The following is a 72,089-nucleotide window of genomic DNA, read 5'->3' as shown; positions in this document are numbered from 1 at the left end:
AAGAATTTAAAAAAAAATCCACTATTTCTGGGATAAGCAGTATACAATGTTTTTTTTGTTAATTTTTCAGGATCTTGCCAGGTATTTGTGACCTGGATTGGCCACTGTTGGAAACAGGATGCTGTGCTTGAAGGACCTTTGGTCTGCCCCAGTATGGCAATACTTATGTAAATTGATTTTTTACTCGTTCCAAAAGTACGATGACTAGGGGACACTCGAGGAAGTTACATGGAAATGCTGTTAAAACAAATAGAAGGAACAATTTTTTCACTCAACGAATAGTTAAGCTCTGGAACTCTTTGCCGGAGGATGTGGTAACAGCAGTTAGCATATCTGGGTTTAAAAAATGGACAAATTCCTGGAGGAAAAGCCCATAGTCTGCTATTGAGGCAGATATGGGAAGCAACTGCTTGCCCCGAGATTGGTATCATGGAATGGTGCTACTAATTGGGTTTCTGCCAGGTACTTGTGGCCTGGCTTGGCCACTGTTTGGAAATGGGATACTGGGCTAGATGGACCACTGGTCTGAGCCAGTAGGGCTACTCTTATGTTCTTACCTGGTGGCACTGTGTGTGCAAGGAAAAAAGAAGAGTTGCCAACATCCTTCCCCTCTCTCCGTCTCAGGCCACCTTCCCCCATCTACTTTAAAGGCAGTTTTCCCCTCCCAAGCACAGCCAGCGTTTCACCTAACTGCTACTGACATCTGCCCTGGCATCTGCTGCACCCCAGCCCCTCCTTTGTCATAACGTCCTGTTTCCACAGGGCACAGGCAGCAGAAGGAAGACACAGAGGCTGGAGACCAGGAAATGTGGACAAAAAAAATACAGAAATTGTCCCAAGAGTTTCAGTGAAATGATCCTGATTAAAAAGAGCTTTTAAGCTCATTTCAGGATGTCTGCATGTGTTACACTGTGCAAGCTCTGGAATGAAGCTGTTTGACCTAATGCAAGTACTGAGAACACCTGCAGTAAATCTGAGATATTGAGATTATACCCAAAATACTAGCGTGATGTATGCAAAAGACAAACAATAGAAACCCTGCACTACAATACTGTATGCACAGCCTCACTTTGGGTTCTGTGTATTTCCTGCCTCTGTCCTGTAGGGTTCCACTTCCTCTGTGTTTCAAACCTCACTTTGATGTTCAGTGTGTATTTCCTGCCTCTGTCCTGTTTATAAGGAAGTGGTGCACTTTCAATCAGTGCCTTTGCAATGCCAAAAGTCTCCAGGTTAGTCCGTGTGCAGTGTAGCACTTCTGCCTTGTTCTTGCCTGTGTTCCTGTGGGCACTTCTGCCTTGATTTCTTGTTGCTTTGTTCATAGCCTGTGTGCCTGTGGGCACTTCTGTCTTGATTCCTTCTTTAGGGTGCCTGTGGGCACTCCTGCTTCTGTTCTTCTTGGTCTGTTTGTGTGCTAGGTTCAGCCTTCAGCCATAGTTCTGTTGTTTGTCTGTGTGGGTCAGCTTTGTGTCCTGCCTAGTCTGCCTTGCTTATTCTAGTCCCTTCTATCTTAGCTTCAGTCTTAGTTCTGTTGTTTGTCTGTGAGGGTCAGCTTTGTATCCTGCTTGTGTCTGCCCTGTTTGTCTTCAGCTCCAGTCCCCTTCCTGCTTGTCTCTGCCCTGTTTACTTTCAGCTTCTGTTCCTGCAAAGCTTGTTTGAGTATCCTGAATCCTGTTCCTGCCAAGCTTGTTTGAAAATCCTGAATCCTGCTTGAGTATCCTGAATCCTGTTCCAGTCAAGCCAAGTCCGTTCCTGCATCTGCTTCCAGCCAAGCCAAGTCCATTCCAGCATTTGGTTCCAGCCAAGCCAAGTCCATTCCTGAATCCAATTACAGCCAAGCCAAGTGCATCCTAAATCCTGTCCAATCCACGACTTCCACCACCGTTTCCATGAAATAATACTTTCTTAGATTCTTCTTAAGCCTATTCCCTTTTAACTTCATCATATACCCCCTCATTCCAGAGTTTTCCTTCAGTTGAAAAAGGCTCACTTCCTGTACGTTAATGCCCCTGAGATATTTAAACATCTCTATCATATCTCCTCTCTCCCTCCTCTCTTTCAGCATATACATGTTGAGGTTTAGTACTGTTGGCAGCTGCCCTTCCCCAAGAGAGGCATTAACAATTTTAGTGCCTCCTTCAATAAGGCCTATGCTCACTCATTGTACTATCTTTGCTGGGCAGGGATCAAGAGGGCAGGTTGTAGGCTGTAGACCTTTCAGGGTTTTTTTTAAGAGCTTCCTCTATGACCCAGTTGAATGAGTCCCAGATGGCTATGCATGGTGGGGAAGAGGGAGTGTTCTCTTCATTAGCTGGTGGGAACTTTGATAGGACCATCTGTAGGTCCTGATGGAGACCTTTAATTTTGGTGACAAAGTATGTGGTAAAAATATCATTGCTGGTTAGTTGTGACTAGGAAGGCTGGTTCTGTTGTGGGGTTTGCAGTGGGCTGGTTACTATTTTAAATAGTTGCTTGATTGAATTTGCAGCTAGTTAACAGTGTTGAAAGAAATATTGTTTTTTGGTTGTTGTTAAAGCCTGGTGGTACATTGCCCGTGTTTCTTACAGTTGAGCCTGTTTTCATTTAGAAGAGATTTTCTCTATTTTCTTTCAAGTTGATGTCCTTGATGCTTAAGAACCCCTATACTGGGGAGAACCAAGGGGAATGTAATGGTACATTGGTTTTCTATCCCATTAATACCTCACAGTTCTAAGCAGGTTACAACTTTTTAAGAAGCCAGTTTCATTTAACTGGGAAAAAGGGGCTGTCAAGCCTCTCAAGACTTGTTAACTGTAAAATCTCAATATCTTGAAGTATAGCCTTGGCACACCAGCACACACCTAAAGCCTCTTTATTTTCTCAAGTTTCCTTTATTGCATACATATAGATAATTTACTCACAGTCAGATGTTCAGAAGTGTTGCCCCAGGGCACAGAGGCTCTGTAATTCTGAGAGCTGTATCAGTGGTTGAAGGTAGAAATCTGAAGAAAGGCAGCTTTATTGCAGAGGTGGGGAAAATAGTTGAACAGGTAGAAGTAGCTCAGAGCTGGGTGACTGGAAAGTGCAATATCTCATTAAAAAGATATATTCAAGGTAAAGAAACCAAGTTTGTTCCAAGGAGTTTAGCAGGACAAGTGCTGTCTGTAGCAAGATGGGGAATGCCTTGTGGAGAGAGAGAGAGAGAGAGAGAGAGAGAGAGAGAGAGAGAGAAAGAGGCTTAGAAGGGCTCACATTGGCCCAGGGAGGAGGGGATAAATAGACCAATGGGGACAGAGCCTGCCATCAGGTAGCAAGGGTGGTCCTAGAGGACAGCCCTTGATTGGAGGGAAAGGTCATATCTGGCTGACCTTTCACGACAGAGATAGTAAGAATGACCAGGAAATTATAGCAGGTAGACAAAGGAGCCAAGCTTGGCTGAGAAAGAGAAGAGGTCTAGGCAGTAGCACAAACCAATAGTAACGGTTCTTATGCAAACAGGCAGGTTTGGCTGCATTGCCTGTGAACTACATTATACACAATGAATTGCTCACATATCTTTGGAGTAGAACTGCAGCAATGAAAATCCTTAGAAGTGAGAATAACAGTAAAAGCATTAAACACATTTTAGGGTCACATTATAAACTAGTGAAAGGCTGTCAGAGGACACAACACTCCTCGCCTGGTATCAGTAGATACCACTATCATTATTATCACAACTTATCAAATTAATAGCATGCAAAGTCCATTATTTGCTTTCAGGCTGTCCACCGGCTGTGGAGTCATTTTTTTCATCACACAGGAGCTGAAACAAGAGATAGACAACAACAACACTAGACAACACAAAAGAGAAAGAGGTTCTTTGAGTCTCTTGTCTTCACGGGTGGATGGTTACTCTCTATGCTTGTGCTTCTTCGGGTGGTCCAAGAAGCAAAATCTTGGTGGTGGGTCATACAGGCCATTCACTGTAGACAAGATGCTTCGTTGGGTGCACTGTTGCTCTTGGGTGGAGACCCAAAAGGTGAAGATGTCCTTTTTTTGGGTCCCAGCTTAGGCCAAGGCTGCATTGAAGTGAGGGTGTGTCCACTCCCAAGTCTAGGTCCTTCAGGTCTCTAGCATAGTCTACTGAAAGGATTGACTCATCTTTACTGAACTCTTTGTTCATTATATTCAAGAACTCTTTACCTTCTATTAAGGCATGTTTGTCTTCATCTTTGGTCGTCTGGAACACTGAGCTTCCTAGGTGTTCTCAGAAGTCAAGGTCCCTCAGGTCTCTAGCATGGTCTACTAAAGGGACTGACTCGTCTTTACTGACCTCTTTGCTCATCATGTTCAGGAACTCTATCATCTATGGCAAGGGTAGGTTTATCTCCATCTTTGGTGGTCTGGAGCACTGAGCTTCCCAGGTGTTCTCCTAAGTCTGCTGGAGAGACTGTTTTGTAGAGTGTTGGGACAATGCTCTGTTCCTTCTGGGTGGGAGCTTCTTTGGTGGTTAGATGGTCAGTACATGGCTTGAACAAGGAAGAGCACCCATTTTCTAGGACACTGGTGGAAAGTACATCGACATTTGACTTTCTTTTGTCACTTGAGGCAGACTTCGCCTACTGTTGTCCAACCCAAGTTGAGTGGGTGTGCATAGGGAGCACTGCGTGGGCCCTTGCATGATTCATGGATGTCCAGAGGGTCTGGTGCATCTCTGTCCAGCAAGAGCGAGATCTCAGCATCTGGATTCAAGTGTGCAAGCTGGTCGGTTATGGGCAGTGGTGTGCTGGAGCCGGCTCGCAAGAGCCGGTTGTTAAATTTACTGGCATCTTGCGAGCCGGTTGTTGGCCAGTGCGAGCCGGCTCACCTCTGCTCCCCCGCTCGTCCATCATCCGTCTGCAGCTCTGCGAGTCCCCGATAGCCCTGGTTTCCTTCTTGCACCGCATCCCTGCCTTTAAAAAATTTATTTTCCCTCAAGGCGCACCAGCGTTGAAGCGAAGGCAGCAGCAGGCTCAGCTCAGTTCCAGCCTTCGTTCCGTTCCTTCACATCATGGCTCCACCCTCGCGCAAACAGGAAATACATCAGGCGAGGGTGGAGCCATGATGCGAAGGAACGGAACGAAGGCTGGAACCGAGCTGAGCCTGCTGCTGCCTTCGCTTCAACGCTGGCACAGATGGATGATGGACGACCGGGGGAGTGGGGAGGGCTGGAAGAAGGCAGATGGAGGGGAGGAGGGCAGGGGGGAGATGAGGGTTGTGGGACATGGGTGGATGGAAGGGATGGCAGGGGGAGAGGAGGGTTGTTGGACATGGGTGGGTGGATGGAAGGCAGGGGAGAGGAGGGTTGCTGGACATGGATGGGTGGATGGAGGGCAGGGGAAGGGAGGGTTGCTGGACATGGGTGGATGCAGGGCAGGGGGGAGAGGAGGGTCTCTGGACATGGGTGGATGGCAGGGGGAGAGGAGGGTTGCTGGACATTGGTGGATGGAGGGCAGGGGGAGAGGAGGGTCGCTAGGCAGGGGAGAGGAGGGTTGCTGGACATGGGTGGATGGCAGGGGGAGAGGAGGGTTGCTTGACATGGGTGGATGGAGGGGAGAGGAGGGTTGCTGGACATGGGTGGATGGAGGGCAGGGTGGGAGAGGAGGGTCGCTTGACATGGGTGGATGGAGGGGAGAGGAGGGTTGCTGGACATGGGTGGATGGAGGGCAGGGGAGAAGAGGGTTGCTGCTGGACATGGGTGGATGGAGGGCAGGGGGGAGAGGAGGGTTGCTGGACATGGATGGAGGAGAGGGAAGGGAGAGAGAAGAAATGCTGGACATGGATGGAGGGGAGGGAAGAGTGAGGAAGGAGATGAGAAGAGGGAAAAGGAAGAGAGGAGAAAAACTGCACATGGATGAAGAAAGGCAGAAGCTGAGGACCAGAAATGAAGAAGAAAAGAGGAAAGTAAAGAAATAAATGGAAAGGAAGCCCTGGAAACGGAGTTAAGAGGACAGATAGCAGCAGAATCGGATACTGGGCCAGCATGATCAGAAAAGCAAAGTCACCAGACAACAAAGGTTGAAAAAATCGTTTTATTTTCATTATAGTGTTTGGAATACAGTGGTGGAAATAAGTATTTGATCCCTTGCTGATTTTGTAAGTTTGCCCACTGACAAAGACATGAGCAGCCCATAATTGAAGGGTAGGTTATTGGTAACAGTGAGAGATAGCACATCACAAATTAAATCCGGAAAATCACATTGTGGAAAGTATATGAATTTATTTGCATTCTGCAGAGGGAAATAAGTATTTAATCCCTCTGGCAAACAAGACCTAATACTTGGTGGCAAAACCCTTGTTGGCAAGCACAGCGGTCAGACGTCTTCTGTAGTTGATGATGAGGTTTGCACACATGTCAGGAGGAATTTTGGTCCACTCCTCTTTGCAGATCATCTCTAAATCATTAAGAGTTCTGGGCTGTCGCTTGGCAACTCGCAGCTTCAGCTCCCTCCATAAGTTTTCAATGGGATTAAGGTCTGGTGACTGGCTAGGCCACTCCATGACCCTAATGTGCTTCTTCCTGAGCCACTCCTTTGTTGCCTTGGCTGTATGTTTTGGGTCATTGTCGTGCTGGAAGACCCAGCCACGACCCATTTTTAAGGCCCTGGCGGAGGGAAGGAGGTTGTCACTCAGAATTGTACGGTACATGGCCCCATCCATTCTCCCATTGATGCGGTGAAGTAGTCCTGTGCCCTTAGCAGAGAAACACCCCCAAAACATAACATTTCCACCTCCATGCTTGACAGTGGGGACGGTGTTCTTTGGGTCATAGGCAGCATTTCTCTTCCTCCAAACACGGCGAGTTGAGTTCATGCCAAAGAGCTCAATTTTTGTCTCATCTGACCACAGCACCTTCTCCCAATCACTCTCGGCATCATCCAGGTGTTCACTGGCAAACTTCAGACGGGCCGTCACATGTGCCTTCCGGAGCAGGGGGACCTTGCGGGCACTGCAGGATTGCAATCCGTTATGTCGTAATGTGTTACCAATGGTTTTCGTGGTGACAGTGGTCCCAGCTGCCTTGAGATCATTGACAAGTTCCCCCCTTGTAGTTGTAGGCTGATTTCTAACCTTCCTCATGATCAAGGATACCCCACGAGGTGAGATTTTGCGTGGAGCCCCAGATCTTTGTCGATTGACAGTCATTTTGTACTTCTTCCATTTTCTTACTATGGCACCAACAGTTGTCTCCTTCTCGCCCAGCGTCTTACTGATGGTTTTGTAGCCCATTCCAGCCTTGTGCAGGTGTATGATCTTGTCCCTGACATCCTTAGACAGCTCCTTGCTCTTGGCCATTTTGTAGAGGTTAGAGTCTGACTGATTCACTGAGTCTGTGGACAGGTGTCTTTCATACAGGTGACCATTGCCGACAGCTGTCTGTCATGCAGGTAACGAGTTGATTTGGAGCATCTACCTGGTCTGTAGGGGCCAGATCTCTTACTGGTTGGTGGGGGATCAAATACTTATTTCCCTCTGCAGAATGCAAATAAATTCATATACTTTCCACAATGTGATTTTCCGGATTTAATTTGTGATGTGCTATCTCTCACTGTTACCAATAACCTACCCTTCAATTATGGGCTGCTCATGTCTTTGTCAGTGGGCAAACTTACAAAATCAGCAAGGGATCAAATACTTATTTCCACCACTGTATGTCCACTTTGAGAATCAGGTGCTCAACATTAAAAGTTTATTTCTATTTACTTATTTATGGCATTTTATCCCACATTAAACATGATTTAGATTGCCCCCCCCCCCCCAAGCTCTCTCCCCGGCTATAGCCAGCTCTGCAATTTGAGGGGGGGCACAGAGGTGGACGAGGGGCGCAGAGGTGGACTGGGGAGAGAGCCTGTTGTTAAACATTTACCACCACACCACTGGTTATGGGCCTCAGGTGAGGGTGATTCCCGGCAGCCTGTAGCGTGGGAATCTCATCCTTGTCATCTGGTATCTGGTCACATTCGACTTGTGTGGGTGACCGTGGCATGGTGCCGCGATCCATAGCCTTTATCACATAACCGCTTGCTGTTTACCCTGCTGCCTGTATGGCCCTTGCACAAGGTTTGATGCTATATGAGGAGTAGTTTTGGTGGATGTCGAACAGGTCATAGCACTTTGATCTTGTGAGGGACCTGTTGCTCTGCTCATCCATGATGACTACTACTACTACTAATAACATTTATATAGCGCTACCAGCCACACGCAGCATTGAACACTTGACATAGAGAGACAGTCCCTGCTCAAAGAGCTTACAATCTATTCTGGCTGCCTTGTCACGTCGTCCTTCAAGATGCGCTTCGGTCAAGCATGTCTTGGTGCAGGATCTTTCTTCACGGTCTCCTTCACACACCTTTCTGCATCTCGCAGTGACTTGGAATGTTGATGCCCTTTCTTCCTCCATCTCCCCGCCATGATTCGACTCAGGGTTAGAGGTCAGTTCGGCATCATTTGGGTGTAAGGCATAGACGCTTTGGTCCCTGCCTTGTTCTGTTCACTTGATAGGTACTTTGCAATCTTTGGCAAGATGATCTGAGTTCAATTCTTCTACACATGCGGCTGTTTCCTTTCCCAGCCCGTGTGGCACCATATACATCTCTTACTTAGAAGTAAGCCTCATATTCACTATGGCATCCTTGGAATCGGATTTCCATGCCCGATAAACTCAGGGCAGTCATTGAACTGGGTAAGCTCTGCGCTTCCCAGACCTTTGCTAGCCAGATACTTTGCTGGCTCATCTCTCGCTGTGGTTTCAAGTCGAGCAGCTGATGTCACTGCTGGTTGGTTGACTTGTGCCCCTCTAAAGCCTGATGAGGAGTGTGGCTGTCCAGGCCCCTCTTGTTTAGGCCAAGGGAGTTCAGCCAATATCCTGCTTGAGAGTGACTGCTCAGGTCTCTCTTGCCCCCTCCCTGTGTGAAGGCCCATTGGCGCGTTTTTCTGGAGCAAGTGCCAGTGGTAGTGCATCCATGTCCTTACATGCGTGTGGATCACTGTCGTACTGACCTGCCTCCGTGGCGCGCTTTACCTTGGGCTTGCTTATTTCAGGTGAATTAGATTCTGGTTTAGAGGAGCATGCTTGCTCAGGATCTGATGACTCTTCTGAGTCAGAATGTGACTGGGTGCTTTTGTGAGCCAGGGAATGAGCCCTCACATGTTCTATTCGTTGCACAGAATCTTCTGCGATGATGTGGCTGAGCTGGCTCTCCCAGCCATCTTGCCTTATACTTTCCTCAAGAGCCTTTACTTGGGCCTCTATGACATCTGCTTCTTCCTCTTGCTGGAGCAGCTTCCAGGTGATGTCTAGCTGAGCCCAGTTCCTGGGTGGCACTAGAGTCTGTGGTTGAAATGAAGCATTTCCATTTGCGCGTTTTTCTGGAGCAAGTGCCAGTGGTAGTGCATCTGTGTGCGTACATGCTGTGATAAGAGGGTGTCCTATAAGGGGTAGGCCACTAGAGGGCGCTAGTAGGAGAATAGATGGAGGTCGCTAGGACCGGGGAGAGCCCTGGGATGTCCACAGGTGTGGGAGGTTATGGGCTGGGTCCTGTGTAGCTAATTAACCACTTTATACCCCACCTGAGTTGTGAAAGGAAGAGAAGTGAGCTAGCAGCAGAAGAAAGAGGATCCCCCTGGAAAGAACTAGCTAACCCTATGGACGTGGTGGACTGTGTGTCCAAAGGAGATCAGCAGGCTGGAAATCCTGGGGTAAGAAGTCCCTAAAGCATTAGTGTTTGACTGTCCTCAGTACTTATAGGAACTGTGAGTTCAGTGAAAGGACTGTGTGTCCAAAGAAGAAAGGACTGTGTGTCCAAAACTGTGTGTTCAAAGAGGGGGGGGGGACTGTGTGTCCAGAGCTGTGTGTTCAAAGAGGGGACTGTGTGTCCAAAGAAGGAAGGACGGACTGTGTGTCCAGGCAGGCTGCAAAGCCTGGGGTTAGAAGTCCCCAAAGTATTGAAGCTAGTACTGAGCCCATGTATCTGTGTGGGGTGGCTCAGACTAAAGACCTATGAAAGCATAAAGTATTAAGCTAGAAGAAGTGTTCCCAGCGGCTGGAATAAAGAGTTGCCTGAGAAATATGCAATTGGTGAGACCTGTTTAATTTGCTTAGTGGGAACCAGGTCACCCTGAGCTAGAAGGGGTAGCACACTAATTTGCATCTGATCTGCATATTGAGAACCAGGTCACCCTGAGTGAGAAGGGGGATATCACAATGTGTGTGGATCACTGTCGTACAGGCCTGCCTCCGTGGCGCGCTTTACCTTGGGCTTGCTTATCTCAGGTAACTTAGACTCTGATGAAAATAGATCAGGTTCCTCAGGATATGAGGGCTCTTCTGACTCGAACTACTTCAATGCACCAGTAGGTGATGGGGTGTGTGCCATCGCATAAGTTTTGGTTCGTAGAGCAGAGTCTTCAGTGGCAAAGTGGCTAATTCGGTTCTTTCTGTCATTCTGACCCACAGCAGCTTCGAAAACATTTGGCCTTTGCCTCAAGTGAAGCTATTTCTTTCTGTTGCTGGAGCGCTTCTATGACAATGTCCAGCTCAGCTTTTTCATGTGCATCCTCAGCCTCCATCTCAACCCTTCTGCATGTAGCTTCGGCCTTTTTGCATTCTTCCTCAGCCTCCATCTCATCCCTTTTACATGCCTCTTCAGCCTCCATCTCAGCCTGTTTTAGCTTCAGGGCGGCTTCTTGTTCAAATTGGTGGCGGTGACATTTGGCCACCTCTGCCATAGCCCGTGCCTGAATTGCCGCTGATCTAGCTGTTGATTGGCTGGAGTGGTTTGTCGCATGTGACTTGGAGGATCTTGAGGTTTTGGATGTGTGTCTAGAAGAGTGAGAGCACAGGGAGATGCTGTCTTGTGAGTCTACAGTTGCATTCACTGCTTTCTTTACAGCCTTTGCTACTTCAGCTCTACGCTTCCAGTCATTGGCTTCTTGGAATGCCTTTCTCAAAAGACTCTGATCTGTATTTGTCTCATCTAAGAACTGGTAATACTCTTCTGCCTTTTTCTTGTAGAGTGCATAACTGGTCTGTAGTGATAACAGACAGGTGCCACTGTCTGCCCCTGCCTTTGAAATAATAAACATGTTTCTTTCAACCTCATGCCAGAGCATGTATAGATTCTCCCTATATTTTTCCTATTTCGCTTGGTAAATTTCCAGAGCCTTTTGGTTTAACTTACGAGTGTTTGGTGCATCAGATTCTGCCATTGTGTGCTTGCTGGCTTGTTTGTCTCTATTAACAGGCAGATGATCAAAAGCAAATGCCGGCACTAGAGGCGTCATGACGTCAGAAGAAGGCGGGACACAGCGAAGAGAAGCGCTTTTACTGGGAGCGCTTTCACTGACGCTGCCGGACTGGAGGTAAATTTAAAAGAAAAAAAAGGAAAGGGATCGATCGTGGGGGAGAGCAGAGGGCGGGCAGTTGGGGCAGGGGAAAGAAGGACATGGATGGGATGGCAGGGCTCAGGGAGAGAGGGGAATTGCTGGACACATGGGTGAATGGAGGGGGGCAGGGGAGAGAGGAACAGATGGGAGGGCAGGGCCCAGGGAGAGGAGAAATTGCTGGAAATGGAGGGGAGGAGAGAGAGGAGAATTACTGGATGTGGATGGAGGAGGGAAGGGCAGAGAGGGCCAAGGATGGACTTGGATGGGATGGCAGGGCCCAGAGAGAGGAGAAATTGCTGGAAATGGAGGGGAGGGGAGAGAGGAGAATTGCTGGATGTGGATGGAGGAGGGAAGGGCAGAGAGGGCCAAGGATGGACTTGGATGGGATGGCAGGGCCCAGAGAGAGGAGAAATTGCTGGAAATGGAGGGGAGGGGAGAGAGGAGAATTGCTGGATGTGGATGGAGGAGGGAAGGGCAGAGAGGGCCAAGGATGGACTTGGATGGGATGGCAGGGCCCATGGAGAGGAGAAATTGCTGGAAATGGAGGGGAGGGGAGAGAGGAGAATTGCTGGATGTGGATAGAGGAGGGAAGGGCAGAGAGGGCCAAGGATGGACTTGGATGGGATGGCAGGGCCCAGGGAGAGGAGAAATTGCTGGAAATGGAGTGGAGGGGAGAGAGGAAAAATGCTGGATGTGGATGGAGGGGAGATTGTTGAATTTAAGGGCTGGATCGGAACACTTTGAAGGCAGATGCTGAAACTGGAGAAAGGATAGGGACAGGGGGCTACAGATGGTAGACAGAACACATAAGGACACAGGAGGATGGCGGACATGGTGAGAGAAAAAATATCAAACGGAAAGAAGACACTGCATAAAACAGAAGACATTGGGACCAAAGCGAATAGAAAAACTAAATGATCAGACAACAAAGGTAGAAAAAAAGTATTTTATTCAGAATATGTCAGCTTTTAGATATGTGCATCTGTGATATTTTGCATGTAAGTTTCAATTTTTCTAGTATTGCTGCATGCATGTAACCAACGAAATCCGAGACAAATTTTTCACTGAAAAAAATCAACGAAAACCGAAACCGACGATAACCGAAGTCAACGAAAACCGAGGTTTCACTCTACTGTGTACAGTTCTTGAGAATGTACCTTCAAAAAGATATTAACAGGACAGAGTCGATCCAGAGGGTGGTTATTAAAACAGCCAGTGTTTTTTTTTTTTTTTATAAAGTGTATGGGGACAGGCTTAAAAATTTCAATATGTATACTTTGGAAGAAAGACAGGAGAGGGGAAATATGATAGAGACATTTAAATACATACCTCTGTGGTCTAAACGCACAGGAGATGAGTCTCAGTTGAAAGGAAGCTGTGGTATGGGGGGGCACAGAAAGAGGTGAAAGGGAATAGACATAGGAGTAATCTAAGAAAATACTTCATTACTGTAGTGTCATCTTACAGGGCGTTCCTGGCTCCAGAGCCTGACCTAGCTGGAGCCTCCTGAAGGCAGCCTCCATCGATCCCTTACTCACTTTCCCCTCCTGGGGAAGAAAAATGTAGTGGGTGGGATTACCCTCTTCTCCAACCCCCCCCCCCCTCCCCCCCACAGAAAAATCCCAAAAGCCTGCTGTGAACAGGGCTGGCTTATAAATAAAATAGGTTTTATTAATCTACTAGTAAAGGAGGCCCGTTTCTGGGCAAAACGAAACGGGCGCTAGCAAGGGGATTGGAGAGAAACGTTTCGAGTGTGCGCACCCACTGCAGCCCTTTTCCACCCCTACGGAGGTCGTCAGTACCGCTGCTCCCCCCTGTTCGCACAGCGATGCACGTAACATACCAGGGCAAACAGGATCCGCACGTTTCGTTCCGTGGCGTTTTGGAAGGTCGTGTCGGGCGCCATTTGTGTATCGCCGGCGCACTGGGAGGTGATTGTCAGGCAGGGCCAGGGGTTGCGTTCCTGTTGTTCATGTGGAAACGGCTGTGGGCGCGACGTCACGGATCAAGCGAAATGGCTCTGCCCCAGACGTCACGACGTTTGACATGAGGGCGTGACAGACGACAGGGTGAGTGGAGAGGCTTCACCACCATGAATCCACGAACCCTTCATGGAAGTTGCAGGATCTTGGGGCCTCAATGGAACGTTCAGGTAGCAAATTATGTCCGGAAGGGGCGTGGCTGGGGGGCATGGCTGAGGGCGGGTGTATGAGTGACAGTGAGAGTGAGTGGTGCTGACAGGGTGCAACAGTACAGGGCTTCAGTGTTTCCCTGCCACACTGTGAGCTTCAGAATTGGAGGTGAGAATTATTAATATAGATGTGCATAGGCCTCTACGTAGACCTCTTACGCATATGAGAATTTCTTAACACATCAATTCAACAAAAGCCCTACCCAGTGCATCCCAGAATGTACAGGGCAGAGGTTGGGTGCCGTCATTTTGAAAGAGGTGGGGCCCGAGGGAGGAGGTGTCACTCCTGCCCACGTTTTTTAAGGTATTAAGGAGGGGGTCACTAGACCACCAGGGTCACTTACTGGGGTGTAGGGAGGGGGAAGTCAGGAGGTGTGCGGGGTCTGGAGTCCACTGGACCACCAGGGAATTTTGTTGGGGGGGGTTGAGAGGCATGAGGGGTCCAGGGTCCACCAGGGAATTTCAAAAGGAGGTGTGGGGGGGGGGGGGGGGTTGGGAGATGCGAAGGGGTCCGAGATCCAGAGAATTTTGGTAAGGGGGTGTGGGGAAGGCGGGAGACAAGGAGGTGGGAGGCAGTTCACTGGGTCATTAGGGATTTATGTGCATTTGAGTTGGAAACAAGTCCGATGCACAAAAGGGGATCTATGCATCTAATTTGCATGCAAATTCCTTTGTGCATTGGTCACTGTTTGCAACTTGGTAATTTTTACCGAGGAAGACAGCTGCCTTTGTGCATCGGGCCTTTAGATTCTTAAACCAGTACTTGTGCACTTAACCCAATAGCATCAATCCTTAACTCAAATATTTAGAACCAGTAACATAGTCTTTCACACCTTTCAATCCTCCTTGCTAAGGTAGTAGCTTAAGCTCTGCCCTGTTGCGTGGTTAAATCAGTGCATGGGCATGGCTGTGTTGCCTAGGTCCCTCTTCTCCTTTCCTTGCAAGTCCACCCTCTCCAAATCCCCTCAGATCTTAGCCCTCCGCTGGAGACTTTCTACATTGATGGCTGATGGACTTCCAGGCTCGTTATGGCTGTCTTTGCTGCAGCTTCCTGAAAGCTTTCTCTGGGTTCTGAGGACTGGCTGTTCTCCCCAGAGCTATCCACACCTAGAGAAACTTCTTCCTTGGTGGGCCCCTAGTGCTGATCACACCCCAGAAGCTTTGTCCTTCGCTGGGGTCTTGAAGCTTATTTTGCCTTAAGTAATGTCACCAAGGGCCCCTACTAAAAGGCTGTCTCTCTTTTCAATCAAACCCATCAGACATGGCTCAGCATAAGACCAAGTCCCATTAAAAAGTAATCTCTTTCAGTGAATGCCCAACCATGCCACCAACCTCCCTCTCCCCTAAACTCATGGGGAGCAGGTTTTTTCCTTTTTCTGATCCAGCTCTCTCCATTCAGTGTATGTGCAGCATTTTATAAGTTTTATTCCCTTCAGTAAATTAATCCACAAACAACAACAACAAAAGTTCCCAACATCCTTTCTGTTTGCTTTCATTTGCATGTGGGCAGAGCTATGGGACCCCCCCCCCCCCCCCCCCCCCCTGCAAATATAACAATATTCAAACAGCCACATTCTTGTGCAGCTCCTACAAAGGCACATAAACTGATAGTTCACCTTAGAAACAACAAAACTGTTTGTGTTTTAAAAGCACTTTACCAAGATTTCTTCTCTCTCCTTATTCTCAATGTAGCTTCTGAGTCTTAGAAGGCCCTGCACGCTCTTCTATTACCCATGGTTGAATACCTCAAGCTTGCAGTTCACCTGTGAGCTCAGAGACAATTAAACTAACCTCGTCTCCAAAGTCCTAAATGAGGGGGAGGAAAGAAAACTAAAAGGATTTTAAGACCCAGTAACCAGACAGATGGTAAGTACAAGCTACTAGTTGTTTACTTAAACCCAATTTGGGGTATAGAAAATGTGGTGTTGTTAACACATTAGGTTCTTTTGTTGCATAAACATACATTTAAACATAAACTAATAACAGAAATTTTCCTAACAGGTGTAGTAGTATAGCTTAAGAACAACAGTGAAACCATCAGATAAGTATTAACCAAAGTATCTTATTTGCTCTCTCTTACTCTATAGTTATAACTTTCCTTTATAGTGTATGTCTCAAGAATTTATTCTTTTTGAACTAATTTATGTCTTTCAGGTGTGAACACCTAGATTCAGTCTCTAGAACAGGTAAGTCAGATTAAACTCAGTGACCTTTCAGTGTCCTTTCTTAAGCTTTGCATGGGAATGAAGACTTATCTTTGGTCTTTCTTGGAGCTTCTTTCTTCTCCTCGCTTGTACGCTGGGGCTCAGGTTCTTCTCTTTCAGTTCAGGAACCTACTACCTCACACTTTAAATAAAATCAACAAAAAAACCTTCCTCCCTGACTAACAGCAGGAACAGCGCTAGCTGGGATTCAGGGATAACTGTGGCTTTCTAACTAACAAAATAAATAATAATTGTGTAACCTTAAATAGTTTTTCTATTCTTTTACTGAGTACCCCAACTAGTAAGGAAGGGCACTCTTCATTGAATCCTGTAGTCACACTGCACACAGTAACGTGGTCTCTCCAAAATCATGCAATCTTGCGCACTAGCAGATCATGCAGAACACACATGCTGCAAGCTTTGGAGACCAGTTTTCCTAGTGGCATAACTGGGATTAATCCACTTACACAAACTTGTTTTACACAATTATGCACTTAGTCTCTCTAACTCAGTCTTAACTGCAAAACTTTTAAACAGCACACAAAAATCAGTTTTAGAACTTTGTTTCTCTACTCAGATCCAGCACCTTTCACCTCCAGCTCACTTCACCTGCACTCAGTGCTCAAACACTTGCAGAAAAACTCACTTTCACATACTTTCTATCTCAGAAATCCTGTCATGCAGTCAGAACTCCCACACACACATTTCACTCTTCGGTGTCTTCAGCCCGTCTCCCCACTCCCAGGTAAGCTGTTGCCAAGGAAGATGGTGACTCTGAGTCACCAGCTGACCTCTGCCAGCCAATCAGGTTTCAGAACACAGGGTGTTTGCTTCATGGACCCTAATTAGCATTTTTTCACAGTCTCCATTTTGGAAAATAATTTCCCATAGAAAAGTTACATTTTTAGAAAAATAACATAAAATTACTATACAATTTGATCAAAATATCCTGTAGCCATTAGTGACGTCAAACTACACATACATTTTTTTATAAATTTAAACACGCATTTAATGACGTTTACAGATTTTTGTCATAAATCTCTATCAAAACTTTTATAAAACTAGAGAAGCTCACTCTAATAAAATTCTGCATCACCCCACGCACATTCCCAAGCGATGCCCACTGAAAAAAAAACCTAAATCCAAAGTTCAGAACTGCGCATGCATTGTGCTACCTCCACAGGCCAACACCGGCCATTCTGCAGCTTGCACCTGACTGGGAAACAGTGCTCCTTGGCCAGGCAGCGTCAGGGCAGGTTGCAAACAGCACAACTCCCCCCAGGAGACCCTGATGAGCACTGGAGCCCCCCTGGAACAGAACAGGACTGCCTCTGAAGCCACAGGCAGGGTTGCCATATAAAAAAAAAAATTCCCACACAAAACAGCCCAAAAACCGCACACACCCCACCCCCGACGTCATCACCCCCGCCCCTTCCGTTATCACCCCCACCCCCGCCGTCATCAACCCCGCCCCTTCCGTCATCACCCCCGCCCCCGCCGTCATCAGCCCCACCCCTTCCGTCATCAGCCCCGCCCCCACCGTCATCGCCCCGCCCAAAATGTTGGCAAGCCCCACCCAAAACGTCACAAACCCCGCCTCCGTCGCCATTAGCCCCCACCCCCGCTGGCCGAAAAACTGCCCCAAAACCCGCACAAAAAACCCAAAACCAGCCCAAAAAACCGCAACCCACCGCGGGCAAAAGTTTCCCGCGGCGGGTTGCGGAAAACCGCCCAATTGGCAATCCTGGCCACGGTACAAAAAAAAACCCCACCGGGTGACATCAATAAACCCACCCACAGGGGGAGGGAGGATTTATTAGAGAAAAGTTGATGAATATATGGAATAACCTCCCAGTGGAGGTGGTAGAGATGAAGACTGTATATGACTTCATAAGAGTTTGGGGGGATGCGTGATGGAAGATGCTGAAATGAAAAGCACCCCTCTCCCATTCTGCCTCTTTTTTTTTTTCAGAGCGGTTGGGACAACTTGGGTCTTTCTAGAATCACGCTTAGCGTGCTTCCCTCGTTTTGACACTGATTTTTTTTTTTATATAGAATTAGGAGGAATACATATCATTTGACTAATCTTTGCATTGCTTATTTTCAGACAAAATCTCTATATTGTAAACATGTTACAACAGGAAAACAGGTTATTGCACGATCTGCCTCTCACCACAGTGCTTCTGCTATTTCCGCTCAGTAGAAAATAAGGGAAGTGAAACTGTCAGATCACTGAGCTCTCTCAGAAGCATCTTCTGTAGCATCTCTCCAGCCACCTGCATAGGGTGTCAGACGGGATCCCATGGCCTCCTCATGCCATATAGTTCTTGCGATGTGCTCTTAGCAGTTCTTTCATTTGAACCAGGTTGCTGGAAATGTGTTGCATTTGGGAGGAGGTATCTGTGGCAAAATTCTCCATTGTCTGTAGGATTCTCTGCAGAACAGACTCCACTGACCCACCTGAAACAGTCAGACAGGAATGTGTCATTCAGAAACCCAAACTCTAGGAGATGTAATCAGTTCCAGCTGCATTTATAAAATATATTATGACAACTAGCTGGTCAGAGGGATCACCAGTACTGGAAGGTCTGGTGCAGGGGTGGGCAACCTTTTTATACGGCAGGCCACATGAATGTCAGTGCTATCCTTTGCGGGCCACATATATAAAAATACCCCCCCCCCCCCCCCGTGGTCTCCAGCATCTCTCTTCTTCCTTTTCTCCTTTCCCCTCAATGATCTCCAGCATCTCTCTCCTTCCTTATCTCCCTTCCCCTCAATGATCTCCAGCATCTCTCTCTCTCTTTCCTTACCTCCCTTCCCCTCAATGGTCTCCAGCATCTCTCTCCTTCCTTATCTCCCTTCCCCTCAATGGTCTCCAGCATCTCTCTCTCTCTCTCTCTTTCCTTACCTCCCTTCCCCTCAGTGGTCTCCAGCATCTCTCTCCTTCCTTATCTCCCTTCCCCTCAATGATCTCCATCATCTCTCTCTCTCTCTTTCCTTACCTCCCTTCCCCTCAGTGGTCTCCAGCATCTCTCTCCTTCCTTATCTCCCTTCCCCTCAATGATCTCCAGCATCTCTCTCTCTCTTTCCTTACCTCCCTTCCCCTCAATGGTCTCCAGCATCTCTCTCCTTCCTTATCTCCCTTCCCCTCAATGGTCTCCAGCATCTCTCTCTCTCTCTTTCCTTACCTCCCTTCCCCTCAGTGGTCTCCAGCATCTCTCTCCTTCCTTATCTCCCTTCCCCTCAATGATCTCCAGCATCTCTCTCTCTCTCTTTCCTTACCTCCCTTCCCCTCAGTGGTCTCCAGCATCTCTCTCCTTCCTTATCTCCCTTCCCCTCAATGATCTCCAGCATCTCTCTCTCTCTCTTTCCTTACCTCCCTTCCCCTCAGTGGTCTCCAGCATCTCTCTCCTTCCTTATCTCCCTTCCCCTCAATGGTCTCCAACATCTCTCTCTCTCTCTCTTTCCTTACCTCCCTTCCCCTCAGTGGTCTCCAGCATCTCTCTCCTTCCTTATCTCCCTTCCCCTCAATGGTCTCCAGCATCTCTCTCTCTCTCTTTCCTTACCTCCCTTCCCCTCAGTGGTCTCCAGCATCTCTCTCCTTCCTTATCTCCCTTCCCCTCAATGATCTCCATCATCTCTCTCTCTCTCTTTCCTTACCTCCCTTCCCCTCAGTGGTCTCCAGCATCTCTCTCCTTCCTTATCTCCCTTCCCCTCAATGATCTCCAGCATCTCTCTCTCTCTCTCTTTCCTTACCTCCCTTCCCCTCAGTGGTCTCCAGCATCTCTCTCCTTCCTTATCTCCCTTCCCCTCAATGGTCTCCAGCATCTCTCTCTCTCTTTCCTTACCTCCCTTCCCCTCAGTGGTCTCCAGCATCTCTCTCCTTCCTTATCTCCCTTCCCCTCAATGATCTCCATCATCTCTCTCTCTCTCTTTCCTTACCTCCCTTCCCCTCAGTGGTCTCCAGCATCTCTCTCCTTCCTTATCTCCCTTCCCCTCAATGATCTCCATCATCTCTCTCTCTCTCTTTCCTTACCTCCCTTCCCCTCAGTGGTCTCCAGCATCTCTCTCCTTCCTTATCTCCCTTCCCCTCAATGATCTCCAGCATCTCTCTCTCTCTCTTTCCTTACCTCCCTTCCCCTCAGTGGTCTCCAGCATCTCTCTCCTTCCTTATCTCCCTTCCCCTCAGTGGTCTCCAGCATCTCTCTCCTTCCTTATCTCCCTTCCCCTCAATGATCTCCAGCATCTCTCTCCTTCCTTATCTCCCCTCCCCTCAATGGTCTCCAGCATCTCTCTTTTTCCTATGCTCCTCCTCCCATGTCTAGCATTTCTCTCCTCCCTTTTTCCCCCTCCTTCCCTCCCCCCCCCAAGGTTCCAGCATCCCTCCTACCTACCTTCCATCCACCTCCCCCTCACCTGTGGGCTATTTTAATCCCTTATCTCCCTCACTCAGGGGTGGTAAATCTACAGCCGCCATAAAAAGGCATTGCGCAGCCAGCCAGCATGGAACCTTCAGCATCTGCGCATGCTGGAGGCTTGCCAGCTTCTGCTCCCTCTGAACTTCCTGTTGCAGATTTGCCGCCCTGAGTGAGGGAGATAATGGATTAAAACAACATCTGGGTGAGGAATAGGTGGAAGGTTCTGATGCCTGTGGTCTCATGGGTCACATAAAATCCCATGGCAGGCCACAGGTTGCCCACCCCTGTTCCAGTGTCACTGAGAAATTTGGATTATAAGGAAGTGACTGATTTAAGGATATTTGTAAGCACATAAGCACCGCCATGCTGGGAAAAGACACAAAGGTCCATCAAGCCCAGCACTCCGTCTCCGACAGCGGCCAATCCAGGCCCCAAGAACCTGGCAAAAACCCCAAATTTAATAACAATCAATGGACTTTTCCTTCAGGAATCTATCCAGACCCCCTTTAAACTCAGCAAGGCCAGCTGCCGTCACTACCTTCTCCGGCAATGAGTTCCAGAGTCTAACTACGCGCTGAGTAAAGAAAAACTTTCTCCGATTTGTTTTAAACCCACCACATTCTAATTTCATCTTGTGTCCCCAGGTTCTACTATTGTTAGAAAGTGTAAACAAACGCTTCACATCTGTCCGCTCTACCTCACTCATTATCTTGTAAACCTCTATCATATCACCCCTCAGCCGGATCAGCACATAGTTTCTGCTTGCCAAACCCTGCAGCACAGAAACAAGCTGACAATACAACATAATGCTCACAGCACCGAACCAGGAAGCCCGAACCTCCCGCAGGTTCCCAGATGTTCTCCTCTGCACCTCTGTCCCTCCCATATGTGACCTGGGCCTTGCTCCTCTGTGTCAGGTTTCCAGATTTATTGGTACTTGATATAGCGTTTTAGGGAACTCCATCAAAACGGTTTACAAAGTCAGAGGGAAAGTAGAGCAGAGTCTAGGGAGGGGAGAGGGTAGTAGTCCAGGGGAGTAGCAAAGAGAGATGCTCTCATTGGGTCCCAATTATCTCAGCAGCCGTTGTTTGTACGACTGGTAGCAAAGGGTTTGGAGCCCGTATTGTGTTCAGTTTTGGAAGCTGTATCTTGCTAAAGATGTAAAAAGGCTGGAAGCACTGAACAGAAAAACTCCATGTAAGCTGCATTGAGCCTGCCATGAGTGGGAAAGCGCAGGGTACAAATGTAAGAAAAATAAAATAGATACTATTGGAGATTCTACATGGAATGTTGCTATTCCACTAGCAACATTCCATGTAGAAGCCTGCGCGGCCACATTGGTGATCTGCAAGGGCCGACTTCTACATGGAATGTTGCTAGTGGAATAGCAACATTCCATGTAGAATCTCCAATAGTAGCAACAGTGGAGGAGTGGCCTAGTGGTTAGGGTGGTGGACTTTAGTCATGGGGAACTGAGGAACTGAGTTTGATTCCCACTTCAGGCACAGGCAGCTCCTTGTGACTCTGGGCAAGTCACTTAACCCTCCATTGCCCCATGTAAGCCGCATTGAGCCTGCCATGAGTGGGAAAGCGCAGGGTACAAATGTAACAAAAATAAAATAGATACTATTGGAGATTCTACATGGAATGTTGCTACTATTGGAGATTCTACATGGAATGTTGCTATTCCACTAGCAACATTCCATGTAGAAGGCTGTGCAGGCTTCTGTTTCTGTGAGTTTATTGAGGTCAACAGAAACAAAAATCTGGGTGGACTTTCCGAAGGTTTTAATGTGCTCCAAGAAGGTGGCTAAAATTCCTTTGCGATCCAAGGTAATTAAGGTATATTCACCATTGTGAACATGTGAGCTGGGGAAAAATACTGGAAGGACAACTGACTGTTTTAGAAATCCAAAACCACCTTAAACAGAACATAAGATAAATATTCAGAACCACCATAGTGTTGAAAAATGTTGTATACGGCAGCTAAATCACTAAGGTCTGGAGTTTATATCTGTGCACCGAAGTGAGAGCCACCATAAATAAGACCTTGTAACATAGTAGATGATGGCAGAAAAAGACCTGCACGGTCCATCCAGTCTGCCCAACAAGATAAACTCATATGTGCTACTTTTTGTGTATACCTTACCTTGATTTGTACCTGTCCTTTTCAGGGCACAGACCGTGTAAGTCTGCCCAGCACTATCCCCGCCTCCCAACCACCAGCCCCGCCTCCCACCACCGGCTCTGCCACGCAATCTCGGTTAAGCTTCTGAAGATCCGTTCCCTCGGAACAGGATTCCTTTATATGTTTATCCCACGCATGTTTGAATTCCGTTACCGTTTTCATCTCCACCACCTCCCGCGGGAGGGCATTCCAAGCATCCACTACTCTCTCCGTGAAAAAATACTTCCTGAATTTTTCTTGATTCTGCCCCCCTTCAATCTCATATCATGCCCTCTAGTTCTGCCGCCTTCCCATCTCCGGAAAAGGTTCGTTTGCGGATTAATACCTTTCAAATATTTGATTGTCTGTATCATATCACCCCTGTTTCTCCTTTCCTCCAGAGTATACATGTTTAGTTCAGCAAGTCTCTCCTCATACGTCTTGTAACGCAAATTCCGTACCATTCTCGTAGCTTTTCTTTGCACCGCTTCAATTCTTTTTACATCCTTAGCAAGATACGGCCTCCAAAACTGAACACAATACTCCAGGTGGGGCCTCACCAACGACTTATACAGGGGCATTAAAACCTCTTTTCTTCTGCTGGTCACTCCCCTCTCTATACAGCCTAGCAACCTTCTACTTACGGCCACCGCCTTGTCACACTGTTTCGTCGCCTTCAGATCCTCAGATACTATCACCCCAAGATCCCTCTCCCCGTCGGTACCTATCAGACTCTCACCGCCTAACACATACGTCTCCCATGGATTTCTACTCCCTAAGTGCATCACTTTGCATTTCTTCGCATTGAATTTTAATTGCCAAACCTTAGACCATTCTTCTAGCTTCCACAGATCCTTTTTCATGTTTTCCACTTCTTCCTGGTCAGGTACTTTAGCTCACAGGAGTCCAGCAGTTCATAAGAAGCTTTCACCAATTGGATTAGTATTGCATTGCGGTTCCAAGACATATCAGGAGGCTTCAACAGAAGCAAGCCCTGCATAAATTGAACAACCAAAGGCTGCAATGAAATGCATTTTATCTTCTCTATGGTAGTGATAGACACCAATTCCACTGAAGCCAATCTTAATGGAACTGATTTTAAGCCTAATCTCAACAGCTACAGAAGGTATTTAAGCAGTTTTTCCTGTGGGACAGATAAAAGGGTATAAGAGTTGTCCATTACACTAGATAGCAAACCTCTTCCATTTAACGTTCTAAGACCTCCTCAAAGAATCCCCCCATAGAAGCCAAGAGAGTCTTAGATACAGTTTCTGGCCATTTCAAAGAACTTCATGTTACTTTCCTAACACTCACACTGCAAGGGCTAGGGGATCCAGTGTTGGGATGTATCAGAGTTCCCTGCTTCTGTGTGATTAGGACTGCAGAGGACCCCAACCGGATTTCCTGATAGACTACACCCAATGGAGCAGGAAGCAGATCTGTCTTGGGAGATAGGAATATCAGAGTTTCCTGATCTGGATTGAATTTTAGAAGGATTTTGCTACTGGAGATATGGGAGGATACACATACAGAAGACCATCTCCCAAATTTAGGATGAAAACACCTGAAACTACTTTGCTGTGTCCCCTTATCCTCAACAAAACTGGGGGACCCTACTTTTAGAGATGCAATAAGACCTATCACAGGTGACCTCCCCTCATGAAATATCATGTTCGCTATCTCTGTCCAGAGATCATCAATAAATCCTAATAAATAAAGAAAGAAAGTTATAGGATGCAGCTCAGTTTGTCCACTGGGATGTTGTCTCTCTCAGCCAGATAGGTAGCTCAGAGAGTTCCACATTCTGACAGTCTTCTAGCATAGGAAGATATGAACCCATTTCTCCATCTTATCACAGTGTTCTTTGTTAGGTCATTCTCTGTCTAGACTAGTTTTCTTGGCCAGTCAATTCCTAAAATCATACACACCATTCTTAGCTCTAGGACATTTATCGGATGGATTTTTCTTGAGTGGACCATAGACCCAGGGTATGGAACTTTTTGGCCCAGTTTAGATTCATCAGTGATTAAGAAAATTTGAGTTTTCGGAACTCGGAAGGGGATTTCACTAGTCAGATTTGACTGGATCAGGCCCCAGGACAGAGTTTCTCTTAGATGCCTGGAGACTAAGATGGCATCTTGTAAGCGCTGAGTGAACTGATTCCACTGGGAGCATAAGGTCCATTGGCTTTGTCTCATATCAAGATATATGAGGGGGTGTGTTCATGAGACTATAAAAGGCAGTATATCGAACATGAAATCATAAGGACCATAAGTCTCAATATACATGTCCCAAGCAGTCTAGACAGGTCTGGTAGATAAAGAAAAGGTGTTCTAAATAGCAATATATTAAATGTAATTAAACATAAATGACTTTGGCTGATTAGGGTGATGGAGTTTAGTGTTCTATGTCAGTGCAATGCTGTATACACTGCACTTGATAGTGGAGGAGTGGCCTAGTGGTTAGGGTGGTGGACTTTGGTCCTGGGGACCTGAGGAACTGAGTTCAATTCCCACTTCAGGCACAGGCAGCTCCTTGTGACTCTGGGCAAGTCACTTAACCCTCCATTGCCCCATGTAAGCCGCATTGAGCCTGCCATGAGTGGGAAAGCGCAGGGTACAAATGTAACAAAAAGAAAATAGATACTATTGGAGATTCTACATGGAATGTTGCTACTATTGGAGATTCTACATGGAATGTTGCTATTCCACTAGCAACATTCCATGTAGAAGGCTGTGCAGGCTTCTGTTTCTGAGTCTGACGACCTGCACGTACGTGCAGGACGTCAGACTCACAGAAGCAGAAGCATGCGCGGCCACGTTGGTGATCTGCAAGGCCCAACTTCAAATAGTAGCAACAGTGGAGGAGTGGCCTAGTGGTTAGGGTGGTGGACTTTGGTCCTGGGGAACTGAGGAACTGCGTTTGATTCCCACTTCAGGCACAGGCAGCTCCTTGTGACTCTGGGCAAGTCACTTAACCCTCCATTGCTCCATGTAAGCTGCATTGAGCCTGCCATGAGTGGGAAAGCGCAGGGTACAAATGTAACAAAAAGAAAATAGATACTATTGGAGATTCTACATGGAATGTTGCTATTCCACTAGCAACATTCCATGTAGAAGGCTGCGCAGGCTTCTGTTTCTGTGAGTCTGACGTGCTGCACGTACATGCAGGACATCAGACTCACAGAAGCAGAAGCTTGCGCGGCCACATTGGTGATCTGCAAGGGCCAACTTCTACATGGAATGTTGCTAGTGGAATAGCAACATTCCATGTAGAATCTCAAATAGTAGCAACAGTGGAGGAGTGGCCTAGTGGTTAGGGTGGTGGACTTTGGTCCTGGGGAACTGAGTTCGATTCCCACTTCAGGCACAGGCAGCTCCTTGTGACTCTGGGCAAGTCACTTAACCCTCCATTGCCCCATGTAAGCCGCATTGAGCCTGCCATGAGTGGGAAAGCGCAGGGTACAAATGTAACAAAAATAAAATAGATACTATTGGAGATTCTACATGGAATGTTGCTACTATTGGAGATTCTACATGGAATGTTGCTACTATTGGACATTCTACATGGAATGTTGCTATTCCACTAACAACATTCCATGTAGAAGGCTGTGCAGGCTTCTGTTTCTGTGAGTCTGACGTCCTGCACGTACATGCAGGACATCAGACTCACAGAAGCAGAAGCATGCGCGGCCACATTGGTGATCTGCAAGGGCCGACTTCAAATAGTAGCAACAGTGGAGGAGTGGCCTAGTGGTTAGGGTGGTGGACATTGGTCCTGAGGAACTGAGTTCGATTCCCACTTCAGGCACAGGCAGCTCCTTGTGACTCTGGGCAAGTCACTTAATCCTCCATTGCCCCATGTAAGCTGCATTGAGCCTGCCATGAGTGGGAAAGCGCAGGATACAAATGTAACCAAAATAAAATAAAAATAAATACCATGCTGTTGGAAGGAAGTTTACCTTGCATGTCTGCAGCCTCAGCCTCCTCTCTTAGATTATTCCTAGCTCCTGCTGCAGGTGAAGCTCCATGCTCTGGTGGTGAATCTGTAACATGGTACAGGAAAAGGACTGTTAGCCTGGAGATGTAAATTGGGCAAGTCTAGCAGGAAAGGTACCAGGATGCAGGGATTTCGGCTCGCAGAGGACAGCAGTGGTGCAACTTATAGGGGCTTCTCAATGCTCATGTTCACAAAATCATCTACGGAGACGCTCCAGCCTACATAGTAACATAGTAGATGACGGCAGAAAAAGACCTGCACGGTCCATCCAGTCTGCCCAAGAACATAAATTCATATGTGCTACTTTTTTTTATTTGTACTGTCCTCTTCAGTGCACAGACCGTATAAGTCTGCCCAGCACTATCCCTGCCTCCCAACCACCAACCCCGCCTCCCAACCACCAGCTCTGGCACAGACCGTATAAGTCTGGCCAGCCCTATCCCCGCCTCCCAACCACCAACCCCGCCTCCCAACCACCAGCTCTGGCACAGACCGTATAAGTCTGGCCAGCCCTATCCCCGCCTCCCAACCACCAACCCCGCCTCCCAACCACCAGCTCTGGCACAGACCGTATAAGTCTGGCCAGCCCTATCCCCGCCTCCCAACCACCAACCCCGCCTCCCAACCACCAGCTCTGGCACAGACCGTATAAGTCTGCCCAGCACTATCCCTGCCACCCACCACCGGCTCTGGCACAGACCGTATAAGTCTGCCCAGCACTAGTCCCCCCTCCCAACCACCAGCCCCAGCACAGACCGTATATGTCTGCCCACACTAGCTCCGCCTCCCAACCACCAGCTCTGCTAATACATGTCAGACCTGATAGACCTCCCACCCAGAAATGCCAAAAAAATCATCCCGCACATTCCTTAATCTTCACTTCCCCAACTGTAAAGGTCTAAAATACAAACTAACGCATGCGTCAACCTTTTCCTACCTGAGCACACAATTCTGGAACACGCTACCGCAAAAAAAACGGGGTGTGGCATGGTTGTGCAGACGGGATTATAAATTAAAAGAATAAGTCTGACCAAAGTAAATTCAATTTTTAACTACTAACAAACAAATCAATTGTATGACTATAGAAAAAGCAGAAATTAGTAAATGAGTAAATAATTACAGATGACAGACCTCATCGACCTACCACTCAGAAACACCATAAAATCAGCACGATCATACCTAAACCTCCATTACCCAAGCAGCAAAGGACTCAGATACAAATCCACCTATGCATCCAGCTTTTCCTACCTGAGTGCACAATTGTAGAACCCACTACCAAAAGCAGTAAAAACCACACTCGACCACATGAATTTCCGGAAAGCACTAAAAACAGAACTGTTCAGAAGGGCATACCCCACCGACCCAACATAAAAAACCTAGATATTTGCAACACAACGTAACCAAAGATCGTAACGGACATATCCTAACTCTTCCTTTCCCTCACTAAGTTCTCCCCAATTGTCTTTACCATACGTGTATCTCACTCTACCATAATATCACCTTGATATTACTCGCAACTTGAATTTGTTCATACCGAAATTGGTTAACGCCGATTACGGTACCATGTAAGCCACGTTGAGCCTGCAAAGAGGTGGGAAAATGTGGGATACAAAAGCAACAAATAAATAAAAAAACAAATAAACACGTAGAAAAAAAGCCAGTTCAATAATTATAAAAACTGTAAAGTACAGATTTAACGAGAATTTTCAAAAGACAATTCAGTTATAAAGTCCAAAGCAGTTGTTATAGCTGTGTGATATTTGAGAGTCTTCCAACCTACAGCAGGATGCAGGAGATGATTTAGAAGAAAAATGTTGACTTGATAGAAAGTGTGTGGACTGTTTGAGGGTATGGCTGTGAAGGGCACACGTTTCCTGTGTGTTACGATTTAGCCCGTGTTTCACGCTCTCATTCATCTCGCCACCTGGTGGCCAGACATGGTGGCTGCTGTGGACTGACTACTTGCTGTTTTCCATGTTCCAGAAGATATTCCGGTCCAGTCCGGATCTTCCAGCCGTCCAGTTTGTCTTGGGGATTTTTTGGAACTTAGCAGCACCCTTACCTGGTGAACTCCCTTGTATGTTGCCTTTATTAACCACCTGGAAACTTTCTGCTTTGCCTTGCAACAGAGGTCCTCAGAGGAGTTTCCTTCAGTGAGAGTTTGTTGCAGTGCTTCTGTGCTATTTCCGGTTTCAGTTTTGACCCTGCTTGTCTCCTGGTTTATTCTACCGTCTGCTGCCTGCTAAAGACCCGGCTTGTTTCCTGGTTTTGTTCTACTGTCTGTTGCCTGCCAAAGACCCGGCTTCTTCTGCTGTCTGCAGTTGGCCCTGGTTCCTGCTTGCCTGCCTTGCTGCCCTTGTATATTCCTTTCCCCTCTGACCCTCCATCCCTGTTCAGCCTAGGTGGTATCCAGTTCCTGCCCTGTCCGGTAAGTCCTGCCGGCCGCCTGCACCCAGGGGCTCAACTCCTGGGGAAGGGCGGTCAAGTGCAGGTGAAGTCTAACTGTTTCTCTCAGAGTTCTGCCTTGTCTCTGGTGTTTGGGCTCACCTTTCCTGACAGGCTGCAGAGAATACCTTCTCCTGCTTTAGACTTAGCCTGGCCTCAGAATGACATCCTATAGCATATCTCCTATCACTAGCGTACCAAGTGGGGGGCGGTGGGGGAGGTCCATCCCGGGTGCACGCCGCCGGGGGGGGTGCCGCGCGCAGGTCAGCTTTCTTCATTTCTATGCTCCCTCTGCCCCGGAACAGGTTCCTGTTCCGGGGCAGAGGGAGCATAGAAACGAAGAAAGCTGACCGGCGCGCGGCACCCCCCCAGAGGCGTGCACCCGGGGGGGTTCAATCGCCGGGGTCAGGGGGGTCGTGCTGCAGCGGGGGGGCGCTGCACCCGGGGGGCGGGGTGCATCGGCGATCCACCCCGGGTGCCAGCCCCCCCAGGAACACCACTGTCTCCTATCAAACTGAGCTCTCTCTTTCATCAAGCGCTGCCATTTCCTCCCTTCCCCCTCCCCACAGACAGTTTGAACTTCGTGGGTGTGGCTTGGATCTCTTTCCGGGAGAGACTACTAACAGTTTATAGCAGCAGCTTCAGAGAACATTTTCCATCTCACAGATAGGCTGCAGAGAATACCTTCTCCTGTGATGATGAATTGAATGATCTGCTTCTATTTGGAATTGAACTACTGTTTATTGTGCACTGGATAAAGAGCCCAGACTGGAGCTGACTGTGAGCCTGTATTGAATCCTGGTATGTGCTGATAGCCTACTGCTTAAAGGGGACTATTTGCCACACACTTTCAGGTGGCTTATATGTGCTTAAGAATCAATATAATACTGCTGTTGGAACTGTTTATCAGGTCTACTAGAAACCTGCATGGAATAAAGTCTTTAAGATTGAAGTTGCGGGTGGACATTTATTTCCTGACTGTACCAGGAGCCTGTGGCTGGAGGAGATTGTTCTATCCTTGGCTGCACCTTGAGGTACCGGGTTACAGTAGGTTATAGAATATTTACACACATCAGAGGCGCCAATAATTGGCGTTTATACACCTAAGTGCTAGGCACTATTCTCTATAAAGTACACACCAAAATCACTTAGTGCGTAACTGCAAGGGGAACGTACAAGTAGGAGGAGCATGGATGTGTTACTAAACATGCACATTGGGAAGAATAATCCGAATCATAGTTATCTTAGGAGTTAACATTCAAGAAAAAGAATTAAACCCCACTAAGCTAACAATCTGTACCACACGCTCTGGCAATGAATTCCAGTGTTTAATTACACGTTGCGTGACCGAAAATTTTTCTCCGATTCGTATTAAATTTACTACTTTGTAGCTTCATCACATGCCCCCTAGTCCTAGTATTTTTTGAAAGAGAAAACCCGGCTCTACCCGGCCACGCGTTGCTGTGGCTCAGTCTGGTTAAATGGAAAAGAAAGAAAAGAGGAAGCGCACATTTCTAATATGTTTAATTTCACAATGCTTGTGGGTATACAATAGTTTTTGTTGTTCCATTGTGTGTGCAGAGATAGAGATTGTCTGGTTTGCCGGCTGTAGAACATGCAACATATAATTGTCCATGTGAGAAGCAATCCGTGTGTAGATGTAAACGGGTGAATTCTAAAAATTGGCCCTGAGCTTTGTTGATGGTGATTGCAAACGCCAATCGAATTGGGAATTGCAATCTGTTAAATTGAAATGGCATATCTGTTGGAATCATAGGAATGCGAGGAATGAGGACATGTTCACCTCTGAAAGGTCCTATCAAGATTGTTGCTTGTACGACATTGCTCATTAATTTTTTTACTGCAAGCCGCGTGAGGTTGCAAAGCTTTGGGTGGTTGATATTTGGCAATATGATAATTGGCACGTCGATTTTCAATTGCAGTACGTGCGGTGGCATCCCTGGCAGATCGAGTGAATTGAAAAAGTCTGTTGGATAATTAAGCGCTTCTCCGCTTCCAGAACAGTGTCGACGGACTTGTATGTGAGTGGCTCGCTTTGAATGTTAGACTGAATAATATTGTTCGGTTCGTAGACGTCTTTGTTCTTGGCCGCAAGAATAGCTCGTTCACTCACCAAATCATGATTCTAATAATTGGTTTCAATATTGGGAAATATTTTTTTAACTAATTGTTCTTTTGAGGTCAGTAAATTGCAGAAGTTTTGAGGCAATGAAATTCGTCCTCAGGTCAGATCAACCGGCACCTTTCCGTTCCCCATTTTCAGCAATTGATGTGAGAATATCTGAGCTAATTGATCGTTTTGCAGCTGGACACGCATATTTGTAGTTTAACGTCTTTACATGTTGCCACAAAGTAGAGTATTTTAGGCAAGCATTTATTTCGTCCGCTGGTGTCGATCAAGGAACTACAGGTAATGTTTGCCTGAAATCTCCTGCAAGCAATATTAATGTGTTCCCAAATGGTCTGATGTTTCCATGCAAATCTTGCAATGATCGGTCAAGAGGCTCGAGCAATGTTTTTCGCTGTGCTGTTTCATCGGCACGTATTTGAGCCATTCTTTGTCTGTTTTGCTCGTTCGCTGATGCCCGTTCTTCCTCAGTTTGATTTGCAATTGTAGGTATTTAAAAACACGCGCGTATTCGAATGCAACGTTGTGTCGAAATTTCAAAGCAATCGGTGAAGAACTTTCGGAGATTTAAGCCACTCTCAGCCTGTCGCGTTGATTCTGTTGAGAACGAAGCAGATCTGAAGCTGCAGAACGCGATCGCCGTGCTCGCAACCGTGCATCATCAAGTCTGGCTGCACGTCGCTCTGCTGCTTCCTTGGCACGTATTTGAGCCATTCTTTGTGTGTTTCGCTCATTCGCTGATGGCCGTTCTTCCTCAGTTTGATTTGCAATTACTCATTGCACTGCTTGCGCTCCGCGAGTACGACAGCTGTGACATCTATATAATAGTAGGTATATAAAAACATGCGCGTATTCGAATGCAACGTTGTGTCGAAATTTCAAAGCAATCGGTGAAGAACGTTCGGAGATTTAAGCCACTCTCAGCCTGTTGCGTTGATTCTGTTGAGAACGAAGCAGATCTGAAGCTGCAGAACGCGATCGCCGTGCTCGCAACCGTGCATCATCAAGTCTGGCTGCACGTCGCTCTGCTGCTTCCTTGGCACGTATCTGAGCCATTCTTTGTGTGTTTCGCTCGTTCGCTGATGGCCGTTCTTCCTCAGTTTGATTTGCAATTACTCATCGCACTGCTTGCGCTCCGCGAGTACGACAGCTGTGACATCTATATAATAGTAGGTATATAAAAACATGCGCGTATTCGAATGCAACGTTGTGTCCAAATTTGAAAGCAATCGGTGAAGAACTTTCGGAGATTTCAGATTTTGAACAAACGAACATTTACATTTTTATTTATATAGATAGATGTACAACTTACAGAGTTGCATGCGTTCCTTGGTGCCAGCCTACACCAGCCATTCACCTGCCATAAGTGGGTACGCTGAAGTTTTGGGGTGCCAACATGCCTTTATGCTAGTGTAACACGGGTCTCACCTGGTTCTAGCTCCACTCCTAGGCAGTTAAATATACACCGCTCATTCAATACGTTCTCACCCCACTCAGGCCTGCAATCAGTCTCCAGTAAAGCTGTGAGTGGGTAGATAGTCCAGAATAGCGATCCGAAGGTTTGGGAGACACTTCTGCACTCTCGGTTCCACTCAGCTCTGAAGTCTAGGAACCACGCTGCACTCCAGAGGCGTAAACAACTCAACATTTATTGAATGTTCTGCAACAGGCAGGTGGTGAACTGAATTTATCTCCAACCAGTCATTTAATTAGCTTCTAAATAAGTTAAATCCAGACTTCTGTTGCTCTCAGGGGAACACCTTTATCACTGTCCTTGGGGTTATTTACAAGGCTATGTACATATCAAGAGACACCACTGTCCATGCCTATCCTGGAAGCCAGATATACCTCAAGGGCTATATTTCTCCTTTCTCAACTCTCTCCACTTCCATCAGGCACAGACCTTTCTGGCTGTCCTCCTTCCATGGATGCACCTTGCAGGGCTACACCCCGGCCTTGAGCTGGCACCTTCCTGCCTGGAATCCCGCTTGTGGGCAGGACTCCCAAAACCTCCTGAAGCTCTGGCTCCTTCTCCAGTTACTGTGAATGGGACAATAACTGCTCCTTAATTTCACAAGCTTGACTTTGCAATCCAGGACCCCTTGTCTCCTCACTGGTCACTTGGTAGGGGTTTGCAGGTGATCCTAAAACCTCTAGGCAACCAAGGACCCTATGCTTACACAGGCAAAAACTTTTACCCCTCCAAACTCCTCCCAGAATGGTCACTCACCCAACATATGCACTATCTTTATTCATCTTATTCCCTAATCACTCCCACTGGACTGGGGCTTCCTCCCACCCAGGGACCTCCCAGTCACTCCCCTCAGTGACTCTCTACCACGGACTCACTCTCATTAGTAATCCCAGTTTAACAGGGGATTACACTAATATTCTATAATGGATTAGGCATGCCCTGAAGCCGTTATAGAATTGGCACTAAGCATGCCCCATTGTGGCGCCTACATCTTGGTAAAATTTATAGAATTGCCCCCTTTGCAAATACTTCTAAGGCCTTTATATGCTGACACTTTAATAATAACTAAGCTTTATACACACAAACAGGGCCGCTGAGAGACTGGGCCGGGGCTCCCCCCCCCCCCCCCCCCCCCCCGCCCCCCCCCCCCCCCCCCCCGAGGTCATCGTTGTCGCGGCCCCCCCTCCATCCACCACCGGGCTGGGCCCTCCTGAATTCAAATCATAGCGCCTCACCTCGACCTCGCTCCGTTACGTCAGACGAGGGCGGGACACAGGAAGGGAAGGCCCGAAGGGAGGCTATTTGCAGACTGCTGCTGCTGCGCTTCTTTCACACGGAAGCGAGGTTGAGGTGAGGCACTATGATTTGAATTCAGGGGGGCCCGGTCCGGTGGTGGACAGAGGAGGGGGCGGGTGGAGGGGACTGCGGTGCCAGGCCCCCCTTGGAGGCCCGGGCCCGAGGAAATTTGTCCCCACTGCCCCCCCCCATCTCGGTGGCCCTGGACACAAAAGTGTAAAATACATCTGGTTTGTAGTTAGTGTTACTTACGAGACTGAAATTGATTCTTCACGTGAGGATGTGTTGGTGAAGTCGAAGCTTCTGCTGTTTCTTGGCCAACAGTGTGCTCTGAAAATGAAAAAGTGAATTTGCGTTTCTTATGGGAAATTGGCTATCAAAGTTGAGGATTGTATAATATGAAGGAGACATGAGGGGAGATAACATAAGTCTCAACTGGCTGGATGAGTAAATTCTGCCTACCTAGAGGAGTCATTGTGCTGCAAGGAGATCTTTACAGGAAGATTGAATTTTTCAAATGACCATTTGTTAGCATCGTTTCTCTACATTATTCTCACTAGACAAGAAGAAACGCATTTCTTATCCCAAAAGGTCTTTGTCAAGACCACTTTTTATCTGATTCTTTTGGAAGTGCTTCATTTCAGAAATCTTGACGTATATTCCACAAATAGTAAGATTCCTGAGGCAGGTCTTGTGGCCGAAACACAGCGTTGTGTTGAGTTTTTTTTTAATCAATAAACATTTACAACTCGAGATTGTCTCTTTTGCTTCTGGAATCCGTGGTCTTTTTCCCACTTTCACCTGTTGTCTTGTGTATCCACATGGGATCATTGAGTTCTCCGCTATTGCGGATTTCTGTTCGAAGCAATGTTTCTACATCACATTGAGCATTTTACTTCAATACCTATCTCCATAAAGCTGTTAGATGGTAATACACAACTGGGTATATTTTCCACATACCATAACAGTACTGCTAGTGTTCGCCATAGTACTTGCGAAGTTCATAAGATGCAACACATAGAAGCAACTTATCAAGGTGTGCTTGGAAATTGCTTTTAATTAAGTCTGTGAAGTACAAGAATAGGGGGTGTCAAATCAGGGCTTTGTTAAATAGATTCGACACGGTCCACATTTCGGTGAAACCGCCTGCGTCAGGGGTTTTGTGCATAGACCATCTTCAAATGTATCGCTCCTGCTATTAAAGACAACACAATTCAATTAAAGGACACCAAAGTACTGGGAGAAATCCTGGATTCTCATTTACCTTTTAATGCACAAATTTCTATTATTGCAAAATTAGACAACTACATACTATTTGTCTTCTTCTGCACTTCATCTTCTAATTCATTCTTTAGTATTATCATGTAATAGACTACTGTAACTCCCTATATCAAGGCTTGCCCCAGGTTCAAATAAGGAAGTTCCAACTTGTTCAAAATACTTACATCATGTCTTTCAAGACCCTTACGCTGGTACATCAATTCTTTTACTCTGGCTATGCACCATTCCTCTAACTTGTTGATTCCTTATAAACCAACTTATGCCCTTCGCTCCACTCATCAAGTGTACAGCACTGCGTACGTCTCTAGTAGCACCATAGAAGTGATAAGGAGTACCAGTAGTCATCAGAATCTTACGGTTATCCCCTCATATATACAAGTTTATTTTCCTGCCATGTGGAACAGCCTTCCTCTCTATCCATCTAGAAACCTCGCATCAAAAATGTAAAAGGGCTTTGAAGACACACACTCATAGCTTACCCATCTGATTAATTATTGAATTGTTACAGCTTCCTCCGTCTGCTGATCCTAACACTGACTGCTGTGCCCTCTCACTCCCCTACCCCCCTTTCATTTGTTAGTATTCTATTTATGATACCATTGTAAACTAGACCTCCTTCAGGGGTACTTTTACAAAGGAATGGGAGGGCCTACGTGCATACAGTATGCGCCAACTCGGCACTACCGCCCAGCTAGCGTGTGAGCCGGATGGTAATTCCAAATCTGGCACGTGCTGAATCCCGCAGTACAAAATAATTTTCTACCGCGGGCCACTTACCTGGCGGTAAACAGCAGTTGGCATGTGCTGCGTGCTTACTGCGCAGGTAGCGCATGAGACCTTACCGCTAGGTCAGTGGGTGACAGTAAGGTCTCAGGCCAAAAATGGACACGTGCTGGCTTCAATTTGAGCGCACATCCATTTTCCGACCCCTTAAAAAAAGGCCCTTTTTCCTAGATGTAAAACGTGGCCCAGCGTGCGCTCAAAAGACACACTCACACTACCGCAGGCCACTTTTTACCGTGGCTTAGTAAAAGGACCCCTTAGTGTTTCTCATATTTTTTCCTACTTAAGTTTTATTTATTTTTGTAAACCTCTGACCCCATCCCCACCAACTTACTAAACACCATCTCTCCTACTGTCACCCCCCCCCCCCCCATCTGTCATATCCTCAACCTCTCTCTCTCCACTGCAACTGTCCCCGACACCTTCAAACATGCCGTAGTCACACCACTTCTCAAAAAACCATCACTAGACCCTACCTGTCCTTCCAACTACCGCCCCATCTCCCTCCTACCCTTCCTCTCCAAGATACTTGAACGCGCCGTTCACAGCCGCTGCCTTGAATTTCTCTCCTCTCATGCCATCCTTGATCCGCTTCAATCCGGTTTTCACCCTCTTCACTCGACAGAAACGGCACTCACTAAATTCTGCAATGACCTGTTCCTTGCTAAATCCAAAGGTCACTACTCCATCCTCATCTTCCTCGACCTATCCGCTGCTTTTGACACGGTCAATCATAATTTACTTCTTGCTACACTGTCCTCATTTGGGTTCCAGGGCTCTGTCCTCTCCTGGTTCTCCTCTTATCTCTCCAACCGTACCTTCAGAGTACATTCTCATGGTTCTTCCTCCACCCCCATCCCGCTCTCTGTTGGAGTTTCTCAGGGATCTGTCCTTGGACCCCTTCTTTTTTCAATCTACACCTCTTCCCTGGGCTCCCTGATCTCATCTCATGGTTTCCAATATCATCTTTATGCCGACGACACCCAGCTTTATCTCTCCACACCAGACATCACTGCGGAAACCCAGGCCAAAGTATCAGCCTGCTTATCCGACATCGCTGCCTGGATGTCCAACCGCCACCTAAAACTGAACATGGCCAAAACCGAGCTCATTGTCTTTCCACCTAAACCCACTTCTCCTCTCCCTCCACTCTCTATTTCAGTCGACAACACCCTCATCCTCCCCATCTCATCTGCCCGCAACCTCGGAGTCATCTTCGACTCCTCCCTCTCCTTCTCTGCCCACATCCAGCAGACAGCCAAAATCTGTCGCTTCTTTCTCTATAACATCAGCAAAATTCGCCCCTTCCTCTCCGAGCACACCACCCGAACTCTCATCCACTCTCTCATCACCTCTCGCCTTGATTACTGCAACCTACTCCTCACTGGCCTCCCTCTTAACCATCTATCCCCACTTCAATCCATTCAGAACTCTGCTGCCCGTCTTATCTTCCGCCTAGACCGTTATGCTCATATCACCCCTCTCCTCAAGTCACTTCACTGGCTTCCGATCAAGTACCGCATACAATTCAAGCTTCTCCTACTAACCTACAAATGCACTCAATCTGCAGCCCCTCATTACCTCTCTACCCTCATCTCCCCCTACGCCCCTACCCGTAACCTCCGCTCACAGGACAAATCCCTCCTCTCAGTACCCTTCTCCACCACCGCCAACTCCAAGCTCCGCCCTTTCTGCCTCGCCTCAACCTATGCTTGGAATAAACTCCCTGAGCCCATACGCCAAGCCCCCTCCCTGCCCATCTTCAAATCCTTGCTCAAAGCCCACCTCTTCAATGTCACTTTCGGCACCTAACCATTGGACCTCTATCCAGGAAATCCAGATTGCCCCAATTTGATTGACTGCATTTTTTGTCCTTTAGATTGTAAGCTCCTTTGAGCAGGGACTGTCCTTCTTTGTTAAACTGTACAGCACTGCGTAACCCTAGCAGCGCTTTAGAAATGTTAAATAGTAGTAGTAGTAGACTGCTGTGCTTTAATTTTATTAAATTTTAATAAAGTTATTGTGTGACATCATCTTCTAATTATTAATTTAATTCTGCAGAGTGATGCTGCCGGTCCGCCATCTTGAACTGTGTAGCAGACAACACCATGGCTGAATATTGCAGGACGCCCTAGTTTGCTCTAGAGGTTATCTGCTCCTGGGGAAGACGACACTATCGAGCAGCATCCTACTCTAATTTATTCAGATAAGTGTCTGTTTGATGTACTCAGCGTCTCATATATATATATATTTTCTGAGTGATGGTTGTCATTTGGATAAAATTTCATATTCGATAAGTACATAAGTACATAAGCATCGCCATGCTGGGACAGACCAAGAGTCCATTGAGCCCAGCACCCTGTTACCAACGGCGGCCAAAAGAACAAGCAATTTGTCCCGCCCATCCTAGAAATATTGTATTATTCCCTCATCCATTCAATAACGTTCTATGGCTTTTTCCTCCAGGAAGCCGTCCAACCCTTTTTTGAAGTCCGCTAAGTTAACCGCCTTAACCACCTTTTCCGGCAGCGAATTCCAGAGTTTAACTACGCGTTGAGTGAAGAAAAGTTTCCTCCGATTCGTTTTAAATTTACCACACTGCAGCTTCATCGCATGCCCCCTTGTCCTAGTATTTTTGGAAAGCGTAAACAGACGCTCCACATCGACCCGTTCCATTCCACTCATTATCTTATAGACCTCTATCATATCTCCCCTCAGCCACCTTTTCTCCAAGCTGAAGAGCCCCAGCCTCTTCAACCTATCCTGATAGGGAAGTCGTCCCATCTCCTGTATCATCTTTGTCGCCCTTCTCTGTTTTTCAATTATGGACACATTTCATTGACATTTTAAAGCAAGTGGAAATTTCTGTGATGTAAGGAGAGCACATTGAAGTGCCTTTGATTTTGGCAGTGTTATGTTAAGCTCTCGGGTTCAGGTGAGTCCTTACTGATGAATTTCCACCACTTCAAAACATTTTTGACATGTCATTTTAATTAGTTCACTGTCGTTTGGGTAGGTTCTTACTATTCCTTACAGGAAGTATCCTATATAATAATTCTCACCTCTAACGTTCTATGCTTGGGACCGTGGCTCCCTGGCTGCAAGTGGTCTGCGAGGCAGACACGCACGGACGTCACTGACGTCAACACAGCTGATTCCAAGGCAAGGGGAGGAGTAGGGAAACACGCGCCTCGGAATCAGCTGTCACCCCCCCCCCCCAGTCTATGGCCCCCTCGAAACCCACCCCCTCCCGCGAACCTGTCGATCCCCCCCCCCCCCGGAACACCGAAAACTGCCGCCGCCGTTGTTCTGCTACCTTCCCTTCCCTTCCCGTAGGTTCTTCAATCATCTTCTTAGAAAGTTTAACGTCTGACGTCAGACGCACGGAGTTAAACTTTCTAAGAAGATAATTGAAGAACCTACGGGAAGGGAAGGTAGCACAACAACGGCGGTGGCGGCAGTTTTCGGCGTTCCGGGGGGGGATCGACAGGTTCGCGGGAGGGGGTGGGTTCGAGGGGGACGTAGCATGGGGGGGGGGAATTGGCTGCCTAAGGCCTGTTTCCTTGCCTACAGAAACGGGCCTTTTTTACTAGTAACAAATAAATTAACCCATAACCCATAACTCCGATGAGCTTGACAAGAGCAATGGTGAATCCTGGTGACATTTTAACACCACAGATTGTAAGAGTAGCAGATTATCCTGGGGAGAAAAGTGACATCACAAATTTAAAAGGCACAGCTGGTGGGAGTTGGCCTAGCTGGCGGTGTGAGCTGGCGGTGCAACCTGAGTATTGGAGTTTGCTGCTGTTTTTCTTTGATCTCTCCTGAGTTATGCCACATACTAAACAGAAAGGGGTGGTCATGATTGTTCCCCAGCGACTAAGACTTATTCCCCCATGCAGCAATCAATCTGGAGGTATGCCACCAAAACCCCATTACAAGTTTCCAGGAGGATGGTCTCCACATTGGATTCGGGTGAAGGACAGCCCGACCCTTTGGGGCTTGAGGTGGCCTTGTCTCCCCCCCGGTCTTCAACTCCCCGCTGCGTCTGCCTGCTGCAGCAACATTGAAGGAGCCTCTTGTGGCGGAAGCTGCCTGTTGGGAAGCTCTCGTCGGGGGCAAAGAAGCCATGAGTTTAAGCAGGGTAAGAAATGGTGGTGGTTTATTGAAGACTTCTACCCCGCCCATTCAACGGCAATAACTGAGCAGCTACATAATAATCAAAGGGATGAGAGAAGAAAGTAAGATAGGTTGGAGGATGATGGGGGGAAGGGGTGAAACTAGAATAATTGATAGGAAAGCAGGGGGTGGTGGAAAAGGTCTATTTCAGGCAAGCTGTCAAGAACCCCAAAGTGAGACAGGGGTCAGCTATAGGCATCCCAACAGAGGTATGTCTCAAGTTTTGGCTTAAATTGCTGAAGGGAGGAACAGAATTTGAGATGCTGGGGCAATTTGTTCCAAAGATCCGGGCACTGTACCGAAAAGATAGAACTGTGGATAGTGGCATGAGCAAGGGCTCTGAAAGAAGGAACATTAAGTAGATCAAGCTGGGAAGACCTGAGAGGCCTGGGAGGGCAGTAGGGGGAGACTGGAAAGAAACAGGGCTGCTATTCTTACCTACAAGTACATAAGTACATAAGTACATAAGTAGTGCCATACTGGGAAAGACCAAAGGTCCATCTAGCCCAGCATCCTGTCACCGACAGTGGCCAATCCAGGTCAAGGGCACCTGGCACGCTCCCTAAACGTAAAAACATTCCAGACAAGTTATACCTAAAAATGCGGAATTTTTCCAAGTCCATTTAATAGCGGTCTATGGACTTGTCCTTTAGGAATCTATCTAACCCCTTTTTAAACTCCGTCAAGCTAACCGCCCGTACCACGTTCTCCGGCAACGAATTCCAGAGTCTAATTACACGTTGGGTGAAGAAAAATTTTCTCCGATTCGTTTTAAATTTACCACACTGTAGCTTCAACTCATGCCCTCTAGTCCTAGTATTTTTGGATAGCGTGAACAGTCGCTTCACATCCACCCGATCCATTCCACTCATTATTTTATACACTTCTATCATATCTCCCCTCAGCCGTCTCTTCTCCAAGCTGAAAAGCCCTAGCCTTCTCAGCCTCTCTTCATAGGAAAGTCGTCCCATCCCCACTATCATTTTCGTCGCCCTTCGCTGTACCTTTTCCAATTCTACTATATCTTTTTTGAGATACGGAGACCAGTACTGAACACAATACTCCAGGTGCGGTCGCACCATGGAGCGATACAACGGCATTATAACATCCGCACACCTGGACTCCATACCCTTCCTAATAACACCCAACATTCTATTCGCTTTCCTAGCCGCAGCAGCACACTGAGCAGAAGGTTTCAGCGTATCATCGACGACGACACCCAGATCCCTTTCTTGATCCGTAACTCCTAACGTGGAACCTTGTAAGACGTAGCTATAATTCGGGTTCCTCTTACCCACATGCATCACTTTGCACTTGTCAACATTGAACTTCATCTGCCACTTGCACGCCCATTCTCCCAGTCTCGCAAGGTCCTCCTGTAATCGTTCACATTCCTCCTGCGACTTGACGACCCTGAATAATTTTGTGTCATCGGCGAATTTAATTACCTCACTAGTTATTCCCATCTCTAGGTCATTTATAAATACATTAAAAAGCAACGGACCCAGCACAGACCCCTGCGGGACCCCACTAACTACCCTCCTCCACTGAGAATACTGGCCACGCAATCCTACTCTCTGCTTCCTATCTTTCAACCAGTTCTTAATCCATAATAGTACCCTACCTCCGATTCCATGACTCTGCAATTTCTTCAGGAGTCTTTCGTGCGGCACTTTGTCAAACGCCTTCTGAAAATCCAGATATACAATATCAACCGGCTCCCCATTGTCCACATGTTTGCTTACCCCCTCAAAAAAATGCATTAGATTGGTGAGGCAAGACTTCCCTTCACTAAATCCGTGCTGACTTTGTCTCATCAGTCCATGTTTTTGTATATGCTCTGCAATTTTATTCTTAATAATAGCCTCCACCATCTTGCCCGGCACCGACGTCAGACTCACCGGTCTATAATTTCCCGGATCTCCTCTGGAACCCTTCTTAAAAATCGGAGTAACATTGGCTACCCTCCAGTCTTCCGGTATTACACTCGATTTTAGGGACAGATTGCATATTTCTAACAGTAGCTCCGCAAGTTCATTTTTTAGTTCTATTAATACTCTGGGATGAATACCATCAGGTCCCGGTGATTTACTACTCTTCAGCTTGCTGAACTGACCCATTACATCCTCCAAGGTTACAGAGAATTTGTTTAGTTTCTCCGACTCCCCCGCTTCAAATATTCTTTCCGGCACCGGTGTCCCCCCCCAAATCCTCCTCGGTGAAGACCGAAGCAAAGAATTCATTTAATTTCTCCGCTACGGCTTTGTCCTCCTTGATCGCCCCTTTAACACCATTTTCGTCCAGCGGCCCAACCGACTCTTTGGCCGGTTTCCTGCTTTTAATGTATCTAAAAAAATTTTTACTATGTATTTTTGCTTCCAACGCTAATTTCTTCTCAAAGTCCTTTTTTGCCCTCCTTATCTCCGCTTTGCATTTGGCTTTGCATTTGCATTTGGCTTGGCATTCCTTATGATCTATCCTGATCTATACAAGAGGAGAGGGAGCATCCCGATCCTCTGGCATCTCTGTTGAGTATTTGGCTGCAAAAAATAAAAAAAAACGGAATTAAAATTTAGAGCCTGATATTTAAAGCAATTTAGCTGGCAGTAGAGCCTCCCGCCTGGTTAATTTGCATGTGCCTGCCAATCTGCTGAGGCAGTCCATGGGTGGAGCCTGACAGGACCCCCCGCCATCCCTTATAGTTCCTCCCAGACCTACCTTTGTTAGCCCTGGTGATTTAAGTGGTCTTGAGAGCAGAAGCAATGCCGACTTGCTCCTGCCCATCATAGCTTTGGCCTCATAATGGCCGCCATGACTTCTAGCGGCAGAATCGTAACAGCCATTTTGAGGCTGGAGCTGCAAAGAGCAGGAGCGAGAGGGCATCGCTCTTACTCTTTGGACCCCTTAGACCACCAGACTCTTAAAGGTAGGCCTGGGGGGGCCTCCAGTAGGTGGTTAGGGTGGAGGTCTGGTCAGGATTTCTTTTTCTCTTCAGGGTGTGAGAGAGGGGATTGAGATTGGGAGGAGGGAGGAAGTAACTCGGAGGATGGAAGAGGGGAGGAAAAGAGAAGAGATGCTGGATGGAAAAGAACAGAGTTGGTGAAAGACTAGGAAGTAAGAGGAAAGACAATAGGACAACTGGGGAAAGGGAAAGAAATGGAAAGCTGTAGGCAGGTGCAGTAAAAAGAGGGAAATTTAAGATTGGATAATAAGAATGAATTAAATGTGGCCAGAGAGGCAAAAAAAAAAAATGGAAGAAAGATGAAAGGAAAGGAGGAAAGAGAAAAATGACATGAGAAGAGGAAGGAAAGCAGAAACCGGAGCTCGAACCAACACAGTTAGAAAAATACAATGACCAGGCAACAAAGGTAAAAAAAAAAGTATGTTAGCTTCTTCAAGGACAAACATGCCATATTCTCACACGTGGGTGACGTCATCCACGTCGCCTGGTGTGGAACGCTTAATAGTGTATTACAGCTTTTAAAACAGAAAACGTAATGTTCCCACTGCGCAAGCGTGCCTTCCCACCCGCCGCAAGAGTGCAGAACCTGAAGTCTTCTTCCATCCGCTGTTAGGAGAGGACATGCTGTTTCGCGGCTCTCTCACTGCATTTGATGCGGTTTCCTTTTTTTGCTGGATTTTTTGTGCCTTACCTGCGGGATTTTTTCCTCTGGTTTTGCTCTTTTTCTCCATTTGGGGCCTTTTCCTCTTAACCCTTACATGTTTTACTTAATTTTCCTTGTATTTAAGTTTTCTTTGTTTTTACTGCACTCTATAGATCCTCTTATTTTATCTTTGTTACATTTGTACCCTGCGCTTTCCCACTCATGGCAGGCTCAATGCGGCTTACATGGGGCAATGGAGGGTTAAGTGACTTGCCCAGATTCACAAGGAGCTGCCTGTGCCTGAAGTGGGAATCGAACTCAGTTCCCCAGGACCAAAGTCCACCACCCTAACCACTAGGCCACTCCTCCACTGTTGCTACTATTTGAGATTCTACATGGAATGTTGCTATTCCACTAGCAACATTCCATGTAGAAGTCGGCCCTTGCAGATCACCAATGTGGCCGCGCAGGCTTCTGCTTCTGTGAGTCTGACGTCTGGAATAGCAACATTCCATGTAGAATCTCCAATAGTAGCAACATTCCATGTAGAATCTCCAATAGTATCTATTTTATTTTTGTTACATTTGTACCCTGCGCTTTCCCACTCATGGCAGGCTCAATGCGGCTTACATGGGGCAAATGAGGGTTAAGTGACTTGCCCAGAGTCACAAGGAGCTGCCTGTGCCTGAAGTGGGAATCAAACTCAGTTCCTCAGTTCCCCAGGACCAGAGTCCGCCACCCTAACAACCACTAGGCCAGTCCTCCACTGTTGCTACAGTAGATTCCACTAGCAACATTCCATGTAGAAGTCGGTCCTGGACGTCAGACTCACAGAAACAGAAGCCTGCGCAGCCTTCTACATGGAATGTTGCTACTATTTGAGATTCTACATGGAATGTTGCTATTCCACTAGCAACATTCCATGTAGAAGGCTGCGCAGGCTTCTGTTTCTGTGAGTCTGACGTTCAGGACGTCAGACTCACAGAAGCAGAAGCAGAAGCCTGCGCGGCCACATTGGTGATCTGCAAGGGCCGACTTCTAGTGGAATAGCAACATTCCATGTAGAATCTCCAATAGTATCTATTTTATTTTTGTTACATTTGTACCCTGCGCTTTCCCACTCATGGCAGGCTCAATGCAGCTTTCATGGGGCAATGGAGGGTTAAGTGACTTGCCCAGAGTCACAAGGAGCTGCCTGTGGGAATCGAAAGTTCCTCAGGACCAAAGTCCGCCACCCTAACCACTAGGCCACTCCTCCACTGTTGCTACTATTTGAGATTCTACATGGAATGTTGCTATTCCACTAGCAACATTCCATGTAGAAGTCGGCCCTTGCAGATCACCAATGTGGCCGCGCAGGCTTCTGCTTCTGTGAGTCTGACGTCTGGAATAGCAACATTCCATGTAGAATCTCCAATAGTAGCAACATTCCATGTAGAATCTCCAATAGTATCTATTTTATTTTTGTTACATTTGTACCCTGCGCTTTCCCACTCATGGCAGGCTCAATGCGGCTTACATGGGGCAATGGAGGGTTAAGTGACTTGCCCAGATTCACAAGGAGCTGCCTGTGCCTGAAGTGGGAATCAAACTCAGTTCCTCAGTTCCCCAGGACCAGAGTCCGCCACCCTAACAACCACTAGGCCAGTCCTCCACTGTTGCTACAGTAGATTCCACTAGCAACATTCCATGTAGAAGTCGGTCCTGGACGTCAGACTCACAGAAACAGAAGCCTGCGCAGCCTTCTACATGGAATGTTGCTACTATTTGAGATTCTACATGGAATGTTGCTATTCCACTAGCAACATTCCATGTAGAAGGCTGCGCAGGCTTCTGTTTCTGTGAGTCTGACGTTCAGGACGTCAGACTCACAGAAGCAGAAGCCTGCGCGGCCACATTGGTGATCTGCAAGGGCCGACTTCTAGTGGAATAGCAACATTCCATGTAGAATCTCAAATAGTAGCAACAGTGGAGTAGTGGCCTAGTGGTTAGGGTGGTGGACTTTGGTCCTGGGGAACTGAGGAACTGAGTTTGATTCCCACTTCAGGCACAGGCAGCTCCTTGTGACTCTGGGCAAGTCACTTAACCCTCCATTGCCCCATGTAAGCTGCATTGAGCCTGCCATGAGTGGGAAAGCACGGGGTACAAATGTAACAAAAATAAAATAGATACTATTGGAGATTCTACATGGAATGTATAACAAATTTGGACCTTTTAAATTCCAAACTTCTCAACTTGCTGGCTAAGGTGAGATTCCTGATATTCTCTTTAATTTAAAGCTTAGTGCTTAATTAATTTTTGCCCTGTGAAACCTCTTCTTTTCTTTCTTTTTCTCTTCCTACCAAGCTCTGAGAGGGAGGCTGTATTGTATTGGGGCTCTAAAGTGCATTTTACATTGTTGAAACTGATATAATTATTAGGAATATCTGGATTTATATTACAACAAGGAAAGCTTATTTTTTATATTCTAGGGCAAATTTGGAAGTTAAATCATTTGAAAATTCTGGTCCCACCCAGAGAATTGCCTTAACAGTAGTTAGCTGGCACTTGGGACTTATAATCCCACCCACCCCAGGGTTTTCCACTCATTTATAGACAAACCAAACCTCATTAACTTAATCATACACAGGCAGTCTTACAGACTGTAAACCCCAACTAAGTACACCTGTTCATACCCAATTCAAGAAATCAGGATGACTTTTATTCTCTGCAATAATTGTGGTACTTTAGTTTCAAGGCCAATCATCTGGAGACTTAAAGCTTGCCCTATCTGTCTTCAACTATCTAGTTTTAAACAAGAGCTCCGTAAAGTAATGCAAGAATTGGATACAATTAAAGCAGCTTCTAGGACTGCACAGAGAAATAGCTTCTCACCACTCCCTCAAAGAATAAAACCACATAAGAACAGATGGTTCACAGTAGGCTCAGGCAGACTTCGTCATGTGACACAGAAGCATCCACCCGCACAAGTGTTGCCACTAAAGAATTCTTTTGCTCCATTACAGCACTGTAATGCTCCTGAAAATAGAACTGAAGCAGAGGAAAAAGCAATAAAGTTGGAACAAAAAGACATGAAGGTACCCAAAGTGAAAAGACACCCCCAAATCACTAATGTTAAAACACATACCAAGAAATATAGGTGGAAAGCAATGGCCACAAATGCTCGTAGTCTAAGCAATAAAGTTCATGACCTTCAAGCCCTGATGGTGGAAGCAGACTTAGATGTTGTTGCAATCACAGAGACGTGGCTCAACAGTTCCCACGAATGGGATGCAAGCATACCAGGCTATAATCTATTTAGGAAGGATAGAGAGGGTCGTAAAGGTGGAGGAGTAGCTCTGTATGTGAGGAATGATATCATGGCGACTGAAATGACAGGGACCTGGGGAAAAGAAGAAGCGATATGGATCACCTTAAAAAGAGAGGATAGAACTTCTGTCCACGTGGGTGTTGTCTACAGACCCCCCACACAATTAGAGGAACTAGATAAAGATCTGATTGCAGATATTCAAAAATTAGGAAAGAAAAAAGAGGTTCTGTTGATGGGAGATTTCAATCTGCCGGATGTAGATTGGAAGGTTCCGTCTGCCAAATCGGAAAGAAGTAGAGAGATCGTAGATGCTTTCCAAAGTGCTCTGCTCAGACAGATGGTGACGGAACCCACGAGGGAGGGAGCAATGCTGGATCTGGTGCTCACAAATGGGGATAGTGTGTCAAATGTGCGAGTGTGTGCACATCTGGGAAACAGTGACCATCAAACGGTTTGGTTTGATATAACAGCTGAAGTGGAGGGCGGCCACTCTAAACTCAAAGTCCTGGATTTCAAGTGTGCTGACTTTAGTAAAATGGGGGAATACCTGAGGAAGGAGATGATGGGCTGGGAGGACGAACAGGAAGTGGAAGGGCAGTGGTCCAGGCTGAAAGAAGCAATAAACAGGGCCACAGACCTTTATGTAAGGAGAGTAAATAAAAGCAAGAGGAAAAGGAAACCAATATGGTTCTCCAAGCAAGTGGCTGAGAAAATAAAGGCTAAAGAGTTGGCGTTCCAGAAATATAGAAAATCTCAAGAAGAGGAACACGGGGAGGAATACCGGATGAAACTGAAAGAAGCCAAGAGAGAGGTACGTCTGGCGAAGGCGCAAGCGGAAGAAGAAATGGCTAGAAATGTAAGGAGGAGCGACAAAAATTTCTTCAGGTATATTAGTGAAAGAAGAAGGACTAAAAAGGGAATTGTGAGACTAAAAGATACAGCGAAACGCTATGTAGATAATGATGAAGAAAAAGCCAATTTACTAAATAGATACTTTTGTTCGGTTTTCACTGAAGAAAATCCTGGAGAAGGACCGCGAGGGACTGGCAAAAGTACACCTGAGAATGGAATGGATATAGCACCATTCATGGAAGAGAGTGTGTATCAACAACTTGGAAGGCTAAAGGTGGACAAAGCCATGGGACTGGACGGGATCCACCCCAGAATATTGAGGGAGCTCAGAGAGGTCCTGGCGGGTCCTCTTAAAGATTTGTTTAATAAATCCTTGGAGACTGGAGAGGTTCCGAGGGACTGGAGAACGGCGGAGGTGGTACCTCTTCACAAAAGTGGTGATAGGGAAGAAGCTGGAAACTACAGGCCGGTAAGCCTCACTTTGGTTATTGGAAAAGTAATGGAAGCCATGCTGAAGGAAAGGATAGTGAATTTCCTAGAAGCCAACAAGCTGCAAGATCCGAGACAACATGGTTTTACCAGAGGGAAATCGTGCCAAATGAATCTCATTGAATTCTTTGATTGGGTAACTGGAGAATTGAATCATCGACGTGCTATAGACGTAATCTACTTAGATTTTAGCAAAGCTTTTGACACGGTTCCTCACAGGAGGCTCTTAAATAAACTAGATGGGCTGAAGATAGGTCCCGAAGTGGTGAACTGGATTAGGAACTGGTTGACAGACAGACGACAGAGGGTGGTGGTAAATGGAGTTTGCTCGGAGGAGGGAAAGGTGAGTAGCGGAGTGCCTCAGGGATCGCTGCTGGGGCTGATTCTGTTCAATATATTTGTGAGTGACATTGCCAAAGGGTTAGAAGGTAAAGTTTGCTTATTTGCGGATGATACTAAGATTTGCAACAGAGTGGACGCCCGGGAGGGAGTGGAAAGCATGAAAAGGGATCTGAGGAAGCTAGAAGAATGGTCTGAGGTTTGGCAATTAAAATTCAATGCGAAGAAATGCAAAGTGATGCATTTAGGGAGTAGAAACCCACGAGAGACGTATGTGTTAGGCGGGGAGAGTCTGATAGGTACTGAGGGGGAGAGGGATCTTGGGGTGATAGTATCCGAGGATCTGAAGGCGACGAAACAGTGTGACAGGGCGGTGGCCGTAGCGAGAAGGTTGCTAGGCTGTATAGAGAGAGGTGTGATCAGCAGAAGAAAGGAAGTGTTGATGCCCCTGTACAAGTCGTTGGTGAGGCCCCACCTGGAGTATTGTGTTCAGTTTTGGAGGCCGTACCTTGCGAAGGATGTTAAAAAAAATGGAAGCGGTGCAAAGAAAAGCTACGAGAATGGTATGGGATTTGCGTTCCAAGACGTATGACCAAAGACTTGCTGACCTGAACATGTATACCCTGGAGGAAAGGAGGAACAGGGGTGATATGATACAGACGTTCAAATACTTGAAAGGTATTAATCTGCAAAAAAATCTTTTCCGGAGATGGGAAGGCGGTAGAACGAGAGGACATGAAATGAGATTGAAGGGGGGCAGACTCAGGAAAGATGTCAGGAAGTATTTTTTCACGGAGAGGGTGGTGGATGCTTGGAATGCCCTCCCGCGGGAGGTGGTGGAGATGAAAACGGTAACGGAATTCAAACATGCGTGGGATATGCATAAAGGAATCCTGTGCAGCAGGAATGGATCCTCAGAAGCTTAGCTGAAATTGGGTGGCGGAGCAGGTGGGGGGAAGAGGGGTTGGTGGTTGGGAGGCTAGGATAGGGGAGGGCAGACTTATACAGTCTGTACCAGAGCCGGTGATGGGAGATGGGACTGGTGGTTGGGAGGCGGGAAATACTGCTGGGCAGACTTGTACGGTCTGTGCCCTGGAAAAGACAGGTACAAATTCAAGATATGAGTTTATCTTGGGCAGACTAGATGGACCATGCAGGTCTTTTTCTGCCGTCATCTACTATGTTACTATGTTGCTAGTGGAATAGCAACATTCCATGTAGAATCTCCAATAGTAGCAACAGTGGAGGAGTGACCTAGTGGTTAGGGTGGTGGACTTTGGTCCTGAGGAACTGAGTTTGATTCCCACTTCAGGCACAGGCAACTCCTTGTGACTCTGGGCAAGTCACTTAACCCTCCATTGCCCCATGTAAGCCGCATTGAGCCTGCCATGAGTGGGAAAGCGCAGGGTACAAATGTAACAAAAATAAAATAGATACTATTGGAGATTCTACATGGAAAGTTGCTACTATTGGAGATTTTACATGGAATGTTGCTACTACTGGAGATTCTACATGGAATGTTGCTATTCCACTAGCAACATTCCATGTAGAAGGCTGCGCAGGCTTCTGTTTCTGTGAGTCTGACACGTGCAGGACGTCAGACTCACAGAAGCAGAAGCCTGCGCGGCCACATTGGTGTGACTCTGGGCAAGTCACTTAACCCTCCATTGCTCCATGTAAGCCGCATTGAGCCTGCCATGAGTGGGAAAGCGCAGGGTACAAATGTAACAAAAATAAAATAGATACTATTGGAGATTCTACATGGAAAGTTGCTACTATTGGAGATTTTACATGGAATGTTGCTACTACTGGAGATTCTACATGGAATGTTGCTATTCCACTAGCAACATTCCATGTAGAAGGCTGCGCAGGCTTCTGTTTCTGTGAGTCTGACACGTGCAGGACGTCAGACTCACAGAAGCAGAAGCCTGCGCAGCCACATTGGTGTGACTCTGGGCAAGTCACTTAACCCTCCATTGCCCCATGTAAGCCGCATTGAGCCTGCCATGAGTGAGAAAGCGCAGGATACAAATGTAACAAAAAAAAAAAAACCTGGAAATTGCTCTTGTTATTGGCTTCTCTGTACATAACTTTATTTTACTATTACTTCACAAATTATCTCCTTCTTTCTTTTTTGTTTCTCCATCTACCATTAAATGTATTACTCTGGCAACACATGTAAATATGAATCTGTGGTGATATTCTGTTGAGTCACACTGGCAAATTTTAAGGCACATGAGAATTTTCCAAACTGGTGCGTCATCACTGCCAGACTTCTGCTGTCATATATAGTGAGATCAGCAGTGGGGAAGTGCCAGACTGAGGTTTTAAAATGCTTGCAGAGCTGGAGGGTGCAGAGATGAGGTGGCTAGCAGAGCTCATCCACCCAGCCACAGAAAGGAAGGAGTCTGGCACTGGTCGGAAAGAGGGAAGGGAAGATAGGAAGCAGCCGGCAGTGCTACTACTGGAAATTTGTGGAATCTTACCTGGAGGCGTGGGTGACCTCTGCCAATCCTGGTGGTCTTCACACCTTTGCTCTGGAGAGAAAGTTGATAAGTAAGACTACCATTCAAATATTACAATATATTTATCAAGTCATGCAAAATGTGGTACAATAACATAAAATAGGACCAGGGCCTCTGAGGGGGGCAAAAGTCCCTGACCCTGGCGCTGGCATGCTTCCTCCTGCCTGCCTTCTTCCGGGTCTGTCTTTCTCTTCTGCTCCTGCTTGCCGCCCAGGACCTGGATGAGTGCAATAATGTGATATTGCGTTGATGCAATCATCTGAGTCCTGACTCCCAGCACACAGGAGCAGGAGCAGACAGATCAAGGGAGCAGCAGTCAGAGACAGAAAGGTAAGGAGGCATGCAAGAGCGGTGGCCAGGGGGGGACGGGGCGGGGGGGCATGCACAGCGATCCGGTCCGGTCCTGCCCCAGGCCTAGCTGTGTCTCTCAGTGGCCCTGCATAGGACAGTTGAAGACCAGGATAAGTGGTTTAAGCTCTATTGAGCAGGGACTGTCTGTATGTCAGGTGTTCAGCACTGCATACCCTGGAGGAAAGGAGGAACAGGGGTGATATGATACAGACATTCAAATATTTGAAAGGTATTAATCCGCAAACGAACCTTTTCCGGAGATGGGAAGGCGGTAGAACAAGAGGACATGAAATGAGATTGAAGGGGGGCAGACTCAAGAAGAATGTCAGGAAGTATTTTTTCACGGAGAGGGTGGTGGATGCTTGGAATGCCCTCCCGCGGGAGGTGGAGGAGATGAAAATGGTAACGGAATTCAAACATGCGTGGGATAAACATAAAGGAATCCTGTGCAGAAGGAAGGGATCCTCAGGAGCTTAGCCTAGAATGGGTGGCAGAGCTGGTGGTTGGGAGGCGGGGCTAGTGCTGGGCAGACTTATACGGTCTGTGCCGGGGCTGGTGGTTGGGAGGCAGGGATAGTGCTGGGCAGACTTATACGGTCTGTGCCAGAGCCGGTGGTGGGAGGCAGGGATAGTGCTGGGCAGACTTATACGGTCTGTGCCAGAGCCGGTGGTGGGAGGCAGGGATAGTGCTGGGCAGACTTATAGGGTCTGTGCATTGAAGAGGACAGTACAAATAAAAAAGTAGGACATATGAATTTATCTTCTTGGGCAGACTGGATGGACCGTGCAGGTCTTTTTCTGCCGTCATCTACTATGTTACTATGTTACTATGTAGTGCTATACAAATGCTAATAATAATAACTGTAAATAAAAAACACTGGCCTGTGCTCAATTTAACAATTGTTTATTGATATATCGATATATGAGAACATACAAGACTTAATGGCAAACATCTAAGTTTTAGTTTTGAACGGTTTTGTTTTGTTGCATTATGGCCCCTGTTTGCGGAACGGCGAGACCAGAGGAACAGGTGAAACAGAAGAGAAAGCAAAGGCAGTGTGAAGCAGCGTCCGTGCGTGCTGGACTTCACTGTTAACCGGCAGAGTAGGAGGTAGAGAGTTGCACGGGGACAGAAATCTTACCCATCCCCGCCCGTCCCCGCTGGAATCTTACCCGTCCCCACCCATCCCCACTGGAATCTTACCCATCCCCACCCATCCCCGCAAAAATTTAAACCATCCCAACCCGTCCCCACCCGTCCCCGCAAGAATTTAAACCATCCCCACCCATCCCCGTAAGAATTTAATAGTACATAAAAGAAAGTTCCAGTCAGCTCCCTCAGTCTCTCTCTGGATTTGAGCCACAGCACTGTAGGCAAGGAAGGAACGGAAGTTGGAACTTGGAACACTCTGGTGCGCACATGTAAGATTTGTCTCTGATTCACTGGCAGTGTGTGCTGAGAGGTCGCCACATGCACGCGCCAGTAGGTCAGGTGACATCTGATTCTTGTGCCTGTGTCAGAGCTGAGGTCTGTGCACCAGCCTGGGAGCAAAGAGGATTAATAGTAACATAGTAAGTGACAGCAAATAGACCTGAACGGTCCATCCACTCTGCCCAATAGTCACACTCATGATCAATTCATCATTAAATCAACGAGTGTGATATTATATACTTGATTATGGTCTTTCTTTCGTGTTTCTGGAACAAAGACCATAGAAGTCTATCTGGCCCCATCCTTATGTTCCAACTGCTGGAGTTGCCATCGAAGCCCACTCCAGCCTATTCATGTTCTCATTTGTGGGACACAGACCGTAAAAGTCTGTCCAGCACTGTCCTCATGTTCCAGCCACTGAAGTTGCTGTCTAAGCCCTTTCCAGCCCATCCTACACCAGATTGCCATGTATGAGACACAGAACATACAAGTCTGCCAGGTATCAGCTCTAGTTCATCACAGCCAGAGTCGCCATCTAAGCGTCACTTGACACATCCACACACATGCAGCCATTTAAGGTTAGCTTTTATATAACTTCCATTTTCTAATTAGAGATCCTCTGTGTTCATCCCACGCCTTTTTGAATTCCGTCATCATTTGTGACTCTACCACCTCCTTAATGGAAGACTTTCCACATTTATGCTGTTAAAGCAAAGAGGAGGAGGAGGAGGAGAAGACAGCACTCAAAGAAATTGGTATTCGGTAGATGAGAGGCTGGTGCAGGTGGAGCTTACAATTCCACGGGAACCCTGCAGAACAGCTTCCATCCCCGCGGGAACCCCGCAGGAACTGCCTCCGTCCCTGCGGGAATCCCTTCTCCTTACTCACCTCTTACCAGTACGCACATTCCTTCAGCTCACTACCTGTGCTTCCTTTCTACCTGCATCTGCTCACCTTAGTAGCGCTATAGAAATGATAAGTAGTAGTAAATGACGGCACATGGCATGAGCTTATCTTACATAAGTACATAAGCACTGCCACGCTGGGAAAAGACCAAAGGTCCATCAAGCCCAGCACTCTGTCTCCGACAGCGGCCAATCCAGGCCCCAAGAACCTGGCAAAAAACCCAAAATTTAATAACCATCAATGGACTTTTCCTTCAGAAATCTGTCCAGACCCCCTTTAAACTCAGCAAGGCCAGCTGCCGTCACTACCTTCTCCGGCAATGAGTTCCAGAGTCTAACTACGCGCTGAGTAAAGAAAAACTCTCTCCGATTTGTTTTAAACCTACCGCATTCTAATTTCATCTTGTGTCCCCTGGTTCAATTATTGTTAAAAAGCGTCAACAAACGCTTCACATCTGTTTGCTCTACCCCACTCATTATTTTGTAGACCTCTATCATATCACCCCTCAGCCGCCTTTTCTCCAGGCTAAAGAGTCCTAGCCGTCTTAACCTCTCCTCATAGGGTAGTCATCCCATCCCTTTTATCATTTTTGTCGCCCTTCTCTGCACCTTCTCCAATTCCTTTATATCTTTTTTGAGATGAGGCGACCAGAACTGAACACAATACTCCAGGTGCGGTCGCACTATGGAGCGATACAACGGCATTATAACATCTTCATGTTTGTTTTCCATCCCTTTTCTAATAATACTCAACATTCTGTTCGCCTTCTTAGCCGCCGCAGCACATTGAGCGGAAGATTTCAACGTCCTATCCACGATGACTCCCAGATCCCTTTCTCGGTCCGTAACTCCTAAAGCGGAACCTTGCATGACATAGCCATAATTCGGGTTCCTCCTTCCCACGTGCATCACTTTGCACTTGTCTTAGTTCACAGGAGACGGTATGACAATAAAGTTGAAGACCGTTCCCCCTGAAGCACCTATCTCTGTTTCTCAAAAGCAATAGCAAAGTAGATTTGCATTATCTCTTGATAGGGGATGGGTCAGGAGGGGGGGGGGGAGAAGATCTAAGAGGAGCTGTGGGGGCTGGTGGAATTTTTGAGGGTCTGTGAAGGGGGTAGGGTTATTTTCAAAATGTATTTGTCAGTGCTCCAGAAGCTGTTTTGTTACTTACAATGCTGTATTCTATGCAGTGGAGGCAGAGCTGGTGGGGGGAGGCGGGGCTGGTGGTTGGGAGGCGGGGATAGTGCTGGGCAGACTTATAGGGTCTGTGCCAGAGCCGGTGGTGGGAGGCGGGGCTGGTGGTTGGGAGGCGGGGATAGTGCTGGGCAGACTTATAGGGTCTGTGCCAGAGCCGGTGGTGGGAGGCGGGGCTGGTGGTTGGGAGGCGGGGATAGTGCTGTGTCCTGACAATGGCAGATACAAATCAAGGTAAGGTACGCACAAAAAGTTGCACATGTGAAATTATCTTGTTGGGCAGACTGGATGGACCGTGCAGGCCTTTTTCTGCCGTCATCTACTATGTTACTATATGTTACCTTGCTCATTACTGGTAGAAGGCAGCTCCTCGGCTAACCAATCTCTCTCGCTGTCTGTCCCGCTTGGAATCACAATCACTTCTGATCTTCTGTTGGAGCTGGTTTCTTGTGGCTCTCTTTGGGTCACTTGGTTTATGAAACCTGGAAACAGAAATGTAAATCAATGATTAATAATGAAGAGCACCTCGAATGGGTAGGTTACGGAGCATTTTAGCAATAGATTAGCAGCTTCGACAGGCTGAAGCCAACATTGGCACTGATGTATTGTAAAGGATGGCCCAGTGGCTCAGCGGATTTGTGTTCAATATACAGGTGCAGCCTCTTCTGGGGTAGGGGCGTCTTTTGGTCATTGCCGAACAGCAACACCAAGTAGCCAGACTTAGGATTCACATCAGCTGGATTCTAAAGAAAGCGTGGAGGGGCATAATCGAACGAAAACGTCTATCTCCATGGGCGTTTATCTCCGAGAACGGGTCCGTGAAGGGGCGGACCGAACCGTATTTTCGCAAAAAATAGACGTCCATGTTATATTCAACAATGTGTGAGCTGGGCGTTTTTGTTTTTCAGCGATAATGGGAAATGAAAGCGCCCAGCTCAAAAATGAATAAATCCAAGGCATTTGTTCGTGGGAGGGGCCAGGATTTGTAGTGCACTGGTCCCCCTCACATGCCAGGACACCAACCGGGCACCCTAGGGGGCACTTTTACAAAAACACAAAAAAAAGGTAAAGAGCTCCCAGGTGCATAGCACCCTTCCCTTGTGTGTTGAGCCCCCCAAATCCCCCTCAAAACCCACTGCCCACAAGTCTACACCATTACTATAGCCCTAAGGGGTGAAGGGGGGCACCTACATGTGGGTACAGTGGGTTTGGGGGGGTTGGACGACTAAGCATTAAGCAGCACAATTGTAACAGGTAGGGGGGAGATGGGCCTGGGTCCACCTGCCTGAAGTCCACTGCACCCCCTAACAACTGCTCCAGTGACCTGCATACTGCTGTCAGGGAGCTGGGTATGACATTTGAGGGTGAAAATAAAAAGTTGTGAAACATCATGTTTTATGGTGGGAGGGGGTTAGTGACCACTGGGGGAGTCAGGGGAGGTCATCCCCGATTCCCTCTGGTGGTAATCAGGTCATTTAGGGCACTTTTTGAGGCCTTATTCGTGAAAAAACAGGGTCCAGGAAAAGTGTCCTAAATTCTAGCTAAAAACGCATACTTTTTTTCCATTATCGGTGAAATGCGCCCATCTCTGTTCGGCTGATAACCACACCCCAGTTCCGCCTTCGCCACACCTCTGACATGCCCCCATCAACTTTGTCCGCATCTGCGACAGAGTGCAGTTGAAAACGTCCAAAATCGGCTTTCAATTATACCGATTTATTCGTTTTGGGGAGATAAACGTCTATCTCCCGATTTGGGTCGCAATATAGGCGTTTTTCTCTTTCGATTATAAGCTGGATAGTAACATAGTAGTAAATGACGGTCCATCCAGCAGTAGCATATGTGTCCGCTGACTGAGGGCCCGATGCACAAAGGTTACCATGCTGGCAATATTTGCTTTATACTGGTTGTAGCCAGTGTAAAGCAAACGTTACTTAGCGTGAAATACACAAAGGGGGTTTGCATCCCTTTTACTGATCCCTGTAGCAGCTACCGAAAACCCAATGCAAGCTACAGACTGTGAGCGCCTACCTTTAACATGCAAAATTTTACAGCAGGTCTGGACCTTTCATTATGGAGAGCAGCCTGCTTGCACGGGAAAATTTAAATAAATAATTAAAAAAAAGAAAGAAAAGAAACCCAATGGACTGCATTAGGGGCTTATAGTTATAGCCCATTAGTTTATGTAAGACTAAGAGACTCAAATGGGCTGAGATCTGCATGAAACTAAATATTTATTTTTTTATTTTGACTTAAAACCTGCCTCAGAGTCAGCACCTACCTCTCCTGAAATCCAACGTGCGCTGCGTGCCACAATTTCCTTTTCTGGTCTGGGAAGGAAGTGGGAACACCTCAGACAACCACTCTTAGCCAGCCTTGAGCCTTCCCTACTCAGTAATGGTCCCGCCCGCGCGTTCCCGCCTATGCAGGAAGTTGCATCATGACGAGTCGGGAGCCCTTGTAGGGAAGGCTAACTCTGACTGGCTGAGCCTGAGGCGAAGCAGATGACGACGATTGCTATTTACTACAGTACCGCTAGCGATAAAGGCGGGACTCGGGAGCACTCAGCACAGGACTCGATCATGCAGCGCAGCCCTGAAGGCGCGGGGGAGGGAAAGAGGAGAAACCGCGACGGGCGCAGGCAGCAAGAACGGAAAAGAACAAAGACGGCGACGGAAAATGAGAAACTGCGGATCCAAGAGCCATCCTGCTGCTGTTTGTAACTTGTGGCTGGGGAGGCTTAGCCTCCCCAAGCCTCTTATACCGGTCGCCTATGGCCAGGGGCGTAGCCAGACCTTGAGGTAGGAGGGGGCCAGGAGGTGAGGAGGCACATTTTGGTCACCACCCTGCCGTCGCCCCCCTCCGCTGCCGCCGCTGTACATCTTGGCTGGTGGGAGTCCCCAACCCCCACCAGCTGAAGCACCGCCGCTGCAAATACCTTGCCTGGCGTGGGAGGGGGGAGTCCCCCAACCCCTGACAGCTGAAGACTTCGTCCAGCACTGGTCTCCAGCACCGCTGCATTGCCTGCCCTGCTCTCTCTTCCCCTCATGTCCAGCATGCTTGTTTTATTGAAACTGAGCATGCCCAACATGAGGAGAAGAGACAGCAGAGCAGGCAATGCGGCAGCATCACTGCAGATCAGCGCTGGATGAAATCTTCACCTTGTGGGGGTTGGGGATCCCCACCAGCCAACCAGGGGCCCAAAGCAAATTTGGGGGGCCCAGGCCCTCGTGGCCCCACCTAGCTGAGCCACTGTCTTTTTTTTTCATTTATTAAATTTTTATGACTTATACAACTCAAGCACAGATGAATAAATGGAAATTTGTAATATTACATTCAAATAGTTCCCTTTACATACGGTGAAATAATCTAAATCTCATCGACCACAACATAGGGAAACAACCCTACCAGATCCAAGAAAGAAAAATAAAATAAAATCATATAATTATACAATTATATAATATATATATATAATTAGACTAATCTCAGAGAGGTTCTGGCGGGTCCTCTTAAAGACTTGTTTAATAAATCCTTGGAGACGGGAGAGGTTCCGAGGGATTGGAGAACGGCGGAGGTGGTCCCTCTTCACAAAAGTGGGGATAGGGAAGAAGCTGGAAACTACAGGCCGGTAAGCCTCACTTCGGTTATTGGAAAAGTAATGGAAGCCATGCTGAAGGAAAGGATAGTGAATTTCCTGGAAGCCAATAAGTTGCAAGATCCGAGACAACATGGTTTCACCAAAGGGAAATCGTGCCAAACGAATCTCATTGAATTCTTTCACTGGGTGACGGGAGAATTAAATCAAGGACGTGCTATGGACGTCATCTACTTAGATTTCAGCAAGGCTTTCGACACGGTTCCCCACAGGAGGCTCTTAAATAAACTAGACGGCCTGAAGATAGGACCCGAAGTGGTGAACTGGATTAGGTACTGGTTGACGGACAGACGCCAGAGGGTGGTGGTGAATGGAGTTCGCTCGGAGGAAGGAAAGGTGAGTAGTGGAGTGCCTCAGGGTTCGGTGCTGGGGCCGATTCTGTTCAATATATTTGTGAGTGACATTGCCGAAGGGTTACAAGGTAAAGTTTGCCTTTTTGCGGATGACACCAAGATTTCCAACAGAGTGGACACCCCGGAGGGTGTGGAAAACATGAAAAAAGATCTGAAGAAGCTAGAAGAATGATCTAACGTTTGGCAATTAAAATTCAATGCGAAGAAATGCAAAGTGATGCACTTAGGGAGTAGAAATCCAAGGGAGACATATGTGTTAGGCGGGGAGAGTCTGATAGGCACGGACGGGGAGAGGGATCTTGGGGTGATAGTATCTGAGGACCTGAAGGCGACGAAACAGTGCGACAAGGCGGTGGCAGTAGCGAGAAGATTGCTAGGCTGTATAGAGAGAGGAGTGACCAGCAGAAGAAAGGAGGTTTTAATGCCCCTGTATAAGACGTTGGTGAAGCCCCACCTGGAGTATTGTGTTCAGTTTTGGAGGCTGTATCTTGCGAAGGATGTTAAAAAAATGGAAGAGGTGCAAAGAAAAGCTACGAGGATGGTATGGGATTTACGTTCCAAGACGTATGAAGAGAGGCTTGCTGACCTGAACATGTACACCCTGGAGGAAAGGAGGAACAGGGGTGATATGATACAGACGTTCAAATATTTGAAAGGTATTAATCCGCAAACGAATCTTTTCCGGAGATGGGAAGGCGGTAGAACAAGAGGACATGAAATGAGATTGAAGGGGGGCAGACTCAGGAAAGATGTCAAGAAGTATTTTTTTCACGGAGAGGGTGGTAGACGCTTGGAATGCCCTCCCGCGGGAGATGGTGGAGATGAAAACGGTAACGGAGTTCAAACATGCGTGGGATATGCATAGAGGAATCCTGTGCAGAAGGAATGGATCCTCAGAAGCTTAGCTGAAATTGGGTGGCGGAGCAGGTGGGGGGAAGAGGGGGTGGTGGTTGGGAGGCGAGGATAGGGGAGGGCAGACTTATACGGTCTGTACCAGAGCCGGTGACGGGAGGCGGGACTGGTGGTTGGGAGGCGGGCAGACTTATATGGTCTGTGCCCTGAAAAGGACAGGTACAAATTCAAGGTAAGGTATACACATATGAGTTTGTCTTGGGCAGACTGGATGGACCATGCAGGTCTTTTTCTGCCGTCATCTACTATGTTACTACGTTACTATGTTACACGGCAATTGCCACCACCCTATTTCATTCCTCCAAGCTACCTTATGCAGTGCCCTTTCTGTTAATCACACATTCAGAATTGAAAAATTTTTGATTGATATAATAGTCGACATATACATGGAAATTTAAGGACAAAATTAGCCCCTAAAGGTAAAGTCCGTTGACACAATGCCAAAAAGGCCTTGCGCCTCTCCTGCGTCTCCCTAGATAAATCTGGGTAAATTCTTATCTTAGCACCAAAGAACAGCGAGTCCAAATGTCTGAAGAATAGTCTCATAATGGCATCTTTATCCATCTCCAGGGGCAAAAGTCACTACAGCAGTACTTCTTTGAGTAATAACTTCTATTGACGATTCCAAAAAGGATGTTAAGTTCATACCATCTCCCATTTGAGGTCAATCTATTCCATTTCCAGATTTTACATTCTGAAAATATACAGGAGGCAGTGATTCACTCGACATCCCCAGGACCTCAACAATATATCTTATAACCATATCCACAGTTGATATCAACGGAGATCTTGGAAAATTAGGTAGTCTGAAATTGTTTCCTTGATTGGTTTTCTAGATATTCTATCCTAAGTAAGGTAAAGTTATTTTCCTTAATTGAGACTTGGCTTAAATTTTCCAATTTACAAAGCTTTTCCCCAATCTGTTTAACTTCAGAGTACTGTTGGGTGTTTATTTGTTCCTGGGTCAGGATTGCCTCAGACAAAACTTTAATTTCCAACGTATTTTTTGAAATCAGAGTTTGCAAAGAAGAATGCAAGTTGAATCTTAGATCCCAGAGTGACTCCATTGTCACTACGGCTGGTTTACTTATTAAGCCCAATGTAAAGTCAGGAGGGGGGGTTTTGAGGATCTGGTTCAAATTATCATCTATCATAGTAGAAAAATTAGAAAATTGTTGTCCTACCAGACCTCTCTCCACCTCTGTACCAGGCATAGTCAGGTCCCCCCCCCCCCCCCCCCCCCCCCCCCCGCTCAGTTGGCTCCTCTTCTTCTGAGAGTCGAACGGCAGGCTCCGATACCACGCCTCCTGCTCCTCCTGGCTGTGGGGGAGTCGCACGTTCGACAGGGCTCAGATAAAACCCCGTCTACACTGCCGGCTAACTCGACCAGGTCAGCACTGATAGCAGGGGAAGAGGTCAAAACAGGTCCGGTCGTCACTCCAAATCGTTCCAGTGTCGACTGCTGTGAAGGGTGAGTCCCAGCAGGGGTTGAGGGAAGCCCCTTTACTTTTCCTCGCCTCTTCCCCATTTCTCAATGGGGTTCTGGAATCCTCCCCAGCTCGAATTCCAGAGCGAATCTGAGGGCGTCTGGTGTAGCAATTCACAACGACGCCATCTTGGATCTCTCACCTGCTACGCCACTGTCTTATGCACTTTACAATTCATTTTAAATTCTGTTCTTTGCTAACTGGGAACCAGTTGACAGATTGATAAATGGGCACATATGATCCCAGTTCTGTTATGCAGTAGAATACAAGCATAACCTGGTATCAGTGTGTCCAACATATTAATGCCCGCACTTAATGCCACCAATAGAGCAGATATAGTTGTGGGCATCTAGACGCAGTACGGATGTGCATAATTTACAGTACTGTGTAAGTTACTCAAGTAAGTGGGAGCCCTGCCTGTGTTCCACCCCTGTGAACACCCCCTTACAAATACCTGCAAAGTCAGTGGGTAAAATTACTTCAGTATTAACTGGATAAATACCACATCAGAAAATGCTAGGGAGTGTTTCAATTTTTTTTATTTTAGCTACATTTGTACCCTGCGCTTTCCCACTCATGGCAGGCTCAGTGCGGCTTACATGGGGCAATGGAGGGTTAAGTGACTTGCCCAGAGTCACAAGGAGCTGCCTGTGCCTGAAGTGGGAATCCAACTCAGTTCCCCAGGACCAAAGTCCACCACCCTAACCACTAGGCCACTCCTCCACTGTTGCTACTATTTGAGATTCTACATGGAATGTTGCTATTCCACTAGAAGTTGGCCCTTGCAGATCACCAATGTGGCCGCGCAGGCTTCTGCTTCTGTGAGTCTGAGGTCCTGCACGTACGTGCAGGACGTCAGACTCACAGAAACAGAAGCCTGCGCAGCCTTCTACATGGAATGTTGCTAGTGGAATAGCAACATTCTATGTAGAATCTCCAATAGTAGCAACAGAATCTCAGTAGTAGCAACATTCTATGTAGAATCTCCAATAGTAGCAACATTCCATGTAGAATCTCCAGTAGTAGCAACATTCCATTGTATAATTATAGTACAGCAAGAGGCAATTCCTTTTAGAACCTCATAACTCCTGGATTACCCCAGTACTAGTGTTATTTAGAGATGGAGTCAGATTAAGGTCACTCCAGCCTTCGGGGGGAGGCTCGGGACCCCCAAATTCTCAACACCATGTAGAATCTCCAATAGTATCTATTTTATTTTTGTTACATTTGTACCCTGCGCTTTCCCACTCATGGCAGGCTCAATGTGGCTTACATGGGGCAATGGAGGGTTAAGTGACTTGTCCAGAGTCACAAGGAGCTGCCTGTGCCTGAAGTGGGAATCGAACTCAGTTCCCCAGGACCAAAGTCCACCACCCTAACCACTAGGCCACTCCTATGACTCGAAGGGCTATGCTGAAGGGTTACCCATATCAGACAGGCCTCTGAGGAGAAGCCAGACAAAGAGTGTCCCAAACTGGGAGAGTGGTAAGATGGCGACCTGAAGTTCGTATGCCCAACGGCCCAGCTGCCCTTTGAAGTTTCGTCTTCTTTACGTAAATTTCCTCTCTGCAATTGCAGTTACCTTAACTGAGAGGAAGGGGACAACCAGCGGTCAGCCGCCGATGGCCAGCGCTTTGTCCCCTGAGCAGCAAGTGTGGGACCGCTGCGCGGCGAACTGCCCACAGATGAAAGGGTTGGCGAGTCCTTTGATTATCGCCGGCGAAGGAGTGTCGATGCTCTTGGACCTGGAAAAAACAACTCCTTCGCTCCCAAATTATTTAACCACCATGTCCAAAGGAGTGGAGGAGTGAGTTAGAGGCATATGCTGAAACGGAGGACATTTACAGCAGAACCCGAATCGGCGGAACCACTCCTAAACACCTAAGAGAAATCAACTTGGAGTTTTTAGCTCCCATGGAGGTTACATTGAATACCATCTGGAAGGCGCTTCGGGACCTAACGGTGGCAGTAAATAATTTTGTTTCAGATATAATTAGAGAGTTACATGGACAATTCAACTGAACCCTTTGAGAGTAAAAAATTGATATAACAAATGATTCTACATGAGCAAGAAGTGGTTATGATAATAGACCAGAAATTTTGAATAATTAATATCGAGATTATTTTTTTCCCAGAGTTCCAGGTATGACTCCTAAAGTTTTCCTCAGAAATATTTCCTCAAATTATTACTTTAAAAGGAGTGGAGCCTGTGAAAACTGGGATTACTTTAATCAGTGGGATTTGAATTAGAGACTTAAGTATATGTATTGTTAAATAACTTCTGGTTTTTAAAAGAGAAAGAATGTAATCAGATGTATTATTTCTAACTAATATTGGACAATAAGTATGTTTTCAATGAAATGATTTGACTATACACCATATTGGCCTTGAAGAAGCCAACCAGATGATCAATGTGGAATAATGAATTAGACGAGTAATATCTGAGGATAATCAGGTTAATACCACGGGGGGGGGGGGGGGGGGGGTTCTGTTTACTGTTTAATTGATCTCCTTATCTTGTTTCACTCTCCCTATTTAGTGGTCTAAGGAAGAGAATAGAATTGCCTGACTGAAATATTTCCTATATATTACTTTCTCTGTATTTCTGGAAAGTTGTTTTATCGCTTGTAAAAATTTAAATGTATTTATTTATTGCATTTGTACCCCACATTATCCCACCTTTTTGCAGGCTCAATGTGGCTTACAGAGTAAGGTTATGATAAAGTCAGTACATGATTTAAATACAGTGATCATAAGCTGAGGTAACAGAGGTGATAGATGGGCTGATGTTGGGTAGGTTGTGTGAGAAATGTTTTAGGTGTGTTTGGGTGATTTGGGGAATGAATTGTATCATTGAGGGTGGTTACTGTAAGCTTTGTTAAAGAGGTGTGTTATAAAGAAAAAAAAAAAAAGAAAATGCTAGGGAGGAAAAGTTCCTAGATGAAATAAATAATTGCCTTCATGGAGCAGCTGGTTCAGGAAACAACAAGACGAGGAATTATTTTATAGCTGGTCCTTAGTGGAATGCAGTGTCGAATCCGCCTGGCAACAGTGATCATAACATGAACAAATTTGAGTTAATAAATGGAGAAAGCACACTATAGAAATCAACTGCACCAACATTTATTTATTTATTTTTTTATTTATTGTATTTGTATCCCACGTTTTCTCACCTCTTTGCAGGCTCAATGTGGCTTACGATATATCATGGATAATGGAAATAGCAAGAGATATACATTTGGTTTTACAGAAGGATTTTGGGTTACATGGTCATGAAGTACAAGATAAGTGGCATTACAGAAGACATTGACAGACATTAGGAATACGAGATAGTAGTATTACAGAAGACACCATCTGCGTAAATGAATGGGTGAAGACTTTGACTGGATAAGAAGTTGGTTTGACATGAAAGGATGACAAAACCTTCAGCAGAAATGAGGGAACCGGTTTCAAAACTACAGAATCTGCCAGGAACTCCAAAAAGCGCTCTCTACAGGACAAAGCCTGCAATTTCAACACTCTCCTCGCCAACAATATAGCTACAAAGAACACCGCCTTCAAGGTACGTCCTTGATGGAAATAGAAACTTACAGCTCAAAAGGAGAATGAATGAGCGCCAAGAGGACCAGACTAACATGCCAAGAAGGAAAGGGAGGCCGCTGGGGCGGACGCAGAACATTTACACCTCTCAGGAACCTAACCACGTCCAGATGACTACCCAAGGGCTTGCCCTTCAATCGCTCCCGAAAAGAAGCCAAAGCCACCAGCTGAACCTAAAGCAAAGCCAAGGCCAGACATTTTTCTAGGCCATCTTGTAAGAAATCCAGAACCTGTAGCTTCCAAAAGACCAACTATAATAAAATGAAGAAAATGGTAAAGCAAGAAGCTAAAAGGTGCAGCTGCAGAGATTAAGAGCTTAATGCTGGCATGGACATTGTTTCAAAATACCATCTTGGAAGCCCACACCAAATATATTTCAGTCAGCATGGTTAAGAGGTGAGGTAAAAGAGGCTAAAAGAAGATCTTTAAAAAAATAGAAAAAGCAACCAAATGAAAACAGGAAGCAGCATAAGCACTGGCAAGTTAGATGCAAAGCACTGATAAGGAAAGCCCACACCAAATATATTTCAGTCAGCATGGTTAAGAGGTGAGGTAAAAGAGGCTAAAAGAAGATCTTTAAAAAAATAGAAAAAGCAACCAAATGAAAACAGGAAGCAGCATAAGCACTGGCAAGTTAGATGCAAAGCACTGATAAGGAAGGCTAAAAGAGAATTTGAAAAGAAATTTCTCAAAGAGACAAACACTTTATCAGGCACATTAGAAGCAGAAAACCTCTGAAAAGAATCAGTTGGACCAGTGGATCATCAAAGAGTAAAAGGGTCACTCATGGAGGACAAGACCATAATGAAGAGACTAGATGAATCCTTTGCTTCAGGCTTTCCTTCTTAGAAAGGAGCTACCGATGCCAGAGACGGTATTTAAAGGTGATGATACTGAGGAACTGAAACAAATCTTGGAAGATGTAAGAGACCAGCCTGCTTATTTTTGAAGGAGAAGGGCGCCCATCTTCCGACACAAAGCGGGAGATGGGCGTCCTTCTTCTAAGGTCGCCCAAATCGGCATAATCGAAAGCCGATTTTGGACGTCCTCAACTGCCGTCGCTTCCCCTCCTTAGGAAGGAAATCGTGTGCAAATGAGCTAACAGTGAGCAGCTCATTTGCATGCAATTTCCTTCATGCATGCCCGTTCCTTTCCTCTGAGATGGGCGTCCTCACTTTCCATTGTCGGCGAAAACCGGGGATGACCATCTCTAAGGTTGACCTAAATTTAATGATTTCGGCATCCCCGACCGTATTATCGAAAGGAAAGATGGACGTCCATCTTGTTTCGATAATACAGGTTGCCCCACCCCTCTACAGGGCCGTCCTTAGAGATGGGCGCCCCCGTTCGATTATCCCCCTCCAAATTAATAAGCTAAAGACCTGGATCGAATAATATAGACTCCAGGGTACTGAAAAAGAAATAATTGCAGATCTATGATTGGAAATCTGTTCACCATTGTTAAAATCATCTGAAGATTGGAAAGTGTCAACATAATACCAATTTTTAAAAAGTGTTCTAAAGATGATCTGAGAAACTACAGATTGGTGAGGCTTCTAGGCTATGCAAGCAGTCTCAGCAGCCCTGAGATGGGCGTCTCTAACAACTGACCGCCGCCCACCCACCATAAAGACACCATAACACAACTTGACATTTCATCCTTTAGATTGTAAGCTCTTTGAGCAGGGACTGTCCTTCTTTGTTAAACTGTACAGCGCTGCATAACCCTAGTAGCGCTCTAGAAATGTTAAGTAGTAGTAGTAGTAGAACAGGGGAATCCAGTAAAGCCACCAAAGAGCCAATCATGGCCACTGTCTGAGACAAGATCCAGGGCTCATCTATGGACATTTTCTCTGACCCAGTTTACAATCTTATCACAGAGTTTCAAAATCCCGATGGCTACAATGGAAAGTTTGTTCTCTTCTCTAATAAGTATTAAAATTTAGTGTGAGAATTTTAGGGGCGATAAGACATTTTCATCTCTAATTTAAGAAAAAACAAACAAACCTACCTTTAAAAAAAAAAGAAAGAAAAAAAGAGCAAAAATCATATGCAAAGTTCTGCAATGACCTACCCTTTTGGAGTGGAGGAGTAGGCTAGTGGTTAGTGCAGTGAACTTTGATCCTGGGGAACTGAGTTCGATTCCCACTACAGCTCCTTGTGACTCTGGGCAAGTCACTTAACCCTCCATTGCCCCTGGTACAAAATAAGTACCTGAATATATGTAAACCGCTTTGAATGGAGTTGCAAAAACTTCAGAAGGGCAGTATATCAAGTCCCAGTTCCCTTTCCCTATTGGAGATTCTAAATGGAATGTTGAGATTCTGTTGCTACTATTAGAGATTCTAGATGGAATGTTGCTACTATTTGAGATTTTTCCACTAGCAACATTCCATGTAGAAGCCTGTCCTTGCAGATCAGCAAGTGGCCGCCTGCACATACATGCAGGACGTCAGACTCATAGAAACAGAAGCAGCCGCATTGCTGATCTGCAAGGGCAGGCTTCTACATGGAGGAGTAGCCTAGGAGTAGGCTAGTGGTTAGTACAGTGAACTTTGATCCTGGAGAACTGACTTCGATTCCCATTGCAGCTCCTTGTGACTCTGGGCAAGTCACTTAACCCTCCATTGCCCCAGGTACAAATAAGTACCTGTAAATACTATGTAAACCACTTTGAACGTATTTGCAAAAACCTTAAAAGGCGGTATATCAAGTTCCCTTTCCCTTGCACTGAAGTTTTTGTTTCACCTGAACTGACCCATCTTTTCGCCCCCTGGCGTTGTATTTAGGTAAAGTGCTTATGTTTGTTGCGCGGATTATAAGGCGCAGTAAAACTAAAGCACTTTACCTAGAAATACTACGTCTGGGGGACAGACAGAGGGCGAAAAGATGGGGCAGTTCAGGTGAACCAAAAACTTCAGCGCTCGCTTGAGTAAAAGAGCAGGTCACTGCAGAACTTAGCCTACGAGTTTTGTCAACAGATGATGCATATTATCTGCAAAATTGCGCGTCTAAACCCGGACACCTCCGCGTCCTGTTTTGGGGGGGACGCTCGGGCTTCTCACCTGGAGCCAACCGCTGCCGGAACCGGGGCCGCCCTGCCCTCTCCCAAATGCTCTTGATCTTGGTGTAGTGGGGGAGGAAGCGGGGGTCTACGGGTTGCCCCCGCAACACCACGTTGCCCATCGCCTTGAAGAAGGTCCTCTTCAGCGCCATCCACTTGCCCCGGCACTGATCCGGGGTGCGCAGGTAGCCCAGTTCGCCCAGCTCGCTGCTGATCTCTCGCCACAGATCCTGGTTGCGTTGTCTGCTGGAAGATATTAGCTGCCTAAAGCCGGGGAACCGGCGGACGGCGCCCAGCAGGATGCGGACCTCCTTCCCCAGCCAGCGCTTGCCCCCGGGCATCTTGGCTGGTAGGGTCCGGACTCCTAAGCAGCAGGCGAGTCCCCGAAGTGCAGCACTAGTGACACAGCAAACCCAGGAAGAAGTTCAGAGGCTCTGGGCTTCCCCGGTGTGGCAAGAACTAGCCTGATGCCTCCCTCCCTCCCTCCCTCCCTCCCGAGCCAGCGATTGCCCCGGGCTCTGCCTCTCCAAGGTAGCAGGAGAATCTTTCTGATCTAATTTGTGTGTCTCCTTAAGCACAGGTAGTTTTGTGGTTTGTTCACTCACCTTTTTATTTTTTTATATATATTTTTTATTTATTAGGATTTATTTACCGCCTTTTTGAAGGAATTCACTCAAGGCGGTGTACAGTAAGAATAGATCAAACATGAGCAGGAGGCAATTAGAGCAGTAAAAATATTTTTAAAAAACAATACAAAATATGGTACACTACTCATCCTTAGGGATTTCCTACTTGTCAGTGGCTTAGCCACAGGTGGGCCTGGGTGGGCCAGGGCCCACCCACTTAGGGCTCAGGCCCGCCTAACAGTAGCACACGTTTAGTGGTAGCTGATGGGGAATCCCAAGCTCGGCCGGCTCAAGATTTCCCCCTGATGGTAACGAAAATGCTACTCTCCACAATAATGGCACCTGCACACAGTGCCGTAGCGAGGGCTAATGACACCCGGGGCGGGTTGCCGCTCCGCACCCCCCCCCGGGTGCAGCACGGCGCGAACCCCACCCCCCCTCTGTGGCGCACCCCCCCCTCCAGAGCGAACCCCCCCCGGACCGCGTTCTTACCTGCGGGAGGGCCGATCCGCCCCGAGTGCACGTCACTCGGAGCTGCGTCGGCCCCGCTGGTTCCCTGCTCTCTCTGCCCCGGAACAGGAAGTAACCTGTTCCGGGGCAGAGAGAGCAGGGACCCAGCGGGGCCGGCACCCCCTGAGCGCGTGCACCCGGGGCGGACCGCCCCTCCCGCCCCCCCCTTCCTACGCCACTGCCTGTGCATGCTCAGTTTTCAGTGCATGCCTGCTGCAGACTGCCAAGATGGAAAGAAGCGTTTTCTCACCAGCTGAGATCTTTTTTTGGGTGGTGATTTAGGGGGGAGAACTCTTGGTGCCCACCCACTTCTTGCCTAAGCCCACCCAAAATCTGTTGTCTAGCTACGCCTCTGCTACTCGTTGCTTCTTTCAGTGCCTTAACGTAGTAGATGATGGCAGATAAAGACCTGCATGGTCCATCCAGCCTGTCCAACATATGCATTTTTAGTTTTGAACTCTCCTTGCCTTTTTCAGGGCACAAAACCTAGACGCCTGCCCAGCACTGGCTTAATTTTTAACTAGGAGAGTAGCCATGGAAGCCTACTCCAACCAGATCTAGCTATCCTTAATCGGGACACAGACTGTAGAAGTCTGCCCGCACTAGCCTTATTTCCCAACTACAACTGGATTTGCCGGTTAAGCACAGCTAGGTTGCTTTGATTTCATTCTCTTTCCATTTAGAAATCTTTTGTGCTTGTCCCATTACCATTTTCATCGTCACCACCTCCCACGAGAGGGCATTTCAGAAATCCACCACCTTCTCTGTGAAAAATTACTTCCTAACATGACTTCTAAGTCGACCCCCTGTAACCTCAATTCATGTCCTCTAGTTCTACTGCTTATTCTTCTATAAGTACATAAGTAATGCCACACTGGGAAAAGTCCAAGGGTCCATCGAGCCCAGCTTCCTGTCCACGACAGCGGCCAATCCAGGCCAAGGGCACCTGGCAAGCTTCCCAAACGTACAAACATTCTATACATGTTATTCCTGGAATTTTGGATTTTTCCAAGTCCGATTAGTAGCGGTTTATGGACTTGTCCTTTAGGAAACCGTCCAACCCCTTTTTAAACTCTGCTAAGCTAACCGCCTTCACCACTTTCTCTGGCAACGAATTCCAGAGTTTAATTACGCGTTGGGTGAAAAAACATTTTCTCCGATTTGTTTTCAATTTACTACACTGTAGTTTCATCACATGCCCCCTAGTCCTAGTATTTTTGGAAAGCGTGAACAGACGCTTCACATCCACCTGTTCCACTCCACTCATTATTTTATATACCTCTATCATGTCTCCCCTCAGCCGTCTCTTCTCCAAGCTGTATAGCCCTAGCCTCCTTAGTCTTTCTTCATGGGGAAGTCGTCCTATCCCCGCTATCATTTTAGTCGCCCTTCGCTGCACCTTTTCCAATTCTACTATATCTTTCTTGAGATGCGGCGACCAGAATTGAACACAATACTCAAGGTACGGTTGCACCATGGAGCGATATAACAGCATTATAACATCCTCACACCTGTTTTCCATTCCTTTTCTAATAACACCCAACGTTCTATTCGCTTTCCTAGCCGCAGCAGCACTCTGAGCAGAAGGTTTCAGTGTGTTATCGACGACGACACCCAGATCCATTTCTTGGTCTGTAACTCCTAACGTGGAACCTTGCATGATGTAGCTATAATTCGGGTTCTTTTATCCCACATGCATCACCTTGCACTTGCTCACATTAAACGTCACCTGCCATTTAGCCGCCCAGTCTCCCAGTCTCGTAAGGTCCTTCTGTAATTTTTCACAATCCTGTTGCGAGTTAACGACTTTGAATAACTTTGTGTCATCAGCAAATTTAATTACCTCGCTAGTTATTCCCATCTGTAAATCATTTATGTTTCAATGATTTTTATTGGCGAAAGCACAAAATAACATATCCATCAGGTTCTGTATTGAATTATTTGTCTAACATGGGTTGCTGCTATCCCATGAACGTGCATACACCTTGCTTCACATATATTATCATAAAGCTCGCTTCCCTTTACCACAGTCCTGTTTTTCAACATCTTATCTCTCCGGTAACTTTTACATTTTTCATCCCCCCTCTCCCTCCCAGCCCTCCCATAGCCCAACCTCCCTCCACGCTCTATGCCATTCTCTCCTTTCACATTCCTCATGCTCTATCATTCTTGATCCAGTTTCAGTGTCACATGTTCATTATTTGTCCTTTAGCATGGGGCCCGAGCATCAGCCAAAACAGGGTCCAACAGCTCCAAAAGGCCTTGGCCACCCGTGGTGGGCGAGCTCTCAAGCTTGTTCTTTCAGTTCTCAGCAATTGAATCATCTGTCAAAGTGGGGCCGTCCACCGATAGCTATGCCAGCAAGATTGTTTTTTTCGCCACCATTATGGCTCGCTGCACAAATGCTCGACACCCCCTTGGGAGGGGCGCAGACAAACGTGGGTGGCCGAACAAGAGCCTGGCTTCCAATTGCCAGGTTGTGGCCCAAATGGACGTTGTTTGCTGGGTCAACGCTTTCCAGAATGTCCCCACTCTAAATCATTTATAAATATATTAAAAAGCAGCGGCCCTAGCACAGACCCCTGAGGAACCCCACTAACTACCCTTCTCCATTGTGAATACTGCCCATTTAACCCCACTCTCTGTTTCCTATCCTTCAACCAGTTTTTAATCCATAATAGGACATTTCCTCCTATCCCATGACCCTCCAATTTCCTCTGTAGCCTTTCATGAGGTACCTTGTCAAACGCCTTTTGGAAATCCAGATACACAATATCAACCGGTTCCCCTTTGTCCACATGTTTGTTTACTCCTTCAAAGAATTGAAGTAAATTGGTCAGGCAAGATTTCCCCACACAAAAGCCGTTATGACTCGGTCTCAGTAATCCATGTCCTCGGATGTGCTCTGTAATT

The 72,089-nt window shown here is 46.9% G+C and overlaps 1 protein-coding gene across 1 annotated transcript; it reads right to left on the bottom strand.

Moving 5' to 3' along the window:
- Positions 1-17,516: 17,516 nt before the first annotated feature.
- On the bottom strand, positions 17,517-68,414 carry LOC115461769. Its single transcript, XM_030191814.1, has 6 exons — positions 68,042-68,414; positions 55,311-55,451; positions 51,047-51,097; positions 33,975-34,052; positions 26,321-26,404; positions 17,517-18,234 (listed from the first exon to the last, which is right to left on the bottom strand). The coding sequence occupies exons 1-6, from the start codon at positions 68,379-68,381 to the stop codon at positions 18,086-18,088; spliced, it is 843 nt and encodes a 280-aa protein (XP_030047674.1). The 5' UTR covers positions 68,382-68,414; the 3' UTR covers positions 17,517-18,085.
- Between the last annotated feature and the right edge of the window lie 3,675 nt (positions 68,415-72,089).

Source organism: Microcaecilia unicolor, chromosome 2 (assembly GCF_901765095.1).
Source record: "Microcaecilia unicolor chromosome 2, aMicUni1.1, whole genome shotgun sequence".
NCBI classification, from domain to species: Eukaryota; Metazoa; Chordata; class Amphibia; order Gymnophiona; family Siphonopidae; genus Microcaecilia; species Microcaecilia unicolor.
The sequence above is the reverse complement of the archived record's forward strand: the minus strand, read 5'-3'. Positions and strand labels throughout refer to the sequence as shown.

Bases quoted from the DNA above. Each gene is read 5' to 3' on its own strand.
- LOC115461769 (XM_030191814.1), bottom strand. From the start codon at position 68,381: ATGCCCGGGGGCAAGCGCTGGCTGGGGAAGGAGGTCCGCATCCTGCTG. The intron at 51,098-55,310 runs GTAACATATAGT...CTTTCTCTCCAG, and splicing joins TTCTACCAGTAATGAGCAAG to AGCAAAGGTGTGAAGACCAC. The intron at 26,405-33,974 runs GTAAGTAACACT...ACCATGTTACAG, and splicing joins GAAGAATCAATTTCAGTCTC to ATTCACCACCAGAGCATGGA.